Source organism: Astatotilapia calliptera, chromosome 19 (genome assembly GCF_964374335.1).
Source record: "Astatotilapia calliptera chromosome 19, fAstCal68.1, whole genome shotgun sequence".
Classification (NCBI taxonomy): Eukaryota; Metazoa; Chordata; class Actinopteri; order Cichliformes; family Cichlidae; genus Astatotilapia; species Astatotilapia calliptera.
This window is the reverse complement of record NC_137440.1, coordinates 28,837,149-28,893,540: the sequence shown is the minus strand read 5'-3', so window position 1 is coordinate 28,893,540 and position 56,392 is coordinate 28,837,149. Positions and strand designations below refer to the sequence as shown.

The 56,392-nt window shown below is 41.9% G+C and overlaps 1 protein-coding gene and 2 long non-coding RNA genes across 11 annotated transcripts; 1 reads left to right on the top strand and 2 right to left on the bottom strand.

Moving 5' to 3' along the window:
- Window positions 1–258: 258 nt before the first annotated feature.
- Window positions 259–53,453, bottom strand: eml1 (EMAP like 1). 7 transcript variants are annotated; one of them, XM_080293796.1, is made up of 24 exons: window positions 53,285–53,453; window positions 22,664–22,846; window positions 19,570–19,708; window positions 18,372–18,419; window positions 16,707–16,835; window positions 16,473–16,501; window positions 14,079–14,105; window positions 10,985–11,114; window positions 9,723–9,872; window positions 9,063–9,132; window positions 8,403–8,513; window positions 7,810–7,905; window positions 7,543–7,677; window positions 7,295–7,394; window positions 6,709–6,860; window positions 6,097–6,222; window positions 5,709–5,840; window positions 5,023–5,090; window positions 4,809–4,897; window positions 3,329–3,426; window positions 2,938–3,025; window positions 2,514–2,609; window positions 2,289–2,419; window positions 259–2,208 (listed from the first exon to the last, which is right to left on the bottom strand). In XM_080293796.1, exons 1-24 carry the CDS (start codon window positions 53,310–53,312, stop codon window positions 2,083–2,085), a joined length of 2,481 nt encoding a protein of 826 aa, XP_080149922.1. In that variant the 5' UTR covers window positions 53,313–53,453; the 3' UTR covers window positions 259–2,082. The 7 variants fall into 7 exon arrangements, with proteins under 7 accessions (XP_080149922.1, XP_026006841.1, XP_080149919.1 ...); XM_026151056.2 differs by lacking the exon at window positions 53,285–53,453 and adding an exon at window positions 39,198–40,243; XM_080293793.1 differs by lacking the exon at window positions 53,285–53,453 and adding an exon at window positions 39,198–40,243 and having other exon boundaries at window positions 8,403–8,510.
- Window positions 11,373–14,072, bottom strand: LOC145422420 (uncharacterized). Of its 3 annotated transcripts, none has more exons than XR_013903706.1 (2): window positions 13,048–14,072; window positions 11,373–13,013 (listed from the first exon to the last, which is right to left on the bottom strand). It is a non-coding gene; the product is annotated as an uncharacterized LOC145422420 (long non-coding RNA). The 3 variants fall into 3 exon arrangements; XR_013903705.1 differs by having other exon boundaries at window positions 13,052–14,072; XR_013903707.1 differs by having other exon boundaries at window positions 13,056–14,072.
- Window positions 22,766–23,113, top strand: LOC113011549 (uncharacterized). The gene is made up of 2 exons (XR_003270568.2): window positions 22,766–22,897; window positions 22,992–23,113. It is a non-coding gene; the product is annotated as an uncharacterized LOC113011549 (long non-coding RNA).
- Window positions 53,454–56,392: the final 2,939 nt, after the last annotated feature.

Sequence of the window (56,392 nt, the reverse complement as noted above, 5' to 3'; positions counted from 1 at the left end):
TTTATTTTTGATTTGGGCAATTTTAGCCCTCCAGGGCGTCTACAGGTACTACAAATGTTGTATTCTGCTTTAGAGTGAAATGTTGTTGTCATTTTTTTTGTTTTTTGTTTTTACGACTAGCAGATTTCAATTTCCACTCTATAGTCCCTGTGAGTGGATTTCCTTTGTTAGAATTTTCAATAAAACAAAAGCCACATGTCAAAGAAAGAATTAAACAAATAAAAAAGAGAAAAGTGAAAAATATAAGACAAAAGATCATTTGTATTTCATCATTTACTTCCAGAGAGATTTTAATGTTCAATGGTATTTTGCAGCCCCAAGTGTTAAAGTGGTAAGACAAATAAATGTTACATTCACTCTGTAGAGTGGCAGCTTTAAATCACTGTTGTTAAAAGATCTGAAATTTTCCTGATAAAAGGACATAAACCGATAAAACAATCAGCCAGCCTTCAGGATTTTTAAACCACCTCAGTGTGCCTCATAACAGCAGCAGCTATGTTCACACTAAAATCAGCTAAACCCCAACCAATTATCACGTAAAAAAAAGTCCCATTTACTCATGCACGTGTGCTCATTTGGCTTTTCTGTTAACCATAAGGAGTGTGACATGCTACACATCGTACCACTGATCGGATGGCAGACAGCTTTAAAGCCTGAGAGCAGACATTGGTTTATGAAAAGCTCCAGTAAGTGCTAAATGTTAATTAGCTTAATAGACCTGCTGTATTTTTTTTTTTTAAATCAGGCAGAAGCAGTGCATTATAGAAAAAAACCCCAAAAAACATCTCAACAGTTCTGTTAAATACCTTGCCAGTGACTGATGGCGCACAGCTGAGAAGCACATCAGACAGTTACAGTGTAATGGTCTCATTCTTCCCCTTCATAAACTGATGTAGGTACAATAAAAAGTGGAAAGACACAGATTTGAAAGGGCTTCACATCACTGAAAACCTCAGCATACGCTTCATTTTGATTCTCCTTGCACTCCAGGCAAAAGTCAGAGAAACCTAGCAAACCAAAATAGTGTATATTTCACCCACAACGTCCTCAGATCAGTTTCAAGCTTTTTAGTACATCTACCGATCTAAACAGAGATTTATTGCAGGAAAAAGGGTCAAAGGAAATCAAGCTGGCAGTGAAGGATTTTACGCACAATCAATAAATAATAGGAAAGGGGTCCTGTGTAAAGAGATGGAAGCGCAAACAATTTGAATATGTTCAAATAAATTTCTTATTAGATCCTTCTGGTTTTAAATAGTGGGTAACAACCTCCTCACTCACAGTATCCTCCTCAGTCCCACAAAACCAACAAAGCTGAACAAAAGTTGGATCTAATATTAACCGTTAATGAGACGTTTGGATATTTTAGTGAGATGTTTTTTCAGAGACTCTTTCTGATGTGACAGTGTTAACAAAACGGGGAAGGGCCTTGCTTCACTAGTGCTTTCCTGAGTTGTTAAATACAAAATAAAAGTTTGACAATTAGAAAAAAATCACACTGTATTTCTTTCTGTGCACAGTTTTTGTTGCAGTGTTCTCGGATCTCCAGTTCAGTCTGGAGGGGCTCTGAAAGGCAGCAAAACAAACCTCTTCAGTCCATTATCTGGTGGCAGGAGTGTGTACTACACAAGGACAGTGAAGCCAAACTGTAAAAACGCACCCATCGGGTCAGACAGGGCCTTTGGTTTTCGCATTGATCCGTTTGATTTGTTTTGTTTAATGTCGCTGGGTGCAAGGCTACAGTACGCGAGGGGGAGATTTCTTTTCTTTTTACATGTAGTGCGGAGACAGAGAAAGGGGGAAATAAGAGGATTTTTGTCTTTCAAGCAGGCGCATGTCAGACCCCCGACAGTTTGTCGCAGTTAGGATCTGTGTGTGGATCGGGGAAAGGAAACCTCAGGTCAAAAAGTTTCTCTTCAATCAAAACCACTTCAGTTAATTCAGATCCACATCTGTGTTAGCGTATGAGTTCGTTTCAGTTTGGTTTGGTTCAGTTTAGTGCAGTTTGGTTCACTTTGCTTCAGCCGCAGCAGCAGCAGCAGCAGCAGCGAGAAGCTGGACAGTATCCATTTCTGTGCTCGCTCAGACTATCCTCCACTGCATCACGCTCATGTCCTTCCCACCTGTCGACACCAGGTAGCTGTCATCATACAGGAAGGTTACATTGGTCACGTGACTGCTGTGGCCACCGTAAACATGGCTGGGAGCCTGGAAAGAAACAAAAACAACACTGTTTTTCGATACTGAGCCGAATATCCTGCTTAACATCACCGTGAGCAGCATCTCACCCTGAACTGTGAGCAGGGGTATGAGAAGAGGTGGACCTTCCCAAAGTCGTCTCCGGTAACCAGGAGGCTCTTATCGTTGGATCTGCACACGGCGTTGATGTCGGTGCCGTCTGAGCCGTCGGGCCACAGGCCTGGGGAAGCAGAGGGCGGCGGAAATGTCTACTGAATGCACAATTAAACACCAACATACACGTAAAGAGGGAGATCAAAGGATCCGCCACTTACCAAAGACCTGGAAGCCCAGAGTGCAGGTGTGGGTGGCCCACTCAATATCTCTGGTTGTCTCCACGCTGACCACCTGTTTACACACTGATGGGATCCCTGAGGAAACAAATACAAAGCAAATACAAAACAGGTCTTAGCGTGGCTTAGAATGGGTGCTGTTGGGCATGCCAACTCCAAATTACTGTGACTGAAAACTTTACACTCAACATCTTACGAAACTAACTACCGTAAGATTGCTCAAATGCACAACCAAGTTTGTGCTCTCCTGCTACCTCAGAGCAGGTTGTGAACACAGTTTTGCACAGTGACTAGTTTCATGAATGCATGAAAGGGGAAAAATCATTTTAGGCCAACTTTACTAGATTTCGTGGCATTTTTAAGGATTATATCAATCCTAAAGGAAACCTGAGGATAAGTGACTTACAGTACAGTATCTCATAGTCGCCGGAATTTGATACCAGGTACTGAGAGTCCACAGACCAGTCCAGATGAGTGATGAAACTGGAGTGACCCTGGGAGAAGTTAGAAAAGTTTAAAAATGCATCTCAGACACACACAGCAACACACACTTCACAGTATTTTCAGAGTGGAGTCAGTATGGGTATCCAAGAACTATAAATAATCCTAGAAATGTTGATGCATAGTCTCAGCAGGGTATGACTCTGGGGGTTGTTATTTATGACTTTGCCGGTTCTCTGTAAACACACATCCAGAAAGCACTGAAATGCAGAACTGAGGAGGGAGCTAAAGATAAAGGTGAAGCAGAAAGGAACTTGAAATAAAGGATGAGGGGGATTATAAATACAGGTGCTCACCGAGCACTTCCCCACTCGACTGTACTTCCTCCCATTTTCTGCCACAGCGTAGATATAGATGTAGTTGTCGTGGGATCCGATGGCCAGGAAGTTACCATCTATATAAGATGAAGAAAAGAGGAACATTAGAGGTCATAAAATGAAATATAAATTAAAAAACAGGTTTGCAAATGGCAAATAATTAACTAGACTGTTGTAGATGGATATCCACTGTGAGGAGGCAGGCGATACATCTGATGCTGCAGGTATAGCAGATGTTCATTACCTAATATAGGAAAATATGGATCAAAGCATTCTCACACTCTTGGCACAATATCAGATATTTGCAAAATTCATTTAAAACTAAATAATCTAATGTAATTTTTGAATGTATATATTAGTGCTGGTAGCGTTAATCTCGTTAAAATGACGTTTAACTGCATTAATGCAGCAAATCTCCGTTAGCGAGTTAACGCCGATCACCCCGTGCGGGGCTGCACGGCGTCAACGTGTTAGCGCAGTTAGCTGGTTGTATTAACCTTTTGGTTTTTATAACAATATTACTTGGTAATTCATATACACTCACTGATCACTTCATTAGGTACACCTGTTCCACTTCTTGTTAACAAGAAGGCTATAATTAGCCAATCACATGGCAGCATCTCAGTCATTTAGGCATGTAGACATGGTCAAGACTGCTGAAGTTCAATCTGAGCACCAGACTGGAGAAGAAGGGTGATTTATGTGACTGTTGGTGCCAGGCAGGAGTGTTTCGAAACTGCTGACGTGGGATTTTCCCACACAACCATCTCCAGGGTTTACAGAGAATGGTTGGAAAAGGAGAAAATATCCAGCGAGCAGCAGTTCTCTGGGCGAAAGTGCATTTTTGATGCCAAAGGTCAGAGAAGAATGGCCAGACTGCTTTAAGCTTAAGCGGATTTCACATAAACAATATAACAGCAGGGATCCACCCTGCCCTGTATTTTTGGTTCAGGCTGATTCTGGTGTAATAGTACTGGGGATATTTTCTTGGCATCCTTTAGTACCAAGTGATCATTGTTTAAACTCCACAAATGACCATGTCCATCCCTTTATGACCACAGTGAACCCATCGTCTGATAGCTGCAAGACAATGTGCCATGTCACAACACTCAAACTGGCTTTGAGTTCACCGTATTCAAACGGCCTCCACAGTCACCAGCTCTCAATGAAGTAGAGCACCTTTGGGACAGGATGGAACGTGATATTTGCTATCATGTCAGTATGTTTCCAGCTCATTGTTGAATCGATGCCGCAAACAATTAAGCCTGTTCTGGAGGCAAAATGGGGTCGAAGAGAGGTGTACCTAATAAAGTGGCTCATGAGTATATGACTTCTTTTGTTTTGATTTTGGCAGTTTTAGCTCTCTTCAATCAACATAAACTACAACACATACAAGTCTTCTGTGTAGTCTTCTTAATTTTCCTAACATTAATACACAAACATGAGATTAACACCATACCTGGCCCATAGCGCATAACCGACAGCTGCTCATTCCCATCTGTGTGCATTGTGACTAAATCCTTAGAGTCTGTGTCCAGTACCAGCCACCTGCAGGATTGATGACAGAACCAATCAAAATCTTACAAATACTTTTTTTTTAGCTGTAAAGTAAAGGCTGTATCTCTTAACCAAGCGCATTGGCACTAAATGCTTTTTGGTGATGGTGTCTATACCTGCCCGTCTGGGTTCCTACAGCAACCACAGCTCCAGAAGGATGGAAACCTGCTGACTGTGCAGCATCCTGTGAGAAGAAGAAAGAATATGACATTTAAAGTCCACCCCTTCACTCATTAATGGGTTTTGATTATTGTTACCTCACTATGCAGATTCACTTGTGTGCAGCTTTTACGTTTATCTCCTGGTTTCACTGCTTGCCTTAAATTTAAGATGCGTTTGGTACATATGAGCATGATTTTGTGAGCTCTACTTTTGTAGTCTACAGTGCGCAGACATTGAAAATGATGATCTCAGTCATGTAGAAGATGTATACCATCATGCTAATCAAAATCGGAATCAGTTAAGCACTTCACATCTCACTCGTATGACTGGGATCACACATATAAATTGATTTCTTTAGCAAGAGAGAAGAAATAGATGCAATAGAAAAAGAAGATTTATTTTTTACTGAATTGTGTTATGAAATGTATTTGGAGGGAATCTTTAATGTGATCAATAATTCAAATAATCCAAATTTATATAAAGTATAAATAATGTTATGCTGATAGCTTTGCTGTAAATTTGTACATGCACTTTTGCTACTTGATGTCCTGTTTATTCTAATAGACATAAAAATGATCTTCATATGTTTGCTGTGTAATTCCAGTGACTGACCCCAGGGGCCAGTGTTGCCTAAACTTACTTCCAGGCTCTTGGACCAGATCAGCTGATGGGAGCTTGAGTCCCACAGACAGACCTGCCTGTCATACCCACAGGTCAGGAACTGAGGTTTCCAGGGATGGATGGCTAAACCCCACAACTCATCAGTGTGACCCTGCAGAAAAGAAGAGAAAGAAAGAGAAAGAAACAAAGCTGATAAAACTAATCAGCAAACTACTGTTTTGGGGTTGTGCAAAGCATTTGAACACATCCTGTTGTAACTTAATCAAACACATTCATTTATTCATTAAAATTTGATTTTCATCTGCATGAACTTGAGATGAGCTAGTAGTAGGTTCTAAGGAAAGGAAGAAGAAGGAACCCTCCTATTGGACAGCCAATGTAGAGATAAACCTGACTGCTGCATGTACCTGTGTAATGGGCATGAACTCTCCATCCAAACTGCCTTTCAAAACAAAGTTCTTTGTGGTCCCGATGAGCACACTCTCCCCTCTGCCCTCTGCTATAGTCCGGATGGGACCAAACAACTCAGGCACCTGTAGAGAAAAAGCAGCGATCATGCACAGCACCGCTTCACCTGGAACCTAACAGCTGCCTCAGGCAAGACAAGCTAATTTATAATAATAATACAGTCAATGTGAACCCCGAGTGTCATTGCTATAAATGCCTGTGAATCTCTTTGAAAGCACAAATCCATCTTATCCTCTGTAATATTTATAATAAGATGCAGTATTCAGAATGCATAGTCAGCCGCCTCAGGCATGCATGCAAATTCTGGCTAATATTCCAGACTGAGACCTACTTGGAGGAAGGTGCTTGATATTCAGCTTAACATTTTATTAATACATCTTAACAGTGTGTGCTTCTGGTGCATCATTAAGAGCTATAGAGCTGAGCAACTAAGCATTAAAAACCCAAGGATTCTGTCAAATGCTTAACAGCATGACTAGTGTACCCCATCTGTAAAATTATGTGTAATTTATAAACTTTGCATTTGCCTCAGAGCGTTTATGCTTTCTCACCTCCACCGTTTGTGTCTGCTGGTAGCTGCTGTCCCAGGAAATGAGCCTGCGGTCTTTCCCCCCAGACACCAGAGTGCCGTTCCTCAGCATGCACAGAGCAAAGATGCTGCCTTCGTGAGCTCCTTGGATGACGTGGCTGATGCGATTAGTGCCTGCACAATGAAGATGGGACAGAGAAGGGCGTAAAGGTCGACTGTACGCAGAGGGAAGATAAACTGACAGAGACAGATGGTGTGATGAGGGTATAAAACTGTAAGACTGCACATCTCCTGCACCTTTTTTTCCTTTTATATAAAACAGTTCAGATTGAGACACATCTTTGACTCCTAGTCTCCTGATTCCACCACCACAGTGATGCATCTTCGAGCTTATAACCACAAAATCCTTCGCAGACAGAATCATTATTGTCCATTTTTTCGTTGTGCTTCTGACGCACACTTCTTCTGTGAAAGCACACAGCTTTTTCTATTTTTGACCACACCCCTATTTTCAGCCGTGGTACGCTCTCTTTCTCTGCAGACTCACTCACTGTGTACACCCTACAGACATGATCCTTTTCACAGGCGAGCGTGAAACAGTCAAGTACCTTTTCCCCACACCAGGATGTTCCCACTCGAGTCTCCGGTTATAGCGTCTCCATTTTCCGCGAAGGTCACGCACAACACAAACTTGGGCTTCTCTTGTTTCTGCAGTAAACACAAGAACATACATGAACTGAATTTTGCTCAGCTACCCCCAAATTTCTATATATAGCAACGCAACAACTCATGACGTTACATACTGTCATGACTCTAGATGTGAATATGCTTCCTAACATGTGAGGAACAGTCCTACCTCAAACAGTCCCTGCTTCTTGACCAGCATGCCTTTCTCCAGGTTCCAGAAATATAGATGGGACTTGCCACACGTCACCACGATGTTGCTGTCTGTGGGGTGAAAGTCCGCAGCAAACACCGACTCGTTGGAGCACTGAGCCAAAACACGTGGGAAAAAAAAGAAAAGAAAGAATGAAGCTCAGGAGAAACATTAAACACTGAGCCTACTGAGGCAATCACACCCAAACACAAACACAAAGAAATCACACAATACATGTGCAGATACCTTAACTTCAGCCAGTCTGTCCTCTTTCTGCCAGTCCCACACAGAGAGGACGTGGTCGTTGGAGTCGTCGACGACACAAAGTGTGTTTCCTCCGTTCTGACATTAAAAGTGTTTTGAAAATAAAGAGGTTAATTTTACAGAGAACTGGAACTGTCAAAATAAAAAATGAATAAAGTAATAAATGGACTCAATAAATAAATGATCAATTCATTAAATGTAATAAAAACATATTAAAAATTAATGTAGCCAATGAATAATTTAAGACTAATTTACTGACAGTATTAATTTTTACTAGATTATCTGAGTGCTTGAACTATATATTGTGAGCTTGGCACTGATAAACCAACAGAGGTGAAGTTAACCTCCGACCTGCTGTGAATGACAGCGCCTGTCCTTGCAGTAGAAATGAAGAATTAATTAAATATAGAACAAACTAAATGGGAAACCAAGGTTAATAAAAAACAAAAGAAATTTAAACAAAATATGAACTTATGTCACAATTTATACATCAGTTCATGCAGTTTGTGACACTGTAATTAATTTATGAAGTCACTAATTTATTTATTTAAGTGTGTCAGAGGGGGTTTCCTCACCGACTTGGAGAAAGCCAAGCAGACGAGCGCTCTGTCAAAGAAGCCGGTGCCCAGAACATGGAGGGTGTTGAGGCTGACGGAGTCCCACACACGAACGTGAGGAGCCAGCTGCTGCCAGACAGGGAGTGCACACAACCATCGGCACAACACATCAGTTTGATGTGACGTACGGCTTGAAGAAGCAAATTCACTGAGAAAAATGCACTCGCTGGCCACTTTATTAGATACAGCTCAGCTGCTTATTAATGCAAATATCTAATCAGCCAGGGTTACGCTAGTTTCTTGAACACGGCGATGAGTTCACTGCTCACAAATGCTCTCCACAGCCACCAGATCTCCACCACAACCCAAAGGCTGTTTAGGTTGCATCATGGCTGTGCTCCAACATTTCTGCAGCATCTGTGTGATGTTATCATGTCAACATGAACCAACATCTTTGAGAAATGTTTCCATAGACAATTAAAGCAGTTTGGAAGGAAAAAAGGGGTCCAACTCTGTAAGAGTAAGGTGTACCTAAAAAAGTGACCGCTGGATGCAGGAACTCTCTGCCAGAATTAGGTAAATCTGTTCCTTCAAGAAAATAGAATTTACAGCCAAACACAATAAATCAAAAATGATAACAGATAACTTGATAAAACATAAGGAGCAGATCTTACTTACTTTTCCGTCTGAGGAGGTGCCCGCCACCTGCCCAGTTGCTATGGTGATTTTATCAGGGTGGACAGCCAGGCTGGTGGAGAGAAAGATGTGAAAAGTAGACGTGAAAACAGGCTTTTTGACATCAAAGGACCGTTTGAATAAAGATGAGCCATGTGCTCCCAGGACATGAAAGGCCGCTTTTGGTGAGTGAGATTTTTAAAGATATGAATATGATATTCGCTGTAGCTACCACACGCTGTCTGCGTCAAACTGTGGAGGGAAATTAAACATATTAAGATGAATTCCTTTGGGGGCTTTGGCGGTGCAGCACCACTCGCAGGAAGTTCAAACACTTTGTCTTAAAAGGAGCGAGAATCTCTCTGATTCATCCTCTGATCTGTAATCCAAACTGGTGATTAATAAGATGAACTTTTATTAACCTCAGCGTGTGATAACATAATCATGGCAGTGACTGCTCAAGGTTACTCTCACTGCACTCCGAGCTTTCCTACAAATATACTTTCAGCCTTGTGCCTGAATGCAACACTTGAGTGCACCTGTTACTTCGCCTGCTGTAGTTACATGAGTCAGTTGTGTATTTTTCAGGGATAGGAGATACAAAAGGAGCAAAGAGATGAGAGCGAGATTAAAGACTCGATCTGGGCTGCTGACGTCTCTTACCATTTGATGTCGTCTGTGTGTCCAGTGTAGTGTCTCTGCAACCGCTCGTCCACGTTAAACAGGACGACCACGGAGGCGATGAAATACACCGTTTCTCCAGTGGGGAGCAAGTAAAGGTTGGAGCGACAGTCTCGACCACGGTAGCCATAGCTGAACAAGAAAGCGGTCAAGGAATGAAAGAAAGGAAAACCCTAAATGGGTCTATAACACATGTTTTGCTCTGTTTTCTTTAATCACAAACAGCTATGTGCTTTCATTTGTGTAGCATTCATAAATTTAAACTGTGTGGATTAAAACTGAGATCAGGAGAAGCAAAAATAATAGACTATAAAATTAGCTTTGCATGATTCATAGTGAAAAGGAATCCTTTGTCTTCATTCTTTTCATTTCATCCACTGAGTGAGCTAATCTCGCCTTTCTTCTGATTGGCTGCCACTTGCAAACAGAACACTTGAACAGTGGGTGGGAGGGGCTTCTAAGGCTGAGATGACTGCATTAAAGATTTCAGTCTCTTTGACATCATGTAGATCCAAGGAAAACGGTCTGAAACCAAGCGTTTAGAGCTTTTTAAAGCATTACATGCTGCTCTATTCATATTATTGTTGAATTACACTTTCGGCATGTTTAATGTGGACATTCTTCACTGCAAAAGAAAACAACCAAAAGCTATATAGGTCCATTTTAAAAATGGGTAATTCATCATATCCAAAATGCACGGCCCACGTTTGTATTTCTGTCGGTGTGTTTGTTGTTTGTGCTTTCCTTATCAGATTTGATCATTTTCTGTTTTGCCTCTGGGTTTGTGACAGGCTTAACAACCAGCTATATTCACTCCTTCATCAACGAACAAAAGAAGCAAAGAAATAAAACCGCAGTGACACAAAGTAAAAATAAAACAGCACAAGAGGAGCTGCTGACTGGCCGTGCTTTAGCCTGCCAGCTGTGCGCAGGTTATTACTGACTCCAGGCCGCAGAGCGATGAGCCCGGCTCCGACAGCGGCAGCACAATCCGGTGAAAATGAACATCTGAACAGATCTGCTCTGACAAGCAGGGAAAGCAAAAAGACAGGCTCGCGCCTTCCTCCTCTTAACTCCCACAACTACATCACAATGTGGATTTCCTCAGATGATTACTTTGAGAAACTTTCCAAATCAGAAAGTGGGATTATACTTGAACTTTTTCTGTTCAAAACATGTCAAAATGCTCTCACACAAGCTCCCTGCCTCCGGTATTTGGCAAATAGGTTGCAGTAAAAGGATACACCCAGTCCAGCTTGAGTTTGTTGCTAGGTAGCTCTGCTCTTGCCTCCAGGCAGTAGCTGTCCACTTGGTCTTTGGGCATGTACATGGTGACGGGGCGTCCTTTCAAATACATTTTCACATAACCCTCCTCTAGAAAAGGCAACAAGAATAATTGGTGAGATAATGTTTAGATGCACAAACACAGAACCCCTGAATCCTGGGTGGAATTAAATCACTTACAGTGTCATTTTTTTTACTATACGGCAAAACAGAAGCACACACAGCACTGCTACTTAATACATCCATTATGGTGTGAATGACAAGGGTGATAATACTGAGTGTAAGACAAGACGAGAGGATGAAGTGATGTGAGATGATCAAAAAATGACAGAGCTTGGGAAGACAAACAGCTTTTTAACGGACTTTTATTGGCCATTTCAAAACACATATATGACAAGAAGCAGCACAAAATAAAACTGCAAACACTTTGTTAAAAATCTTCACAACTCAGGAATATTCAGCTCACAGCAGAGATTGACCAACATGAAACGCAGACACAAGAAGCAGTGAAAAGAAAAAAAAAACAGATTGAGGCTTAGAAGAGGAAACACTGAGAAATCATTTTAAAACATGCAAAATAAACCATGCAGAAGGAAACCAAAATGAACAAAATAAACTTTAATGTTAACAGATAATCAGAAAGGTTGACTAATGGATCAAATTGATGGCTTTAAAGGTTTTTGTACTCATTTTGCTGCTTTTTCTCTGATTCTTTCCTTGTGTTGTTTTTAAAGGGAAAGATCAGGTTTAAAATCATGAATCTTCCTTTATTACTTTAGACATAAAACATGCTGTCCTCTCTAGATAAGCTTGCTTATGTTTGCTAATAACAAATCTGGAAGTACTGGCTGGGGGATTTAATAGGGCTGCGGTAGCTGGGTGTATTAAGGGGAGAGTAGGATGACAGGCTCCCGGTCTTCCTCAACTGGATGCTAAAATTCGGGGTCGTTCTGGCCACTGAAACCTTAGCAGAGTTGCCTTTTTTGGCCCTGCTGATTTCTGAGGTTTGTTGTGTGTTGGCGGCTGAACGGGTTGTTACCCCTGAAGCTGCAGGGACGCTGCCTTTCCCAGTCAACTTTGTAGAGCGGCTGAGGTAAATCTGTACTGTGACTATAACATAGATAAGGAGAAAGAGCAGGGGAGTTGTTGATGAAGCGGGGCAATAGAGGTTGTCAGGGCCGGACAGATGAAGAGGGCAAAATAGGGACAAAGCAGGATCAAGAAATGCAAGAAGTTAGACACATGAAGTTTTTTTTACATTAAGTACAAGAATTATGAAACTGGTAGGACACAGGGAAACTATGGAAATTATTCCCAATTTAAGCCAGCATATTGTTGAAGACTGGGATATATTTAGAAAAGTAGTAATTTAGTATCTGTTGAGCAATGCAAATTAAATTTGTCATTTTTAGTTGGTCTCATATAAGATCTCCCCCTCAGTCATTCGAAACCTTGTTTTGGAGCCTTTACATAAACTGTATATAAATGATGGCAGCAGTCATGGTTGTCAACTGGTTTGCATATTAATGCTTTGAGTTGACAATACTGGTTCTGGCCATCTGGGTTTCTCAGTCAGATTTGTGCCTTGGGTATCATTTCTGGTTTAAAAAACTAAGACATAGCACAATTGCGGGTAGCCACGCCCTAAAAGCATTCCCTGCATTATCCTCTATTTTACTATAAATGGAGATCATAATTTACAGCCTTTGGAAGAGATTGCAAAATAAAGAAAATGGTGTTACAAAAAAAGACCATATATTTTATAACTGCTATATTTTATGGGGCTATAATCTCTTAATTACATTTAAAAAAAAGCTTTATTGCTGAATTTCCGATTAATCAAATTGGACTGAAAGTCTAACTTCAGTGTTGTTTTTTTCAGGTTTTATTTTAATTAAAACATTAACATGAAAGGTTTAGGGGGTAAACAAGACCTTTTTGGGGGTTAACTTCTCAAAAACACAAATACGTCCAGTCTGCGACAAGAGGCTACACACACACACACACACACACACACACACACACACACACACACACACACACACACACACACACACACACACACACACACACGACTTCATTTTAAGAAGTCACTAGCCTGAAACGTTGGAACCAGATGCTTTTAGCAACAAAATGTTCACAATCATCTCATTGTTTGTTTTAAAGATTACATTCCCCTGTAACAAGGCTGTGCAAACACCAATATATCTTTAAAGAAGTGGGCTTGGCTTTCACTTTGGTCAGTTTTGTTCAAACACTCATCTGAAGGGGACCACACACACACAAACACACACGTACACACACCCAAACACACACTCACACTCGTCAGGCTGTGTGAGAAAACTACAAGCTGAAAAAAAAAAATCAAACAGACTTCAATAGGAACTACCCAAAATCAGATACTCAGTGTGTTTGTAATGCAAATATTCACTTTGAGGGTGGGGAGGTAATAAGCAGTGGCAAATCTACATGCTCTGAACTGAAGCGAAGGATCTGAGAACAGAGGATTTAAAGAGTTTGCAGAAAAACTCAAAGCGACTGCGAGGCAGCAAGTGTCAGAAATCTTTGTGTGGTTACTATGGTGACAGAGACTAAATGCCTGTGAGCGAAAGTGAGGCTGTGAGCAAAAAGGCACAACTGTGGTAAGGCGGCAGCTTCGCCCACAGCTGAATAATAAGTAAACTGCAAACACTGCAATCCCACTCTGATGCAGCACTCGGTGGAGGTTAGGTAGGAGGTGTGGGCGTTTTTATGTTAATTAATCCAGGGAAGGCTATGTTCACACAGTTTTTGTGAACCCACTCCCGCCCCTGTCTGGACAGCTTTCTGTGTACTGCGAAAGTTTTAGATACCTAAAAGTTGGAGGTGAACAAAACTATGAGTTGAAATTTCAGAGTTATACTCCATATTTTATCCAGAAGAGTAAAATAGCTTTTGAGGCTTAGAGCAAAAGTGATATGTGTTCAGAGATCAGAACAAATTGTCTGCAGTGTCCAGAGAGCTGTGGATAACTGGGAGCGGATGTGTATTAGGGGACGGGGGTGAGTGGCCTACCTTTGCAGTGGGTCACACGTCGCATTCCTTGTAAAGGTCACAGAGAGACACACAAGCACCAGGTGAGGCGTGGCATCGCTTCCTCACTTCCTGGTCTGTCCTAATATGAGTGAACTTCCTGTTTACTGGTTTTAATGAACAGCAGCTTCTCTCCGTAATGTTCTTAATGAATCAGCCTCATTCCTAATGGCTACTTTCCTTAAATGGCCAAAAGAATCAATGCTCGTTTCCTGGTGCTCCACCCTCTGCTCCTACACTGTAAGTGAATAATTAAATTAAAGCCCCCACCTGACCCCCATCTACTAACCCTTTTAGTCCTTGTTAAGCTAAAAACAAAGAAAAATGTCTATTTTGTTAGATTAGTTTAATGTGAGGACAAAGACTATTTTTTACTGAATATCAAATGTACCATTTTACGTTCATGTCCTGCAGGCAAGCATGAGATAAAAGCTAAGACTGCAATTATTGCTCACATTGGTTTATTGTCACATAGTGATAGGTTATGCCTATCAAGCTGCCTATGATCAATTAGCCTAAATCATCAGAGCATGACATAAGTGAAATAAATTAGCGGGAATATTGACTGGCTCATTCGATCATTTTTTGTGTCGTAAATTGCTGTTTCTCTTTTTTTTTTAAACTATGGCCTTAAACTTCTGAATATTTAAGGCAGTTTGTGACATGTGGTGGATCAGTAAGCTGCACGCTGTTTTATCTTTTCATAACACAGACAGAAACCTGGTAAAGCTTTGTCTCGTTCTGTAGATCGAGCCGAGTAAATATGGAACCAGATGAAACGCAGCGGTGCAATTTAGGCAGAAATCAATAGCATGCTGGATATGGAAATTCTGATCAATACTCATCTAATTTTATATTCAGTCCCATTGTCTTGTTACAATGTGCTTTCTGGATTTTGTTCAAAGGATACACCGTGTAAGACCTGGTTCACTTGTGAGGTGCATGATTCAAAAAGATTCAAAGCATCAGATTGAAGGATTTTCTTGAGAGGAATTTTTCAGCTGTTAGATGCTTGTATGTTTTTAACTTTTTAAAATTTACAGTAACTCAGAGAGGTCAAATGCACTACGATTTAAGAAAACACCAGCAAATAAAAAAAATGCTGCTAAAGTACACAAAACACAACAGAAATGCAGATAAGAAAAAAAAATCCAAAAAAAGACCCACAATGGAAGTAAAGAAAACCGAAAACTTGTGTTCTTGGGGGAAGCATTACCATGACGGAACGGCTGCATAAGTGACAGAAACCAAAACATGGGAAGAATCGCCCTGAGACAAACTTAAAAGAAGCGGAAGACGCCTCAGTGTTGTGAGGAGGAAAAAGATACAAGGGGCTGACTGTTTTAGTCTCATAACTCATATAATTCTGTAGATGCTTGTTTGCTTTTAGCCGTTAACTGTTAGCATGTCACTTCCGCTGGTGTTCCGTCACATTATTGTCCCCCCAAAACACGTTCTGTTTTGTGAGTTTTGTTTAGTTTTTTGTAAGGTTTTTCTATTTTATTTTGTGTACTTTTGCAGAATTTTTGCTGGTGTTTTCTTAAGTTACACATTTGACCTTTCAGGGCCACCGTACTTTTTCTCATTGCTGCACTAATATCACATATTACGTGAGTCATATTAACCTTGCACTCCTTCCGCTATTAAAAACGTTTATATCGTTTTATGGAAATCACCTGGCCGCTAATTTAATTAGCTAGAAAGTTACTATAGCAAATGCCAATGCAATTAGCTATAACAGTTTACCCAGGAGTGTACTTTATATCATTATTTGTGGCCTCAAAGACAAACCCTTAAAAAGTTTCCTGTAAAGTTCTGATTTACTTGGAAAAGCCCCTGAAGGCTTGCTATTGATATATTTATGCATTTGAATCTCTTCAACAAAAGCAGAGGAAGTTTATCAGCTCACTGGACAATATTAGGATCTGCTTTTTTAACTGAGTATAAATGACAAACTGTTTAGCAGTGCAACCAAAAGTTCAGTTTAACATAAGAAGCAGGAAGAACTTATTACAAAAAAAAAAAAAAGACAAATGGCAATTTGAAGATGAGGATGTAGGATGCTTGTTACTTGTGAGGGAGGAAATAATGGAGAAAATGAACACTAAGACAAAGCATTGTGTGTTAGCCGTCAGTGGTCGACTGGGTACAGAAAACAGTTCAAGGCATCTCTTGCACTGCTTCCTTTTAGGGATAAACAAAAAAGTGAATACATAATTCTGTATTTTAACAGGATTTCTAAAAAAATGCATTGACCTCTGACTGACACAGAGAACCACTGAGCATCTTTTATGTAATGGCTCTCAATGAGTTGGACCATAGCTTGGAAACCCATAGTCATCAAGGCCAGACAGCCATAAAGGAGATGCTTCTTACCTGCATTGAACACTGGGTCCCTCTGTTTGCTGCAAAGTAAACGAGTAAACAGACAGCTGTCAATCAGCACCCCAACTTTGGGTAAACCATCGCTACTGTATGTTTTAATTTGAAAGAGCCTTATAAGAAAAACCTTGTAGTTTCTGGTTTGCAAAACACAAACATTGTTATACATCTTAGCTTCCATGTGGCGCCGAATGGAGAAAAACTGATTCACTGCCGGTTCTGCCTAACCTGTCACTCCTTTTGCCGCTGGAGTTGCTTCCGGTGGATCCGGCTCGGGTTCGGTTGCCCTTGGAGTCACCTGAATCTTTCCGATTGAGTGTCCCCATTTGTTCATTAGAATTGGCTCTCCTCACAGTGCTGTGATTAAAAGGATGGAAGACAAAGTCACAAGAAATAGGTCACAAAACTTACCGGATGCTGCTTTTTCTGAAAATGCCATCTGGTAAAGTTTTCATCCAGATGTATACATTTTCCCCCCCTTAATCAGCTCAGATTTGTCCCCGTCTGGCACCTAGAGACAACCGGCCACTCACAAATAGGGCAAAGCTGGCAGACGGCTAAATACTAAGTAATACAGATTAATTTAATTCTGGATTAATTCATTACATAAATAAACCCTGCTTGTTGCTGCTTTTGCTGCATTACTACACAACTTAAGTACTAGAATAGCTTTATCCCCGCTCTACCTCCTGGCTGTGGCTCAGGATGTAGAGCGGCTGTGCACTAATTGAAAGGTTGGTGGTTTGAGCCTCCAGCCTGGATGCTGAAGTATCCTTAGGTAAAATACTGAACCCTGAGATGCTCCTATCAGAGTGTGTGAATATTATGTAATATTAGTATTACTGATTACAAGTAAGCAGTATGAGCAAAGTTGTTTGAGGAGATTAAGAACACCTTTCAGGACTCGAAGCATCTTTCTTAGAAGATTATTAAAGCTCAAACTTTTTGGGGCCATGCACCCCTTTCAGGCAAGGACATCATCCAGGGACACCTTTATAATGGTAGCATGAATAGAGATGTTCATTTACTCACGCCATCTCCATTCACTAGGAGGTCAAACTGTTCAGCAGCAGTAGAGGTTTGTTACACCTTGAGAATGGTTATCGGTTGTTAACCTGCAGAGGGTCCTTGCAGCCCAGTGTGAAGAACCACTGATCATTGGGCCTGCTTAGCAAACACTGCTACCTCACTAACAGCAAAACAGGAAAGTTGAGGACATCAGGTCCAATAAAAGTTGGGAAGAAGAAAGAAACAACTTTTTACAAAACCGCACAGTGCCGTTTCCTCAGAGTTTTACTGTGTTTACTCCTCTGTGATTATAATAACCACAGCATTTGCACAGACCTCTGTAAATCTGCATATTGGTGGTGCCGGCAGCCTGCCCATTCACAACAATAAAAAGGCTCCATCAGCAATCCAATGACCAGCAGGCCGAGTCACCTAATCCACCCTATGGGAGGAAAGTCTATTCAAATTCTAAAACTGGCCGGTGGCTGTTATCCCTTCTGGGATAACTTCTGTGTGTGTTTGTTCATTAAAGAAGAGAACAGGATGGAAAGAAGAGTGAGAGAAAGAGAGACACCGTTGTTTGCCGCGTTATCCCATGAGGAATCACAGTAATTGGACCACAGGGCTTTGAAGGCTGTTCTGTGTACACCAGTGCTGATGGGATTGTGATCAGTCTGCAGTTTAAGTAATCCCACACAGGCACAGCAAATAACACACACACTGCACCAAAGACTTAAAAAACATATGATTAATCACACCGAATAAAAAAAAAATTCATATAATTTAGTGAGCAATTTTAAAAACTGGAGATCAAGTTAAGCATGTGTTAGATCAGTTAAGCGCTGTATAAATCTACAGCATACTGTAACGTGGTGATAGTCTCACCTGAGGGGCAGATAGAGAATTCTGGAGGAACGAGACAGGGAGGAGAAACTGGACAGAGTGGCAGGACATAACAACATAGGTGAATGAGACATAAACAGAATGCATCACAGTGGGAAACGACATATAATCAGAGACAGACAATGAAGACAGGAAAAAGATGGGAAGGACCCAGCACAATACAGGAGACTACACGGAAGAGATATCTGATGAGAAATAACTCTATCTTGGAATACAACTAAAAACTAAAGACTTTAAGGGGTATAAGATTTGCTGCTATTGTGTTATCAGCGTTCACTCTATTTCCATCTTTAGCCTGACGTTGCCTCCACAGGGAAGATGGATTTGATTTTCCCTAACAAGTAGCAAGAGACCCATAACACTGATTCACAGCCATGCCAACATAACAAGTAAAAACAGTTGGGCTAATCATTAGTCTCCAGTGCCACTCATCATCCTTCAACTAAGAAAGTGCTGTTTCATGTCACGATGCCAAGCCTGGAACTAGACAACCCTAAAACTATGACTATTCAGGGTTGGATATATATATAATGAAATATACATTTAAAAAAAGATATTTTCAGTGTCAAAGCTTGAGCTCCTGAGTTTAATACTTCTAAAAGAGAGGCGGAGAAGCAGAGTTAACATTTGCGTGGACTGGAGCAGGCCCCTGCTGTGTGCCAAGCTTCATCTGATTTAGTTAATGTCATCAGAGAATGGGGAAAGGCGATTGTTATGCTGGCAGGCAAGATTGATAACCTGCACTCCATATTCACCTGTAAACGCACGGACGCACAAAGAACACAGAGCAGCAGATGATGAAAATGCTTCGTCTCCCTTTATCAGGGCTGTTAAATGTCAATGTGTGTGGATGATAAAAAGCCAGAAATGTGACGATTTATGGTTGAAATGACCTGGCGTGGCACAGGCAGACATGAGGGAAGAAATGTCGAGACACATAAAACTTCTGGGGTGAAGAACAATAAATCATTCCAGCGGTTTTAATGACGCTTGGGATTTTGTAGAAAAACAAGACAAAATCTGCTGACTCTGACAGTCCACACCTTCAAGTTGCTCTAAGGAAGCAAAAGGTTTCCAGAAATGCCGATAGCCTCCTTAAAATCGATTATAATGAACAGACAAAGAAGAGCAGAGGAAAAAAATGCTCAAATACATTTACAGTCATACTGGGTTTCCTTACGTCTTGTTGGCTGGCGCGCTGGTGTCCTTCCTGGATCCAGATCCAGATGGGGATGGCAGAGTCCCGCTGCCTTTCTTTGGTAAGACGGTCCCGTTGTTTACTGTGGGCCGTAACGGCAGGGTGGCGATCATTGGCCTGGCTGGAAGAAAGAGGACGACATGACGCGTTCAGAAAGAACCAGTATCAGAGTCAGCACCTGTAGTGTATTTAAAATAACGCTGTATGTACTGCCACCTCGGTTATTTGTCTACACATTCATTGAATTTGGAGTCAACAAACAATTAAACTCAGAATTCTTGATTTGAAGATAGTTTACTTTGCTTTTAGCTGAACTCTCAACATGTAAAAATTACTTTTTTCTTAGAGTGACCATGGGTTTGGGGAGGGTGGGGGTGGGGGGGCTTCCTGCTGGGGCAAAAGGAGCTGAGGATTGATAAGTCCTGGACACATGCCATGCCGAGTCAAACCATGCGCTGCCATGTCATGGATTTATTGAAATATTTCTTCATGTTTTTGTAGAAACACGGATAAATGAAATGTACAGTAGTGCTGGTTTTCCCAAAAATGCCCCCAGGGTTGCCACTGGCCTACTGTATAGGTTTATAGACACGTTTGTGTCATTTAATATACACAGTATATACTCACTGGTCATTTCATTAGATACACTTGCTCAACTGCTTGTTAACACAAATATCTAACCAGCCAATCACTTGGCAGTAGCTCAATGCATGACCTTGACTCATTGGTCGGTTTGAGAAACTGCTCATCTGCTGCGATTATGCCACGCAACCACCTTTAGTGTTACAGAGAATGGCCTGAAAAATAGAAAGTGTCCAATGAGCTTCAGGCTCCTGGGTGAAAATGCCTCATTGATGCCTGAGGTCAGAGAAGAACGGTCAGACTGCTTCAAGCTGATAGGAATGCAACAGTAACTCAACAAAGGCATGAAGAAGGAAACATCCCTGAACACACAACCTTGAAGCAGATGGGCTACAGTAGCAGAAGACCACACCAGTTACCAATCTTGTTAGTGAAGAATAAGAAACTGAGGCTACAGTTCACTCAGGCTCACCAACACTGGGCAAAAGATTACTGAAAAAGCGTTGCCTATTCCGCTGTGATATTTGGATAGGATGTTAGGGTCCTCCTTTGGGATGTGGTGGACGGGGAGATTCCAATTACGGATGTGCAGCAGATTCCAAATCAATATGGAATTGTTGGATTCATACCATTAAGGCAGCTTTGAAGACAAAATGTGCTCCAACCCGGTACTAGCAAGGGGTAACTAATGAACTGGCCAGTGAGCGTAGTTTGACTTTCAGGGTTTTGTTTCCCAAATGTAAATATAATTCCAATGTGAGGGTTCAGAGATGGGAAATAACTGCACAGTGTTTTATATCTTCAGGTTAAAAAAGAGGGAGAAGATTAAGTGATTATATATAAACAAGTAAACTAAATTTAAATGTAATTGTTTTAAAGGTTTCTCATTGAGATGGAATACAGTTTGTAGAAAATGGAGTGGTATCAGAAAAACTGACACACACACCCACCCACCGACGCACACGCACGCACACACACAATTCATTCAGGCAGCATAGACTAACAGATCCAAGCTGCAGCTTTATCTGCAGTGATAAATATTTAATAGACACTGCTTCATCCAGACACACATTGATACTCAGGCCTGTGCACACACTCCCTCTGTTATCTTTCATGTAGTAATTACGCAGCAGGGGCAAAACGAGGTTTGTAATTTTGTTAGCATGTCAAAGAAGACAAATGCATGTGCTCCTCTGTGTACACGATTGTCCACATGCAGTCAGCCCGACTGGGTTAAACTTTCTGAATCAGATCACTGTGCTTCAGTCGAGGGAAAGCAGACTGCTGGTGGGGAACAATGAGTCCGAGTCATCCTCCACTTCCCCAATCAAACTGAAACTCCATCCGTCCAGACTCACTCCTGAGAATGGAGCTGTCAGCAGCTAAGAATCCTAATCTGCTTTTTCTTCATTACTCTAAAGCACATGTGAGGACTTGAAACACATGAAGTGCAGCTGATTTCCCATGCAGCCTTTATCAGCCTCAGGAGTGACAGCACGATTTCATGACCAAAGTTTACACATCTCCACTGAAAAATCGATGCATGCAGTATTGTTAAGCAATAAAAATGCAAAAAACATGTGAAAAAAGTCTACCTTTTATCACTCTCTGGGGCTCGCTTTTTTAAAGTTTATGCAATGTTTTCAGCACAGATGAGAAGAGCATGCAGCTGTGTGACACCAGGTGGAGAGATCATCAGAGTGAGGCATTTTAAGGTTTAGCAACTGTGCCTTTGACTTATGATAAAACCATTCGTGAAGGTGAATCACATTCTAGACTTTGGAAAATAAACTGAGCCTGTGTCAGGGAGGTGTTGATTTAACTCTACACCTCAGCCGAATAGGTTGGGATGCTTTCTTATTCCTTTTCATTCCAGAGAGAGAGTTGTGAAAATCAATACAGCCTCTGTTCAGTGGGAAGCTACAGCCAGCAGCTAGTGAGCTTACCAGAAAGACAGGAAACAAAGGAGAACGCTAGCCTGGCTCTTATCAAACAAAACCTCATAAAACAGTTTTTGTGCTGACACAAATTCCCACAAAGATCTGTCTTCAAACTCGGATCACAGTGCAGTGAGCCGTATTGAATGCAACTGTGCATTTCCTGGTGAAATACTATATATTTAGGATAATAGTAGCAGGGCAGGCAGTGACACAATACCAGGTCTGGTTAGTGCAGTCAGGCTACACAGTGAGCCTACCTGGCTTCCCAACATTGCTGTCTGCTGAGGGAGATTTTCTCATCATAGCGGGGTCTATACATGTAAGGCAAAAGCATTCAACAAGACAACACAGTCCAAGAGAAGATGGGACAGGAAGGAGAGGAGAGCGATGAGTCAGATGAAAGAAAACTAGCGGGATTTGAAGATCAGCATCGACAGGTCAGAGTGGAAAAACAGACCCAAGAGTCCTGAAAAACCACGTGTGCAAGCCAGTCTGTGTGTGATGCATATACTATAATAGCAAGCCCCTAGGCTTTGTGCTGGACTGTATGTTACCTTTGGTGGGTCCTCTGCGTGCACCCATGGCCTGCTGCTCTTCAGACACATTGAGTCTGCGGACCACGTCAGCTAGAGCGGACTTGAGCAGCTGAATCTCATCCTCCTGCATCTGGACCCTCTGCTCCAGGGAAGCGATGCGGTCGGTCACCTCCATACTGCTGGCCGCTGACGCACTGTCATCTGAGGACGCAGTGAGCTCACGTTAGAAAACGCAGAAAACTAATGAGAAAAGTAAACAGTGGTTTTTCAGATAATGTCACATTATCAGTACAGGCGGCTACAACTTTCAAACCCTGAACTCACTTTTATCCTTTTATACTTTCAGCACCTTTGACTATGAAGACTGTTCGCCAGCCTGGTTTTAGTGTCTGTTCTCTGATCTTAAACTAACTTAACACATTATTACCACCTCTCCACCTGACACACTAATAAAGGCCAAGCATAGGCCACCAGGGTCCACTTCATTAATGATCACACACACACGCACACACACACACACACACACACACGCGCATCTTAATGCAGGGTCTCCTCCATTAAGACTTTGATGTCACAGGGGTTTGATGAATTATTAATGTAAATCACTGCTGTGTTTTCCCTGCAGACTTGTAATAACAGCCTGATGCATTATGCATTAGAGAGCAGGCATCTGGTGATTAGACAGATCTGCAGCCTTGTTTCTGCTGGGAATCTGAGTTAGACCCCAACTGCTTGGTGACATTATGGAAATCGTGAAAAAGGCTTCTGACCTCTGTAAATAACATTCTCAAACAATGTAGCGCAACAGTGTCTCAGACAAACTGAAATGTGTTTGTTTTCAGACAATCTGGTGAAACAAAACGGGTGTGATGATGCTCTAAGGAAGCAAAAGCTGCTCTGCGGAGGCGTGAGTTCCCCAAATATTCACTTGTAGATAGAAATTCAGAAAAACTGCAGTATTTTTAGTTCCATAAAATAATTAGATAAATAAAAACACACATTTGGATCAATGACACTAATAACATAAAGACAACTTCCTACCAAATATGATCTAAATAGAACAAAGAGTCGTTAGTGAAATTGTAATACTTGATTATTAATTTGAAATAAATAATTCTTTACTCAAATTTAAATTTTCTTCCAAAATGAATGGCAAACATTTAAGCACAAATAACACAAAAGAGTGTGCGACTTTAGGACTGTCAAACTCCTTTTCTTACAATTTTACATCATAAGTATTCATAAGTGTATAATCCCATAAGATCCAACGAAGTCGCTGTAATCTAATTGTCAAAACATGCCGGAAAGGCAATTTCACCGATTTGTTTACAAGTGGGAAATTCCATTAGCGAGCAAAATTCACCGTTAGCTGGTTATGAATCGCTTCGGTCAAGGAGACCCTCGATTAGACAAGATGATGAACTGGCGCATTAAGCAGATGGGGCACGTGAAGCTTGTAGCATAAAATGGAAATCTGCATACGTACAGAATGGCTGAATCAAGCAATTACAGTCGACACACAAACACAGACTACAGCTGTGCACACGGCTACACATTACTGCTGACTTGAGATTTCCCTGAAAGGTTGCAATAATAATGCTAACTGTGTTTTGAGACTGGACTAACATAAGTATAGTGCTTAAAAAATTATTAGACCTTCTGTCAAAAAACAAGAAGACAGAAATATTTTAGAAATCTGTCAAAAACTTGTTTAAAAGTAAAAAACTACTGACCTCCACTTTTCATATCCACACCTGAGCCGGTGTTGTGCCAAAAAGTGATTGTCTGCCAAAAACTGATTTCCAATGTTTCTGTGTATTTTTTATGTGTAATATCTTTACGTATGTTCATAAATAGACTTTGGTGAACAGGGTTTACAAAGGGGTTATATAGAGAATTAAAACAATATCTGTTTTTCAAGTATCTTTACAACTCTACCTTGTTACACGAATGTTGTTTGTGGCTCAAGTTGACTTTATGTCATCCATGAGGGATGCATTTGACATATGTTTCACATATTATAGCCCAACAAGTTACTTATAGCAGTTTAAATACGAGCAATCAGTTTTTGGCAAATACCGGAAATCAGTTTTTGGCAGACAATCACTTTTTGGCACAACACCGGCACAGTCGACTTCTTTGACAAGTCAGGAATCGATCGAGTAGAACATCAAGCCTGTCCGTCCATTCTCTTCTGCTTAATAGGTGTTTATAGGCGTCTTACCCTGTTTACTTATTACATAAAGACCCTAAGTCTGAGTTTAACTGTTCTAATTACACAAATTAAAATGACTTTAAGTGGGAGATAAATATCTATGAAGATTCATGGCCACCAACCAACCAATGGTTATTTGTATGTTTACCTGCTAATGAGGAATAGAGATCACCAATGTCGTTATTATTCATCTTCAACCATGAGTATCTGTGAAAAGATATTTGAGCAAGCAACTATCGCCATGTCCAGAGTAGAGTGCTTACAAACACAAACAGAGTTAACAGAGTTGCTGACTTTAGAATTCAGGTCATGTGACAGGTATTTTTTATGGCATCAAAGCCTGTAACACACTTGATATAGGTATTATTTGTATGCACCTTCTAATATTTTCACCGCCTGGTGAGAATCCTATAATGAAACCCCCGCTGTGGAGAAATGGCATCTGATGAAAACTGCAGGTGTGCAATCTTTTACATTACACCGACAGCAGAAGCTTTACAGGTTCAATGAGAAATATGTCTGTCTCATTATACGCTCATACAGACAGATTTCTACTCCAAGGATATGCTTTCTTGTTTCATAAGCAAAATCGCAATCTCGCTCCTTCTTTTCCACAGACACACACTGACAAAGCCTTTTCCACAGATCTTAATAACATTTAGCTCACCTGAGATTCTCTCTTTGAAGCAATCCTTGTTCATATTTACATGCAACAGTGTGTCACTGAGTGAACATCCAGAGATAACGCTTCTATTATCTGTCGAGCATCTGTCGTGGGTCTGCTCCCAACACTGACACAATGACAGTGTAATACCGAAGCACAATGACTGGCTGTCACGGCCCCGTTTCCACCCAGCCCTGTGCTACCATCCCAACATATGCCACTTTCTGCCTTGGTTCCAACATCTGGGCCGAGTTAACGCCCACTAACATGTTTACAGCTACAACCAGAATCGGAAAAGGTCAGACAAGTTTGTTTTCATATGGAGGAATATGTGTTGATGGCGTGATGCTTATGTGCCGACAGCGCGATCACACAGAGAGCCGATTTAGCTAAATTTGCTCAGCTCTGTCTGGGGCTCAGGTCACATGCCTTCTGCCCAGAGACTCAGTATCAGTAAGATGTCAATCTTCATTTAACAGCAAATCCATCACCACAAAACAAGATTGCTGCACCAGTGTGGTATTCACACCTGTCAGCCATCTGCTTAAATCACTTCATTTCTGTCAGTCTGCTCCAGCTTCTATCTGACTTTTTCTTTCTGTCCCTATTTTGTTATCTGGTCAATACCCGGCTGGGTCACAAATCCGAGGCGGATCTCAGAGCCCATCTGTCTGCTCGCCGTAATGCATTTTGACACCCTGCTCCCTATTACCTTCCTCCTGCAAGTAGATGTGATTCTGGCAGAACCAGCAGCCTGCTTAAGTGCTTGTCCATCACTGCAGCCACGGGGATTAAATGAAAAACGCTCTTCAGTTCATTTTTTTTACAGCTCTAAAATAACCCAACACTCCAGCTTGCATCTCCGCCTTATTTACTGACCTCACTGTCATCAATAATGAACACTGGAGGAGGAGGGCACACATGCTTTGACTCATTTCCCCTTCTTCTGGACTCGTGCTTTCCAAAGAATCGATACGCTAAAGGAGTAAAAATAGATGTGGAAAATGCTTATGACGAGCATAAAGGGGAGCAAAGCACAGCGGCCTCATAAATTCTGCAGGAGCCTTTTTAGCTGAGTCACTCCTTCAATATGTAAAATATGTAAGGATATGAATGCACATACAGACACGAGGAAGGGAAAAAAGACAAGGTTAGGGACATTCCCTTGGAGGAAATGTCATGCTATAGCAGCTGTCTCCCCATGTGTTCGAGCACTCGTGCTCACTTTGCCAATAACCCGCTGACAAACAGAGTGATTGATGTCTGTTTTCTTTACTCTCAGCGGTGCAGAAGATCCAAACAATAAAGCTAAACTGATTTGATGGAAAGTTCAGCTGCCAGGTTAAGCTGTGCCACAATGGGAGGTACCGAAAAAGCCGCAACCAGTGTTTGCAGAGAACCACCAGATCAAAAGAGCGAGAGGCTGCAGGAAACAGGTTGTCACAACATTTTGACAACTATTCCTGTTTTTCAGGCAGAAGGGCAGATCTGATATCGCTGCAGCTTCGGTGCATCTTTTTGCTACTTGCTTGTGCTCCAGCTTGCCAGCTTTTTTTACCCCCCCCCCCCCCCCCCCCTTTTTAATTTCACAACACAGACGCACATAGACCAGGTGGTGTTACTGCCACAGCGCCAGTTCAGCTGCTCCAAATTGAGTCACACTTAATAAACAACCAGTCTTCAGCATGATTCACTAATGGAGGTCTGGACTTTATCACCATTGAGCAGCACAAAGGAATGAAAGGAGGCAGCGATTTAAGGACAGGCATGAGAAATACAGAGCTAAATGAGAGAGAATAAAGGTGGGTGTGTGGCCGTGATCACAGAGCAGGTGGTGCTTTGACCTGAATGCTAATTTCAGTAAGCACTCTGATGAAACGTGGGTGTGATATTAGCATATTTTTAGCACATTTACCTTAATGTAGCAAATCAACATGCTACTTTGACAATTAGTTCTGAATTTCAGCTAATGATGGCACTTTGTTACTACCTCATGATAACTTAATGTCAACTTTCAGGGCACTTCAGCACAATACTAGAACTAAGTGGAAGACTAATAACATGTGTGATGATTATTTTTTTCTAATGTTATGCACAGTACAAGACAAGAAAAGTGTTGTGCTTAAAAGTGACGCATTTACACAGTTACAGTGTGCCTCAGGGACGACTGAAATGATCCATCAGGTGCCTGTCAGGAGGTCGGAGAGTTTAGTTACAGTTACAGACTGGAGAGAAAAATGAGGAAAGAGAGAAACAACAGACTGAGAGTTACTTAAAAGCCCATCAATCCCCTGTGTCACCTGCAGGAGAGAGCAGGGGACGACCTGATAGCTTTAGCTAATCAACTGGTCAGATTAGGGAGACAGATGCAGTTTACAAGCTGCCACTGAGGGCTTTTGCCTGACCGGGGCTTAAGAGGTAATAAATATCTAGAGGTGGATAAGAGAAAGGGAAGCCCTCACAGGCAACCTGGGAGGAGATTAAAGAGGAGGAACCACTGAGAGGAAGATGGAGATGATAAACAACGGAGGAAAAGCTTCTTTGTCCTGTCAAAACGGTAGCACTGAAAGACCCAAATAGGCTGACAAAGACAAGAATGAAAGATGGAGCTGTGTGCATGTGTAAGTGTGTGTCTTTGCACACACAGGGGTCAGAAAGAGTGAGTCTGGGTCAAACAGGGGTATGAATTGGGGCCAAAAGACCCCCCTCTGAGAGATCCTACTGTCCTTGTAAGAAGATGTTAAACCCTTCCTTCCTGACATCAGCTACATCCTTCCTGGGGTCAGAGTGAGGTCAGACGGGAGCTAGCTCCACCTTGCTCCTCTCACCATCACACCTACACACATCCAACATACTGCACAGGAGCTGAAATGCTGGCGGCGGTGATTTACAAATAGATGGTGTTAAGTGCTGCTTATTTTTCTGAGTGATTGATCAGATAATGTATTAAACACCATCAGTACTATTCCCCTGCCTCCTGTGGGACTGCACACCAATTATTAGAGAAATGGAGGAAGGCAGAAAAAATGGAAGGCTTTTCTCATAAATCTCTTGAACTTGTCTCCACAATCCACGTTAAAGGAGCTTATTGTGCATTTTTTCCTTTATTCTGTCACATATCTAGACTATGTAACTATACAGTTTCAGTGGATGCCCATGTTAAACACGGAACTTTCCTGTAATGAAGTCAGCATATTTACAAGTCATCAATCCTCAGTTTCAGACTGTTTCAGGCTATGAGCACTGAAGCTCAGCCCACCGATAGGTCCAATTTAACCATGTGGTATTTGCTGTCAACGTTCCAATGAACAACATCAAATTCAGTCGCTGTCAACCACAAAGTCTCCGTAACAACAAGGCCTAAGGCCAGGACATGGATGTGTGTTTCAGATGTGAGAGGATCTGAAATAACAAATATAAACACCTGCTCAAGCCCTGTAATTCCCCAGTGATTTAGAAAGAAACACTCCAGAAAAAAGAAAAAGAAACTACATAAAAGAGGCCTAATCAAGGCAGATTTACCTCGAGCACATGACATACATGAACTCCACTCGGCTTCACACAAACACACTCCCTCCAACACACACACACACTCTCCTCTGTCAAAGAGGAAGTGGTCACAGTGTGGCAGAGGGATTATGCTGGATTTGTGGAGCAGATCTTGCTCAATGCTAGTGATCCTTAAACTCGGGGGGGGGGGGGGGGGGGGGGGGGGTTGAGCTTAGCAGCAGGCTGAATTTTATTCTCCCTCCTTCGGTCTCTAACCTCTTTCACCTCTCTATTTGTCTGCTCTCCTCTCTCCTGAAAGTCTTGTGGGATGAATTCTTGAAACAAAGCAGGAAATAAATTGACTGTGGGAAGAAAAAGTGAGCCTGAAGGATTAAACGTAAAGAGGACTTGGCAGTAAAATGTTTTTATTATCTTTCTCTAGCATTTATCTCCCTCATTTTTCCTGCTCTTGTCCACGCTGTTCGCCCAATTAGAGATTAACTCCTAGTGGTAGACTGTTTCAAGAGGTGGGGCTTGTGGGATACTTGAAGCGTCAATAGACTAAGATGTAGCTGAAGCCCCAAAGCTCCATCGGAACGAACCGCAATGTGCACACGTGAAGTCTAGACATTCTCAAACACTGCCAAAGCTTCATAATTAGAAATCTTCTTCTTACTATTATTATTATTAGAATTAAACTATTGCAAACACATATATAAGCCTACAGCCAGTATTGTACTCTGATATCCTCATGCTGATATTGTTAACATGCTGAGATGCTTACTGTCTTAGTTGCCTTAAATTCCCTTAGTTTTGCAGGAATCAGATAAAAGATATATATATATATATATCAGAGAAAACAATGAGACCAACACATCATTGAGGTTTGCAGACATTCGTTTACGCACAGCTCTCTTAAGATCATGCTCTAACATTTCAATCAGATGTTGCATGACCCAATTTGGCCCAAGTTTTAGCTGCCAAACAGAAGGCCTTATATTTGAATTTGGAATACTTTGACATACAGAAAAGTTTGTAGTTAACTCGATGACTGAAAGGTGCCCAGGTCCTGTGGCTTTAAAACAAGCCCAATTCATCATCCCTCCGCTACCGTGTTTGATAGTTGGTATCAGGTGTTTGTGTTGATATGCTGTGTTTGGTTTTGAACATTACAGCCAAACATCTTTATTTTGATCTTGCCTGTCCAAAGTGTCCAAGTGGGACACTGTTTTAAACATGGCAAACTTCAGTCTTTTTCTAATGTTACTATCATGAGAAAAAATATGTCAAATACTATATATGAGACATGAAGCCCCAGCTTCTGAACTTACAAAGCAATATGCTGAACTTTATATAACATCCCTGTCTAAATCTGAATAAAAAATAAAACGGTAATAAACAGCCGAAGAAAGACATCCTTTTTATTGCTGTGACTTTTAGGGATGAAGCAGACCACAGAAGCACAAAGTCATGGTTGGCAGCAGCTCCAGGCTCCAACACAAGCCCGTTTCTCAGTCTCAGCCTTCGTCTACATAAAACACGGCTTTGTCCCGCAGTAACAAACAACCAGGAAGGAACAGGAGGCGGGATACTTGTTCCATCCAGTGTGTGTATACTGGTGTTGTCCCATCCAGTAACATTGTTGTTATGGGATACCAGACTTCCATGGTGCAGAAATGGGCTCACACACATACAGAGAGACAGTGTGCCAGAGACTGTTGCCACACTGAGCACAGGCCAATCGTATATCTGCCATCTGGAGGGGAGAGAACATACAGTGGCACTGCTGGCAGCAAACAAGATCATTACAGAACAAAACTGAGGAGAATTATTACAAACAGACTTTGGTGTGTAAGCAGAGGTTTTCCTTTGTTTGTAACTCAGTGTCTGGATTCTGCCCTATAAATACTACATGTCTCTTTCAGTATATTCGCTTTAACTTTAAAATTATTATTATTCTCTGTTCTTGCCATCAACTAAACCAGCTCTGTTTGCATTTTTGGAGTTTTGACAGCACCTAGAAACCCGAGTCACATCCAACTGTGTTTAGTTTGAGTGAACCTGACAAGTGAACCTGACAGGCCACATTATTAGATTTTCTCTTCTCCCTGCAGCCACAGATGAGACAGGGGAGTTTAAGCTGATTATGTGAGACACATTTTTATACAGTTTTCTGATGAAATGAATGGTTCAAACATCTGATTAGATAAACACGCAATTCAGTGAGCTGTAATAAAACATTGTTGGCACTATAAAGGTGGAAAAGAGCTATTAAAGAGTCGTCAGTAGTAATGGTCTCGTGATCTTCTGTGGCTTCAAAACGGAATAAACTAAAGAGTAAAAGTAGAAGCAGTACTTGCAGTTTCTTAATTTCAGTGGCTGCTCTAAATAGTTTAGGAGGACCAAAACATCCTTTAAATTCTTCTCCTAGTTCACTGATCTGACCAACTAGCATTTTTTTGTCAGTCTGTCTATGCCGGGTGTCCACTCTTAAATCAGACCATATACTGAAGACACTAGATTTAAGGTAGACTTACTAAATCAGAAAACAAAAGGCAAACCATTGTTCAGGTCACAACAGAATCCCTTACAGGCAGCCAGGACCAACTTTTATAGGAAAATGCAAGGACTATGGCAAAGACTAGGAGGAAGGACGGGACTATTTATACACAGAGGTAAGTGGAGAAGCTGGAGAATGGCATCCAGCTACAGACAATCCTGGCAACCATCAAAGAAAGACTCAAGAGGCAACTGACTTTCAAAGTAAAACTGAAAAATACCAAAAAACAAATAAATAATAGAATGGAACAATCCATAAATACAACAAACACAAAAATCTAAACTCGAAACTCTGGAAAATGCAGGAAAAATCTAAATAGAAACTCAAATGCAAACATATTCATTGAGGACTCCAAACTTGAGAACATGACCAAACACTGGGTCTGTGACACAGTCTCGGGAGGAAACCAACCACAATCATGACTTCACTAATCTTCTATAATATTTAATGTTTATACATCAGCCAGAGTTAGAGCATACAAATTGCAATGTGTGCATACTTCAGATGCTCTTAGTACATCTCGTTTGGATCAGCGGCATCTTTAACATCTAGCCACAGACATCCTTATAAACACCTGCCGAATCCTGTTACAGCCCCACAGTTTGCCATTAGGATACATACAGAGACAAACAAATTTTTAAGGTAAAAGTTAGAGACCATCTGGTCATAGTCTCACACCACACACATCCACACCAACAACTGCTTGGACTACACCCATCCACCACCACTTGGCCTTTGTGATGATACCCCGGTACAGTTTTGACACTCTGGCTTTGAGAAGGAGTCTGACAGCAGTAGATTTCTGCCTCTATAACTGTTGATTTTTCTCTTGTGAAATGTGTCTTGAAAACATCTATGCTTCCATTGTAAGAGCAAAATGTGACATGCACGCCCACCATGAAGGAGTCCTGAAATCACTCGCTGGTAGCTGTCCTAGAACTGAAAGCAAAGAATCAAAAGCATTTTTGGACCAAAACAACTGCCATCTAACAACAAAATTGGGCTGTCAGTAGACAAGGAAACAACCCAAATAACCCCTTTCCTCTCATCTCTGCACCTGTGATCTTGATGAATTTCTAATGGGATTCTCCTCTTTTCCCCAGCCCATCTGTTAGAGGCCGGCTGAATGCGTGCAATGGGGGATACACCCTCATACTCAGAGCTGGCGCTCTCCCCGTCGTTCTTCCATTAACAGCAGATGTAAGAGACCAATTAGAGTGCCGAGCAGCCCCTGGGAGCTGCACCACGGATACCAGGAGGTTAATTATATCTATTCACCTTACAACCGGCCAAGGTTTAAAAACAGAGGTGTTGCCAAATCTTTGGTCCGTGACGAATCAATACGCTTATAGAAATAATTGCACAACACAGTCAAACCTACACTCATCTTTTCCAGGCTACAGAAGTGATCTTTAATTACTATAAGAGGGCTTGGTGGTGCAGGATTAAGAGTGAGATCCATGCACAGACATTCATACACAGACATGCATGTGCGCACATGAATGCATGTACACATACCAGTGCGCAGATGATCTGTGCTGGAAATAATTTGCATAGTAACTTGATTTAAATACCTTTACGTTTTTGTGTAACATTCAGATTAAAGAATACGTAACCAAATCCTTTATGCATTATATCTCTCTGATTGGGAACAACAGCCTTGGGAATACTTTGAGTATGAAACAAAAACTAAAAATAATGCCACATCTTTGGGATTTTGCTGACCTGAGTGATTTATTAGTGGTCACCCTCCCCCACAGGTAAAATTCTGCGCTCTGCTGAGCACATTTAGTGTTACAGTGCAGATTGAGAGCATCCTACTCACTGATGGAGTACATGATCCTGTTTCCGGCACTTTTTAGGGGTATTTTTATGCATCCCTGACATACCGTTCAAGGACTCATGCTTGCCTGCATGCCTCCTGTACTGACATTGGAAGGTTGTGCATGCACATGTGCACACTGAACCTGAAAACGGACACATAGACACTCATACACAACCACAAGCGCATACATAACAGAGAGCAGTACTCTGCCAGAAGCATTAGTGAGATGCACACGCACATATACACGGAGTCAGTGTATATATTTAGCACAGGAACTCACACGATCCTGCTTTACATGCCTGATTGTTTTAGTAGGTCATGAGATGAGGCTGCTTGGATGTGTGTCAGTGGAGGAAAAGAGAAGAATGGTAGACAGAGAAGAGAAGAAGCACTTGACAAAAATTTCATCTAATTCCTAGTTGCTCTCCAAGAAGCTGTTTCCAGTGATTGTTCTGCTGATCACAAGACAATCATGCAACAATATCTGAGCACCTAAAATGTCTCAATAAAAAGGAAAGGCAGGGATAAAACTATATTTTACTTAGTCAAAAGAGCTTTCTGTTTTATAGAAGAAAGGAAATACCCCTGAAGTGAAGACAGATCTTTAATATACTGGGTACACATATGTTATATTTTCTCCTCACATGATTACAAATCATAATTAGATAAGAAGATATCATGTCTCAAGCACCTTATGTTGTAATATAAAGCAGTTAAATTTGAATTGCAGAAATTGAAGAAAAATTGCTATTAACGCAATAGAGATGAAACATTTTAAAGCCCAACTGATCAGCGGGTCAACTAAGATAACAAAGGAATACATTACTGTGTGCCATGCATGTTTCTTTCTTTCATACATAATCTTATAGACATACTTTGTACTATTCCTTTGGCTTTTAAGGCAGATTTGGCTTTTCATTGACCTCTGCATGTATGCATGTACTCGACAGATGTCAGTAACACGCTATATAACTGAGGGTGGACACATTTGTGCCAAAAATTGCTCAGTGGGATCCTGGCTCATGGCCTAATCTTCCTCTTCCATGCAGATTTTATACAACATGCTGCAATACGCAGATAAACACTACGGGATGCCATATTTAGAAGTATTTAAGATAGAGATTTCATGATTAGCTGCGTCAAGGCTGCCGTGAAATGAACAGTTCGCACTACATAGGAGGCATGAATTTCTCACAAATCTCAAAAGCAGCTCGATGTAGCTGTAAACATACAAACATTCAATGACGGTAAGTACAGAGCCACTTTTCTTTTTTATCTGTTAGCAGCCAATGTGCCCCTATTCAAGAAAAAAGTGCGAGGCAAAGCTTATCAGGAGAAAAGTGAGAAAGAAACAGGGAGATAAGGAGTAGAGAGGGGGCGGGGGGGCGGCGTGACTCGTGAGTACTGAAGCCTAAGTGGCCTGGCTCAATATCTGACTGTCTGCAGATTTAAAAAAAACAAAAAAAAACACAAAACAGAAAAGCACTCTGAGCTCCACTTGGGGCACTCGCACAAGATCAAACAAAGAGCCTGAGAAAGTCTGACGTAGGGATGAGGGAGAGGGGAAGAGCTCGAGAAGCGAAGGGCAGAAGAGTCAGAGTTTTAGAAATGAAAGAACTCCAGGCGCGCTGGGCTTGAGAGAGGGAAAAAATTAGACTAAATAGAGAGTGGTGTGTGTGTGTGTGTGTCTATGCTCTCACTGACACGGCCATAGGAAATCAATATCAAACTTTGCATGAATCAGCAGCTTTGGATGAGTTAACCCGTTCACGTCGATATTTATTAGACTGCTTTACGCGTAGGGCAGTTACAGATGACTGATGGCACAGAGACACATAATTTCCTAATACTTTCTTCTTAATGTTTCTACATTGATGTTTTTGTGCAGTTTTATCAGAGTGGAAGAAATTTCAGAGCACAGGCCAGTTTGCAATGAGTTTTAGTAGGCTTTGATGGATAGTTGGATAGATGGATATGGAATAATCAAAGAGAAATAAAGGAATAAATAAAGTCAGAATGGAGAAAACCAGGGAAACTAAAAACATGCAAAAGGCCCATAATTGATACGTAAAAGAGAAATGAAGAAACTGCTTGAACTGGCTTTTCAAAACTAAATGGACTCCAACCGCTCTAACACAAATACATTCACCTCATCCTCCTGTCTGCCATCCCTTCTTGGCTACTGTGGACGGTAACGTGAGCGGGGCTTTAATCCTAATCCCTCTCCACGTGCCATCATCAGTCAGGGTTTGGATGGACATACCCACAGAGCCACAGCCAAGAAGTGGGGGAGACTGGGTGAAGTCGTGTCACCTCTGCTGCGTATCAAGATTCCTCCAACAAACATCAAAGCGTTCTCCGTCTTTATTAATTTCCCTCCTTCCCCTACACGTCTGCTCCATCCGTCTGCCCTCCTACTAATTCTAACATCCTTATTTTTTCTTATGAACTGTTATCGCGATGTTTTCTTTATGTTTTGTTTTTTTTGGCTCCAGTCTTTTCTTCTTCGCCCTGCCCCCTCTGCTGCTGGTGTGTTAAGTTGCCAAGGAGCCAGTGATGGTTAGGTGAGCGCACTCACTGCCAGCGTGGAGCATAGACATAAAGAGATGTTTAATCAGGTTTTATTAGCTCAAAAGATAAATGAACAGGTGATTAATAATAGTTAGAATGGCAATGTTGGACCCTGTGAGATGACCCTCAGGATGTCATCATCAGTATTATACTGTCATAAGTGAGCTGGATTTACTGGATTTTTAGGAATCGCATTAACTGATGTTTTAGTCTGGTGGCTTTGGATGTTTTAGCTGTGGCATCTACATGCTGCATTTTCATGCTGCAGTCAGATTTCTTTTGCTGTGTCAAAATCGTGTTATTAAAGAAATCTAGACCATATGTGTGAATAATGAAGTATATGCAGGCAGAACAGGAAACCACTGGGACGGCACTTGGAAGTGATGCACAAACACTCACTTAAAATGGGCAAGAACCACACCAGTTTGACTTCAGGACATCGGCAATAGTATTACCAGCCCAAGAAAACAGGCTAATTCAATGTAAACCTGTTCTGCAGAACTAAGGTGTTTGAAATGAGATTTTTAAAAGGAAAAAAAAGGATTCACGTCCTTCTTCACCTGTGTGTGATGACAGTGTAATGGCGCTAATTTTCATTTAGCCTAAGATAACCCTGAGCTCCCAAGGACAAAGCGTGCAGCCTGAATGCAGTTTAGCTGACCTAGTCTCTGAACATTAGTCTGGTTGGATGCTCCACAACACACGGGCCAGAGAAATGGAAAAAAAAAAAGAGGGGAATGAATGACATCATTGACTTTTGCTGATCTGGGTTCAGCTGGATGGCAGAAGCAGAGCAGCATGATGTCATTTTGGCCTACAGGACCAAACAAAGCCCACAGTGGCCGAGCAGATGTGTGAGTACACTCCATACACACAACAGATCCAACTTGGACCGCCACAAACACAGATATATTCTTTTTTTTTGGTTTAAAGTGAAGCTCGTGCACTAAGCGGACTGTCGAAACAACAAACAAGATGCTGCTTCCTCAGTTTGCGTGTGCGTTTGTGTAGCGAGGCAGAGAGAGAAAGCAAGAAGGTAGAGGTCGGAAAATCCCTGGCAACAGCCTCTGAGCGGCATGTCTTACTTCACTGACATCCCTTCAGAAAATTAACACGAACAACCTTGCGGTGTTGGACAACTCAAATCTGCTCACGGTCATGACTTGGCAAAACGTGCAGCATGAAGAGAGGGAAAAAATCATTTAGCATGGAGTAACTCAAGTCAATGAAGTGGTAATGTGGTGCAGCTGTCCTTTACTGCTCCGACGTCACACTTTTTCACCCTTCACTAAAACTAAACCTCGAGTCTGACACATCAGAAAAGCCGTACCTGCCACTGCTATAAAGGTCAGGCAATTCCTAGGAGGAAACTGCAGGCCTCCTGTTCTTCTACACTCGCTGCTACACCTGTTTTTCAGGTCAGTCCAACCAAACCAATGTCTCTTCTTATCACTGGCACTGACAGCACTTTACTCATCACACAGGAATGACCAGGAAACATTCGATCATGTACAAACTAGATTTGGCCTGATGCCTCGTCTTTTTTCACATATCCTTGTTCCTTATTATTCCCTGTGACTGTAGACACCAGGAAAAACGAAGCACCATTTTTAATCAGTCTCCTATTTTACACTAGGGCTTCATTATTCTGCTTCTGTGAATTCAAAGGATTTTGTATTACATACTTATGTGCTTTGTTTTATCCAACAGCTGGTTTCGTTATGCTTGATTTTATCATTTTTGTAACCCTGTAATGGTGCCCAGTTTTCCTCCAAGTCTTATGAAAGGACTTCCAAAGGGTAAACAGGGTAAAAAGAAAACACATTTATGGATGAAGATGCTTTTCTTCTCTACTCGATACCCTTCTCTTACCCCTTTTTACCCCCCTCTTTGTCTGTATCTAAGCTGCTGTGGCTGGCTATAAATTTAATAAAGGAAATCCATATGGGGTGAAAGCTTTTAAGTAGTTTCACCTCATCAGTTATGCATTAAAATACTGAAGCGACCAGTAACCCTGGTGGGACATTCGTCAGTGCAATTCCACACCTCTGATTTGCTCGGTTGGCCAGTGGTATTCCCCTCATCTCACTGATTGCTGGTGCTTACACAGCACAGTAAATATTATTGATTTTCTCATTATCCACCAATGGCAATTATGTTACTCCATCCTTCAGCAGTGATAGCTCACGCTAACCACGACATCACAGTCACTGCTACGGACAAGCACAATAAAAGAGGGTGAAGTGAGTGTTCCCCCTTTCCATGTGATCAACATTTTAAAGCACATGTTAGTAACAACAACAAAACAGTGTGGTTTAAACTCCCTCTGCTGCTCCCTATCACAGACACAGGTTGTGTTGGGGATAATCCCCTTATGTGTGTGTCACTGTAGTTGGTACACACCAGCAGTGACTATGAACAAACTGAGCCGTACAGAAAGAAAAAACTGTCCCGTTGTACTGGGATAAATGCAGGCATCACTTAAAGTATGCTGTCGATACATAAACTGAGCATACGTCTCACACGAGGGCTCAGTCGTCAAGAAGAATGGGCGCATCTTGGAAATGAATCCTAATATTGATGTGTCATGCTGCTCTTCGCTCTTCCCTGAGTCACCCTCTCCCACCCATAACATTATCAGCCTGAAGTACGGTTTCTCCCTGTGCCAGCAAAGAAATCACGTTGCAGCAGGCGAGAAGGAGTGTCCTGTTCTGTCACACCGTTTTGTCTCATTCGGCAAACTGCAGAATACGTACACTGTGTATACATTCATAACAAGCCCTTCATCACATCGAGCAGAGCCGGGGCAGCGCTGTGAGCAAAGGACTGTTTCTCATCCTCCCTTCCTCTTTGTTTATTAGCTCTCTCCTGATGGAGGCTGTTGACATCAGCCCGGCCTTGATTTCAAACACTTCCTGTTAAATCTGCAGTGCTTTTAGTTTTTCTTTCATCCTGTAAATGTCAACCCGGGAGCGCCTGCTTTGACTTAAACATCCGTCTGTTTGACAGTAAGTCTAGTGATTAATCAATTGAAGAGCATCCAGATCTAAACAATGATGGAAAATGTTATAGTTTTACTAAAGAAACCCAGCTCATGTCTGCAACATCTAACACCTCTGCAGGGTGTCAAGTCACACCAGTCAGCTGGTGACATGTCAAATCCAGAAAGCAGCATGCAGTTCATAGTAGAGAGGGATGGGAGTATATGAAGGGTTAGTTTAGTTTTACCGTTGCAGAACTGTAGCAGTGATGAGGTGTCATATAAACTGCTGTAGCTGGAAAAACCGTCCTCCATTCTCAGCCTCTGCTCGGCACCTCTGTCCTCCCTCTGGTATCCCACCACTCCTTCGCTCCTTCTCTCTCTCTCTGGTGATTCCCCTACTTTAGTTTATCGCTCACTTGGCGTCCAAGGCGCTCCCTCCATTCACTCTGTACGGGTCAGGCTCCCTGGGTGAGTCACCATGGCAACCCATTCACTCCGATTATGTCATGTGAACTCCAGCCCCTCTTTTTTTCCAATCCCCCTCTCTCACAAAAAAAAGAAAAGAAAAGTCCTGAACTACAGCAGAAAACACTCCCTGCAGAAGAATGACTGAACAGGGACACAAGTTAAGAGGCTGCCGGTCGTGTTTTCTTTTTCTTTCCCCTGTGATCGTCCTCTCCTTCCCTTCCCCTGGCTCCTCTTGTCCTTATTTCTCCAGCGTTCAGGAGAGACAGCTGTGTGTCGTTAGCTCTCGCTGATCTCCAGAAGAGAGAGAGAAGAGAAAAAAACAGCTTTAAGAGGGCTTGAGCTGACAGCGCAGGCGAGCTCTGGCACAGGCTGTCGCTGTGTATATGTGTGTATGTTTGTGTGTCAGGAGCTGTGTGAGTGTTAAGATAATGCTCGGGACAGCCCAGCCTTCCCGTCACACACAGCGTGGACGAGTCAGAGCGCAGGGGGCTGGGCCTGTCAGCTACAGCCTCCTCCTCCTCCAGCTTTAGTGGGAGCGGAGCGGAGGAGAGGAGGAAAGGGGAGAAGAGAGGACATGGTAGAGGAAGGAGACTTCAAGAGAAAGGAGGAATGGCAGGAGAGGAAATAGAGGAAGAAAGAAAGAAAGCAGATGGGGAAATATGGAGAAGCAAGGGCAAAGTGGGAGAGGAATGAGACAAGGGCATTGGGGAGAAGAAAACAGAGATTAGACAGGAGGCAGGAGAAAAAAAGAGCTGAAAGAGAAGTCAGCAAGGAGTAGCTGGTATGTTATCCTCCTGCTCTCACATGCACAGCAACGTCACATATACTGTAGGTGTGAGTACAGAGTCACATGGGGACACACCACAACAAAACCGACGTCACCTCCTCCAAGCGTTTGAGCTGAACCTTGCCAAGGGGATCTCAGCTGTGACTAAACACGATTATCATTCTGTCCTCTGTCCGTCTTATCTGCCCTGCTGCAGACTGCGCAGAGACCGAGGGTTCCTTAAAACAAGGACGAGAGGGGGAGAGAATGAAAGGGAGACTATAGGGGATTGAGGAAAGAGAGAAATAAATGGAGGGTAGAGGGGGGAGGAGGAAAAAGAAATTGAGTGGTGCTCGAGGAGGGTGCTGGGTGTAGAAAGAAGGAGCAAATTAAAAAGTGAGCAGGGTGGGAGTTTTGTGAGGGTGGGGGCACCCTATAGAAAAAAAGGGACACAGAGAGAGGGTTTTGTATGTGCAGGAGAGGAGGGGTCTCACTGCATTATTTATAATTCAGGCTTGATGGGAAAACTAATAAAGCCTAAGAACACAGTGTCTGTGGCCTATATTCATGTTGGAAACACTTCCCCCATTTTTTCCCCCCGAGATCACAAGGCAAAGCCGACAAAAGTCACACAAAGGCAGGGAAGCTCTAAAGAGAGCAGAGGGACGAGCCCATGAAAGGATACATGATGTTTTTCATAGCAGTCCAGAACACGTGATACTATCAGTCAACACGATGCTCTGTTGGTGCAGGTACCTGTCACGATATCTCTGGTTTAAAGGTGACCCTGCTAGATTTGACCTTTTAAAAGTTCAATTCAATTCAATTTTATTTATATAGCGCCAAATCACAACAAAAGTCGCCTCAAGGCGCTTCATAGATACAGAGAAAAACCCAACAATCATATGACCCCCTATGAGCAAGCACTTTGGCGACAGTGGGAAGGAAAAACTCCCTTTTAACAGGAAGAAACCTCCAGCAGAACCAGGCTCAGGGAGGGGCGGGGCCATCTGCTGCGACCGGTTGGGGTGAGAGAAGGAAGACAGGATGAAAGACATGCTGTGGAAGAGAGACAGAGGTTAATAACAGATATGATTCAATGCAGAGAGGTCTGTTAATACATAGTGAGTGAGAAAGGTGACTGGAAAGGAAAAACTCAATGCATCATGGGAATCCCCGGCAGCCTATGTCTATTGCAGCATAACTAAGGGAGGATTCAGGATCACCTGGTCCAGCCCTAACTATATGCTTTAGCAAAAAGGAAAGTTTTAAGCCTAATCTTGAAAGTAGCGATAGTATCTGTCTCCCGAATCCAAACTGGAAGCTGGTTCCACAGAAGAGGGGCCTGAAAACTGAAGGCTCTGCCTCCCATTCTACTTTTAAATACTCTAGGAACAACAAGTAGGCCTGCAGAGTGAGAGCGAAGTGCTCTAATAGGGTGATATGGTACTACAAGGTCATTAAGATAAGATGGGGCCTGATTATTTAAGACCTTGTATGTGAGGAGCAGGATTTTGAATTCAATTCTGGATTTAACAGGAAGCCAATGAAGGGAAGCCAAAACAGGAGAAATCTGCTCTCTCTTTCTAGTCCCTGTCAGGACTCTTGCTGCAGCATTTTGGATTAGCTGAAGGCTTTTCAGTGAGTTTTTAGGACATCCTGATAATAATGAATTACAGTCGTCCAGCCTGGAAGTAATAAATGCATGAACTAGTTTTTCAGCGTCACTCTGAGACAGGATATTTCTAATTTTAGAGATGTTGCACAAATGGAGGAAAGCAGTCTTACATATTTGTTAAATATGTGCATTGAAGGACATGTCCTGGTCAAAAATGACTCCAAGGTTCCTCACAGCGTTACTGGAGGCCAAGGTAATGCCATCCAGAGTAAGAATCTGGTTAGATACCATATTTCTAAGATTTTCAGGGCCGAGTACAATAACCTCAGTTTTATCTGAATTAAGAAGCATGGGAGGAAAGGAGGATGAAAGGCATGCAGTGATCAGTTTATGGTTCGAGGCCCTCCACGGCTTCAACCTCGGGGAAAACATTGCACTTGGCTTCACTTATTACACAATAACATCGAGCCCACAGCAGATCGACTAAGCTCACCAGCAGACAGGATTATGCAAGGAAACAAGGTGCTCTTTGTAGACCCGTGCTGCATTTTCGCTCTTTATTCGCAAGAATGCTACAATGTAAAAAGTCTTACCTTTGCACTGTCTTCAGTTAATATTCTTATCAACAACCACAGAATATAACTGTGCACCCAGCTGTCCTGCATTAATATACAGTCTGTGTATTTTTAGTCCTGAGTAGTACAACATCCAGTGTTTTGATTGAGATAAAACAAGGAATTCCTTGCAGTTCTCTGCTAGAAGAACAAGCAAAACATGCACCCTTTGTGCTTTGTTCTGAAAGACTGCAGGTCACAGTGGTGTTTTGTCTGAAGGGGCTCAGATTATGGTAAATCCCATTGTAGCATCTCACTGCAGGGTCTGATGTGGGATCTAGATTAGAGGGTCTGGTTTTATGTGTATCTGTCTCTCTGTGCATATGCTTGTGCCAGAGGAGAGTATATTCCCTCCAAAATCCTGCCCCATGGGGCTCTTGACCCCACCTACAACTCAGAGGGTGGCAGGTGGTGAAGTGTGCTGGTGCTGCTGCTCCATCCCTTTTCAGTCCATTGCTCCCACCCTCACTGCCCATCAGTGAACCACTTGTAAGACAAGCGGGACAGTGCTGCACTTACTGTGAGGCTATTCCACTTCTATTAACAAATACTGCGTGTGCACGGCCTCTAAAACACACAATCTGTGCAGTCAGTTAGACATGCAAACAACAAAACCTGACAAACAGGGGGATTTATCAGCTAAATATTTTTAGTTAATGTTTTTTTTTTTAAGTGGCTACACTTCATAAAAAGATATAGTGGCTATATGTTTTCTACTGCTAACTGTTCTAACTTCTAACTGTTAGCCATAACAGCTTAAAAAAGCGATGATACCTTTGTGTTGTGGTCTGCTGATTTTATTGCCCCCTAGTGGCCAAGAAACAAAAGCATAAACCACAGATTTACTCTAATTGCTACTGCTTTTTCTTTAATCCTTTCTTTAATTATCCTTACTTTCTTTTTATTCCATAATAATACTATACTGTTGGGCACATGGTTAGTTCAGTGGAAAATTAGGGGAATGCATGGTAGTTTTAAAGCACATGCTCAACTTTATTTGCATGATACATTTAACAGGGGTTAGCGTCATTTGTTTAAAAGCACTTTTAACTTGGCAGCTTGGCATCATGCCTGTAGTTCTCCATTGCTTTCTCAACTGGCTCTGTTTTTACTCCTTTTGTTCCCATGAGGCACTTGAAGGTCACATTCAACATTTAGCGTGCTGTTCATTTTTTAAAACTTATTTTTGTTTCAGAAAGAAAAAAGAAACTGCTGACATTTTTTTATTATCAACAGATGATCAGTCAGTCTGTCAGTGGGCCAGGATTATACACAATCAAATCCAGAGCTGAAGAGGAAACAAGGTCAATCCTCTGCATGATCCAGCCACCATCTGTGTGTCTGTCCTGGTTATTGGGCTGCTTTGTGCTTTACACCACAAATTATTTCAACCTGGGCTCCCATTGATTTATATAAACACAGAGTTTAAACAAAGCCTATGGACACATGTAGGATCAGGTTTCCCAGATTTTTTGGCCAGCTAAAGACCATACACACATCTTAGTGATTGTGTTTTTGGGCTGCAGCTTTGAGGGTTGTTCCAGCTATAATAGTTAAACATTACATCAAGTACAATTTTAACCTATCCTTTTTTTTTTAAAAACTATATACAAAGGTTGACTAGCTACATTTTCACATGGAAAGAGGAGAAGTGTTAAATCTAAAATGTAAATGTAGCAGCAGGTAGCAAAGGTCAGCCACTATGAGCTTGTGCCAAGGACAAGATGAGCCAAAAGGAAAGAGCGAGCATAAAACCCTCCACATTAAACGAGTGTTTCTCATTTACTTCCGTGGTTGTGAGAACATTCACTTGGCTCTTTAGCTGTTGTGTTAACTCATCATCCCACAGTGGAAGTGACAGCAAAATACTGCAGGTTTTCATTTCAAAGCGATCTTTTGGTGCACTGCTGTAAATATGCCTCAGAGATGACACGCATAAAATGTGGTTCAGACATTCATGGTCGCCAGAGAATGCATATGTGAGTCATGACTTTTACAATCTCTTTCCTTGTCCTTCTTGCGTGACAAGCTGGTTTACAAATGAAATGAAAATAACAGTCTCAAACGCCTCGACAGATACTCATAATTCCCTCAGGATGTCTTAGTCTATCGTTTAACCTTAACCTGCTCTTTTGTCCCATCAACACGGCCACATTTTAAATCATACAGTGATTTAACTCCTGCCTTGCTTTGTGCTGTGCTAATGGCAACTGGTAACTAGGGTTAGCATGTGGTCAAGCAGGTATAAACTGACTAAACTGCATGATAGCAGTGCTGTTCATGCAGAGTCTCCAGCATGGCTTTTTTTGAAGAAACAGAGAAACAATAAAGATTGAAACAATGAATTTAACTTTATGTTCACTGCTCAAAAAACTAAAGGAAAACTTTGGAAACACACCAGATCTCAATGGGAAAACCCCAGAAAACAAAAATCTAAGTTGTGTCGTATGGACCGAAACATTATATCCCAGAGGTGTTCTATTGGATTTAGATTAGGTGAGTGTGGGGGCCAATCAATGGTATCAATTCCTATATCTGCCTGCATACTCTCGCCACATGAAGCTGGGCAATGCTGTGCTGATGGGTTAAGTTCCTTCTACAGCCCTGTCCAGCTCTAGTAGAGTAACTACCTGTCTCTGGAATCTCCTCCCTGCTCTTGAGACTGTGCCAGGGGGCACAAGAAAACTCCTGGCAATGGCACATGTGCCATCCTGGAGGAGTTGGACTACCTGCGCAACCTCTATAGGGTCCAGGTATCACCTCATGCTAACAATAGTGACACTGACCCTAGTCAAACCTAAAACTAGTGAAAAAACAGTCAGAAAGGAGGATGAGGAAAGCAAAACTTCCAGTGGCCTAACCTGTAAAACCACCTGTTTTAATGACCAGATCACTATCCCACAACTTTAACTGATTTGATGCTGTTGTCTGATAAAAAAAAATCCTTTATGTTTTTTTTTAGTAGTGTACTTTTTCTTGAACTGAAATATCCAAATTTCCCCTCTAGGAACTGTAATATTTTGGCCTGTTTGATATCCTTTAAAATCAGTGGTGCCACTGATGCACCTAAATGACGACCGGTTACTCTCTGTGACTGACAGGCTTACTCTTTTTAATAGCTGAGTGTGAGAGGGAATAGCAAATCAGCCGAGAGTCTGTTGAAAAGACATCATCCCCCACATGCTGGGAAAAAAATAAGCTGTCATTTCTAATACATTCTTAACAGAAGAGCCTCTGAGTGCAGAATAAAACATATTTTATGACACTTAATTATGAACTATGGTACCCGTGTGTCGGGCATTATTAGCTTCAAGGGCTGCCTACATGGTACTGCATATCTCGGTGATTTCAGCTGATGTTTCATTTATCAGGGTCCAGCCCGACACGATGTGGGAAGAACCTGACAGTCCGCTGGCTCCACTGCATAAGAGAGAACGGCAGATAGTTTAGTTTAACCCTGTCAGATCAACAAGAATTTGCAAGGATGATACATTGTTAAGAGTTTCTGTTATCATGAATTATGTGGTAGAAATGTGACCTAGATTCAGCGGGGGCGTGGGTGAGTGGGGGATCCAGAGTGTTAGCAGCTCTGTTTGAGAAACCAGAAAAGCCTGCATCACATAGATTATAAGGACATACACTGTTTTAAAATACACAGCTTGACACATGCACAGTTACTTATCCCAATAAAGCAGTTCCTCCCCTGCCATAGAAATTGTATCACCACTACATGAAGCTAGATGCAAATGCAAATGTATGCCACAGACACCAGTGCCTCCTGTGACGATGCTAGCGTGGCTAACACTGTTAGAGATGAATATCCTGCAGTAAGCAATTGGAGCCATCTGCTTTTGCTAAAATTAAATACTTCATCTAATTGTCCTCTGAAGACAGTCGGCTCGCAAATGTTGCAAACATAACAGAGAGGAGCATGGCTAAATCAAATAGCAGCCACACAGCATAGTGCACTCTTGTGAGCCACACAAGCAGCAGCAGTGCCAAATTATGATGTTACCATTCAGGAAAACTGGGTCACCAGTTTTTAATGCACTCCTTTCGTCATGAACGCTTAACAGCATTACTCATGTTCAAATCAAATCCACTGCCAGTCTCTGTAATATCCACAGAGCCTCGTATTTATTTACACAGATTTATAATAAAGTAGGAGTTGTGTAGATATGTTTTGTTAGTCAGTGTCAATGCATTTATTTATTTTAATCGATTAACTGCAAGCCTAGAAGTTGTGCTGGAGCTACAGTCAATGCAGGCCAATCTGTTTTAACCTTTAAATATAGGTAAAGAAAGGTAAAGGTAAAGAAAATATTAATAGAGCAACAAACATATAGAGTGCAAGTATTCATGTATGCTGTCTCTTTTTCTGTTCAGCAGATGTAAACTTGATCAGTGCTTTCCAACAATAATACTCAGCTCAGTGTAATCTGATACTGAGTCGAGCTTTACAAGTGTTCATGGTTTGCAGCTGTAAAATCAGGAAGTGCTTTTAAAGTCAAAGCTTAACTCAACAGATTTGTCATTTTTTAAAATCTCCACACATTTTCAACTTTTATACAAACAGAACCTCCAAGAGAACCTTTGGATGTCGACCATAAATACCGTCATTATTGTTTTTAGGACGTACAGTAGCACATAAGCGTCATATCAGTGCTGTGTGTTTTTCATTTCTCTCAATTAAGCTCAAGAGAAAAGGTTTGGAAGACAGTTTAAAAATAAGTAAGGATCTTTAGATACATTTTATGTTAAATACAGATGGAGATTAAAGTTTTCATACACGGTTAAGATTAAAAAAAAACCTCACCTTTGGTTTAGAATAACCAATGTGATGAACAGCTAATGCAGTTTGGGGTTTACAGTGCACACAGTTTATATCTCCTTCAATATCTAAACTCTCATTTTGGATAAAGAAAAACCTTTAAAGAAAAAAATCTTAATGTGGATGAAAGGAAAGATCTATAAGTAAACTGAAAGAGGACACTGCTTTTCTTCCAGGATGAAAGAGGCATCCTCAAAAGAGATTGTAAATGTGTGGAGAACAGAATTGAATTTTCACTAAACACGCTTTGAGACACCTTTGAGAGGACTGTTTTGAGCTGAAAGGCAGGAAGAAAAAAGCAGATGATCTGAGCGGAAAAAAGTGTGAAAAGAGGAGAACTTGATCTTCTGCTACAACGTTATGAAATTCATAACATCGTGACACCCTTTAAAATCATACTGTGGGTATTACCTCAGCCTTCATTGCTTCTTGTCAACCTTTGATACCTCTTCCCGCCTCCTCCCCAACCCTGCCTGACCCCGTCGCCTTCACACTAATGATGGTATGGAAGTGGGAAAGAAGGTTTATAAACCAGACTGACTTCTCTAAATCTAATCTATATGTTAATGAGGCATAATTCGGACACAGAGGTAGAACAGGACTGGTGTAATTCAATGGACTGCAATCCATGAAAGTCTTTGCAACCATTGCCGTGCGGGGCCATTAAAAATCAGAAAAGAGCCCCGTGCAGGTCAGTGGGAGGGATTGGAATTCATCAGCTTTCTACTACTGTGAAAATTGTTCTACTCATCTAAAGGACAGGAATCTAAATCCACCTCATCACCACCATGAAAACCCAGCAGCGCTGTGGTGCGTAATATGGACACACAGTGTGTATCCAAGAGTGTTCGGAGCTGTGTGTTCTCTCAAGCAACGACAACATTAATCAAATCTGACTCGGCCGCTGAAACACCCATCCACTCCCTCCCCCCATTTCCTGAACAACCAACTCTGGCTCTCTCCTTCGCTCATGCACCACCCTCAACAGCCGTATACTACAACTCTCTGATGTCTTTCCACTCTGCGTTTTTTTGTAACAACTTTTATGTTCATTGGTCTTGAATCGAATGATTTTTCACTGAACCTGCCGGTCAATCCTTTCCTGTCCCTTTTAAAGTCACAGCATCGCAGTTCTTCTTCAGTTCAGCCTTAAATAACCTGGGCTAAAGTAAGCCTCTGCTCGAGAATTTATGGTAATTCGTGGCAGGAAACTCACTCAGAACTGCAGGTCATTGCTCCAAAGCCCACATGACAAATGAACCAAGAAAAAGGTTCCACATCAGCAGAGCCACTTGTCCTCATATTCAGGGCACAGATGGAGGTCTGACGTCAGAGAGTCGTGCATGACGTCATCTTTAACTGTCATCTGCATTTCTGAACACACACACACACAGAGACACACATACTCTTACAAGCTTCCCACTCGCCACAAAGACATGCACACTCAAGAGCGTCCAGGTATACTGCATCTAATGTGGCTCGATGCTCAACATTTTCTGTCACTTTCTATTTCTGTCCCCAAAAGTCTCAGTTAAGTGACACACAGCAGCCGGAGCTGCTTTTCAGATGTACTTTTGTTCCATTTTATTTCACTTTCCCAGCCCCATAAAACGGGGCTGAACTTGCCACCTTTTATGGCCCTTTGCTTTGCCTTTATTCTATGACCACTACCACAGCCACTCATTCAGCATACCAATACTGCCACCTATGGGACAGTAGTAGGACTACAACTATTAATTGTAGGCAAGTATTAACACAGAAAAAAGGAAAATCAAATTGATTATCAGCCGCTATGTTTTGTGATTTTTTGCAACACGAGGACTGTTTTCATTAGACATTTTGACGGCAGTATCACTTAATTCTGCATTAAGTATCTCATCTTAGTTGTTATACACTAAAAAAAGTGTTGGATTTACTTAATTCAATAGTGGATGATTGAAACATGTTTAGATGAAGTAAGTTGAGCTCTTAGAATATTTTAATCCTTCACAATTTTGTCATTTTATCCCAACACTATTCAATACTTTTACTCCAATAGTAATTGGTCACTTAAATACTACATGCTTTCTTCATATTACACAATGTTCAACAAGGTCTAGAGTCTGGTTTACATAAAAATTGAATGGATTTACTACTACCATCCTCCTATCTTTATCCGGGTTGCAGGGGGCTGGGGCATAACCCCAAAGTGATAGGTTAAGAGGCAGGGTACAACCTGGACAGTCTATCACATAGAGACAAGCAACCATTTGCACTCACATTCATGGGCAATTTGGAATCACCAAGTCAAGTCAAGTATTTATTTATTGTCATTGTCAAAGAACAATGAAATTGCGTTTGGGGCTTCCGTACAACCCGTAAAAAACAAACAAACAAATACCCCTTAAAACCCAAGTGTAAATATTTAACCCAGTGTGACTTCAGTGCAATGAGACAATCCTTAGCAACAACATGAGAACAAGACAGGTAATGTTCATAGGACATTCAGACAAAGACCTGAGAAACATGACAAAATGCAACAATGCAACCCGTTCAATATTATTGTACTGTGAGATATGATGGTTGTCTATTTAAGAAAGGGGGCGGGGGAAGAGAGAATAAAGATATAATGCACCAATGCAAGCCAGTTCAGTGCTATTAAGAAGTTGGATATGGTTATTGTCCGTGAGAGGGGGGCAGAGAGGGGAGGGGGGCAGAATTCAGGAGCCTCACAGCCTGTGGATACAGGCTGTTGGCCAGTCTGGATGTTCTGGCCTGTATAGACCTGTACCTTCTCCCTGAGGGCAGCAGGTGGAAAAGGTGGCGCGCAGGGTGATGTTGGTCCTGCAGGATACTGTGCACCCTCCTCAGACAGCGAGTGGGGAAGATATTACTGATCTCTGGCAGAATTGTTCCAATAATTCTGCCAGCTTCTTTCACCACCCGCTGGAGTGCTTGCTGGTCGGCCTTGGTGCAGCTGGGGAACCACACTAGAAATCCATGCGTCAGGACGCTGCTGATGGCACAGTTATAGAAGTTCAACATCAGAGGTCTGGGAATGTGTGCGCTCCGTAGTCTCCTCAGGTAGTAGAGGCGCTGTTGGGCCTTCCGTGCAACTAAGGTGATATGGTTGCCCCAGGACAGGTCCTCGGTCACAGTTACCCCCAAGAATTTAAAACTGCTCACCCTCTCCACCGCCTCACTGCCAATGAAGAGAGGCAGATGGTTGTTATGACCCTTCCTCCGGAAATCTACAATGATCTCCTTGGTCTTTTTGGTGTTTAAGACCAAGTTATTGTCGTGGCACCATGACTCTAGTTGTTGCACCTCTGTCCTGTAGTTTGTCTCATCGTTGTTGGATATAAGTCCGAGCACTGTGGTGTCATCGGCAAACTTAACAACTCTAATAACTACATGATGTTTAACTGTGGGAGGAAACCAGAATACCCAGAGAGAACCCACTGCAAATCCGCCAGAATTGGGATTTGAACCAAGGACCTTCTTGCTGTGAGGCAACAGCTTAACAAAAGCAGGAAAGCTATGATTTCAAGGCTTGATGCAGAATTTTCAGTATGTTTTTGTCCTTGACAGGTTAAACAACAACAAATGGCGATAGCATAAACGTGGTGTGTGTCCGTGTGTGTGTAGTTGTCTGCCTCTTATAACTCCAGTGATTTTCCTGCAGTTTGAAATCTCATGTGATCTTGTGAATTTCATGAGTCCAGCAACTAATCACTCTTACTAGATTGTATCAGATCACCTCAACAAGAACTAATTAAGTTGTTGAATTTCATACAAATCCTACATAATTTAATTACGTTCACCAAACACACAAGACATTATTTTGTTCAAATTACAAGTTAGACTTTTGTAAATGTAACAACCGCCCAATTTCCTTTTATCGGTATACCCAAAAAAGTAGAGGCAGCTGCTCAACTTGACTGAGATGGATGCCTTCACCAAACCACCATCCAAAGCGCGCGAGATGAAATCATGTGCGGTGTCGCCAGATTTAACATTGCTGTATTACTGACTTACTTCACTCGAACATGATATGAACAATTTAATCTACCCTCTCTGCATATCACGTAGTTTCTACACTATATAGTTACACTTAATTTTAAAGCATGAGCAGGATGCTTACATAAATCCAAGAGCTGGCCCAGCTATGGACAAAAAAAGCAAGATACAACCTTAATATGTCACCAGACCATCTAAGAGAGTCAGACTGTTGTTGTGTGTTGACTGTGGTTGTGGATGTGAGAGTGTGTGGTTGTTTGCCACACATGCCAACGTGAGAAAACCAACGCATGCACACAGATAACATGCAACAAGAGGACCACATGGTTCAGGTCCATGGTGTCCCCAAAACTAACTAATGAGGATTAAGAAATACATTTTAATCATCAGTACAAGCCATGCTTTAAATGCACACATGTGATATTACTCAAGCATGAATACATAATGTGCATTTCTTTAAGGAGTTTGTTTACAGAAACTGAACTCGAACGCGTCCCTATATCAGACTCACTGACCGTTAGGCTGCTGTTTTAAACTGTTTATTTCTCCAAGTGCTGTTTCCCAAACACCGCTTCCTACAGATAACATCTTCATTCCCAGACATGCGTGCACCATTGCTTTGTCATCTTTGCACACAAACATCTGCTCTTGAAACAGGCTGTTTAAAATATGAAACACATGTTTAACTAAACCTAAAAATTGCACTGCAAAGATTTCAAAAAGATACAGAATGTGTGGATAAAAGGTTTAAAGCCTGTGCAAAACATCTGAGTCACTGCCGCGTGTGGAATGAATGAACGAACTTAATATGCACGTGCTGAGCACATTAGTTTTAAACAGCATAAAAACTGGAGTGTAAAGCTGGAAATATAGATCTGCAGCAGAAGCCTTTTAAAGTTATGGAATTTTATTGAGTTATGAAATCAGCAGGACAGAAAGGGCAAGAAAGAGGGAAGGGGGAGGGGCTAAAAATGAATCTGCATTGAAATGAGAGCTTGGAAGTGATTTAGCTTATCGGGTTTGATGCCATTTCCTGGCAAATGCAATAGGGAATGATATCATAGGATAAGGAGGCGTGGCCACCGCGTGGTCAGCTCTTCATTAAACACAATCACAAAAAATCTTGGCTGCTCGTCTCAAAGCTGCAGTTTATATAACTGCCGACTTCAAAGGCTTCTCATTCTGCTGAGTCGCGTTTAATTACACCGAAGAAAGAGTCATGCACGACCCACAGTGAGAATGGGGGCGTATGTGTGTGTGTGTGTGTGTGTGTGTGTGTGTGGGGGGGGGGGGGTAGACAGAGGTGAGAATGAAACATGAGTGAGAGAGTGCAGGAGTGAAAGGACCAGACAAGGGGAAAGGCTTCTATTTATAACTGATTGTTTCTGTTGGAAGCAGTAAGGCCTCATCTCTTCTCTTAGCTTGGCTGCACTTGCACAAAAATGACCTTTAGCTTAATGCTGTGGCACACATGTAGCACTGCTGTATCCAAACATCCTTCTCACAGGAACAATTGGAGAAACCGACAAAATGCGCAGCTTTGCCGGGACTTCCCTGCCTTAATCCAACCTGACCTTCATCCTCCTCTCTCTCTCTCCTTCCCTGCACATCTCACATTAAAACTTATGGGCAGTCATTCTGCATTATTTTGATGAAACCAAAAGGGAATTCGCTCCAAGTTTCCATATAAGGCCTCAAGCTGAACAGGCTCCTCGCTGCAGTTGAATATTTGCTGGGTGAGCTGTCCCAGCAGAGGGTTTAGACTAAAACAGGATGGGCTGAGAAAGACACCCCCCCCTCCCACTTGCTCCCCCCCCCCCCCCCACACACACACACACACCACCACCCCCTTCCTCCCCTCCCCAAATCCTTCCCCTCCTTCAAATGTACACACAGTGAAAGAAAACAGAGAAGCAAATGCAGATGATACAGAATTCAATTTCCAGACCTGCAAGATGTGCACTCTCATATATCTCTCTCGAACACATGCGTAAACATTCCCATGCAAAAGTCACGCAGACTCGGGCTCCTCTTACCCATAGGGAGCCCCTCACAGTCAGACATGGCCACAGAGGTTCGGGACAGCGTCTTCCCTGGTCAGTTAGGTGTAAGCAGCTGATTGCTTCTTCTCTATTTGTGCCTCCTTCAATGTGTGGTCCAACTCTTTGCTTTCTACTTTTATCTCTTAGACTGTTTCACTCTAAGACTCTCTATCGCCTTGTCTGCTTTCACTCTCTCCCTCTGGCTCCCAATCTGGCTAGTGGCCCTTAGATATGCCAGTCAAACATCGGACACCGCGCGATTGGACACTAAATTTGTAACTACAGCCCTCACTTGGGATACTGTTTCTCTTAGATATGACAGACCTTTGAGCTATGATGTCACAGGCTTTCTACTGAAAGCACATGTAATCATTAAAATTAAAAAAGATAAGAGTTTTGTTTCACTTTGCCTCCGACAAAACAGGCAGGCTAAGCATTTTCCTAAGAAACTCCTTATGAAATAACCAGAGCCACATTTGTTTTCCAGTGTGCTTTTCTCCTCATCCCTCCAGCCTGTAACAGAAACCCTTCAGTAAACTTCTTATCCCTTGAGAGACAGGTTTGCCCAGGCCTGGCGGAAAAGCTCGGCATTTTTGGCAGTAGTCACTTTTATTTCCTGCAGAGGGCAGTAGTGCCTCATTGAGGATTGTATGGAGAAACCTTGTGTTGCTCCCAGGTCCTCAAGCAGCTTAGATACCAAGAAAATTCCAGGATCAAATGACTTGTCAAGACTGCATTTTTGACAGCTAAACATAAACTCGGTCAGTGCTGCGTATTGTTTCCTATAAATAAGTCAGAGACAATGTTTATGAGTAATTCCATTTACTCTGTTTTTACTAAATACAAGCAGACAGGAAGCAGAAAACTAGTTCTCTCTTTTGTGGCCAGACAAGACGTGAAGAGACAAACTAGACAAGAGGAAAGTAAAAGCTGGGCTACTGATCATCCACGTCAGCTTTCACCCTTTGTTTTAAATCCTTTTGTGATGGAGGAGACAAAGAAAAGTGCTTGCCAGACACTTCATAATGCTGCACGAATTACCGGCCTACTTGCCTGCAGCTTTTATTGAATTCGTTGCCAGCCTTTCCACACTTTTAGCTCTGAATTACTTCTCGGCTTACTCAGCTGACCCTTTGTCACTTGACTGGGAGGATTAACAAGAGGGAAAAGTTCAGCATGTGATTAAGTGTGGGTCAGATGGAAGACTTTTCCAGCAAAACCAGTGTCAGAAAGGTTAGGATTAAGTGCCAGGGGACCGGGGTTATCTTGAGAATTTGAGAGAACACAGGGGATGAGATGTTAGAGGGCTTCCTGCTCTGTTATCTGTCCACCAGACCTGTCAGTAACCCCTCCGCCCTCCCCACAGCCCAGCAGCCCAGCATTCACACTGGGACCAGCTTAGCTGTTTGATCTCCAGCTCTTGTTTGCAGAGGAGCTTGAAGGCCTTTTTGTAAACACAACCTAAACCTTCACCCCATAGAGACCTCTTGAACCCCCGTGAGATCTGGCAAACAGAAAGTGAACCAGCCACCGCAGCGCAGTTTTACTCGCATGTAATAACTGTGGCTGAGGTAATGTCAGACCTATGCCCAGATTGTGTTTAATTACACTGTAAAGCAGTTTAATACAAGTTTTCAGCCTGCATCTCGTATTAACTGCATGGCAACGGCACATATACACAAGAAACCAGGTTACTGGGAGAAGCAGGACATTTAAAAGATGTGTGACCCCTACAATAGCCTGGTAACTATAAAACCTGCATTACCGTACAGTTAGAGGCTTGCTTTTACTTGATAATTACGACTAAATTACAGTGAGAACAATGATGACAGGCCACCTGTTTGATGAAGCACGCACTCTCTTTGCAAGCAACAAATGTCAACAGTCCGAAAAACCCAGATTTTAACTTCATTTAAATCCAGGAAAACACACACCAGCGGTGATTTTCAGCTGTGTTATTTTAGTAATGGTGACAGTAATTGGGGCACAAACTAGGAAAATAACAGGATGTAATGTAAACTGCTGGAATAAAAAGGCAGTGACAGTAAAACAAACAATCAGGAGCAACCGGCAAGCATGGAGAAGCAGCAATGGGTAACTAAATATTCATTTAAAGGCTCGACAGTAAAACGTCTCGTGGCCCGGGGGTCTTTGTATCACGGCGAGCCTCAGACGTATAACGTTTCATTCTTTCAGATGATTATTAATGAGATTTGACCTTCTCACGTATCAGACAAGTAAACTTTAAGGCGTGGCCGTTAAAGCAATCAGATCCTTTATGTTGATTTTCTGCCAAGACCTTTTTTAATCGAGCCAGCCAGCAAAATGTTGAATGCTGATAGCAGTAGGTACTCTGAACCATGTGAATTATTTTAAAAATAATGAATTCGATGTGAACTTTTAGGTAAATCCATCTTCAGTAACTGTACTGCAGATTTTTTGTCTGTAAGCTGTATTTGATACTCTTTTTCCTTCACCGGACGTGATCATAATCTTTTATTGCCAAATTTATAATAATAGAAATATATAATATTCTCTAACACTTTAATATTAATACTGTTTTACATCATAAATGGAAAAGCTCCCTATTTTTTTATGTTTTGTGTGCAGATGATTTTTCGTGCATCATTCACACACCACATGTTCTAAGATTCACTGTTTGCTAATGTTCATTTAAGACTTAAAAAATTAAACAATTACATTTTTTACTTGCTGAACTGCTTATTAATTGTGACTTCTGATATTTAACCCTTTAGTATGTGTGTTATAATACACCACACTGTAAGTGTATGTTTAAAAACAGCACGTTAGAGTAAAATAAACTGCGACTGTATCTCACAATAAATGGCATTTTTGAACTATCGCAGGTGTCGATAAAAGGTGGCCTGAGCGAAAAGGCCCTCTAGCCTACTTTAATGTGTCTCTGTTAATGATGCTTCAATAGCTACAGTAGCTGTGAGTGCAGGTACTAATGAACTCTTAATAGTGTTAAATCTAACAGCCTCCAAATGATTCCACTAACTGTTTTATGGCCGTGTGGGCAGAACCCTAATTGGGGACTTGTGGATTCACAGCTCTCTTAACGACCTGCACTCGGAAACA

Bases quoted from the DNA above. Each gene is read 5' to 3' on its own strand.
- eml1 (XM_026151056.2), bottom strand. From the start codon at position 39,264: ATGGAGGACGGTTTTTCCAGCTACAGCAGTTTATATGACACCTCATCA. The intron at 14,106-16,472 runs GTAAGAAGCATC...GACCTTTACAAG, and splicing joins GGACCCAGTGTTCAATGCAG to GAATGCGACGTGTGACCCAC. The intron at 5,841-6,096 runs GTACATGCAGCA...TCTTTTCTGCAG, and splicing joins AGTTCATGCCCATTACACAG to GGTCACACTGATGAGTTGTG.